The sequence below is a fragment of the Xenopus laevis genome, chromosome 2L (assembly GCF_017654675.1).
Source record: "Xenopus laevis strain J_2021 chromosome 2L, Xenopus_laevis_v10.1, whole genome shotgun sequence".
Classification (NCBI taxonomy): Eukaryota; Metazoa; Chordata; class Amphibia; order Anura; family Pipidae; genus Xenopus; species Xenopus laevis.
The window spans coordinates 164,645,240-164,717,328 of record NC_054373.1 but is presented as its reverse complement, the minus strand read 5'-3'; the positions used below and the strand labels follow the sequence as shown (position 1 = coordinate 164,717,328).

General features: G+C 39.3%; 1 protein-coding gene across 1 annotated transcript; it reads left to right on the top strand.

The window, feature by feature from the left end:
* Positions 1–35,756: 35,756 nt before the first annotated feature.
* Positions 35,757–61,692, top strand: pdx1.L (pancreatic and duodenal homeobox 1 L homeolog). Its single transcript, XM_018247708.2, has 2 exons — positions 35,757–36,180; positions 60,629–61,692. Exons 1-2 carry the CDS (start codon positions 35,772–35,774, stop codon positions 61,033–61,035), a joined length of 816 nt encoding a protein of 271 aa, XP_018103197.1. The 5' UTR covers positions 35,757–35,771; the 3' UTR covers positions 61,036–61,692.
* Positions 61,693–72,089: the final 10,397 nt, after the last annotated feature.

The following is a 72,089-nucleotide window of genomic DNA, read 5'->3' as shown; positions in this document are numbered from 1 at the left end:
CATCAAATAGGGCAACTTTGACCGTTCACATTTAAATATGTGAATTAGTCATGAAGCATGACACAGCTTGGTGAACTTGCTAAATTGCTCGGCTCTATTGAAGGGAGAAAGCAGAAAGCCATTCAGCAATCTCAATAAGGTGAGAAACTGGCAGTCGGACTATTTGTCCTGCCTAGCTCTGGAGGCAAAGTTGGAGCCACCTTATTTAGCTGATGTCTTCCTTACACTAGATATAAAGGGCAAGCAAAGCCTTACGTAAGGTATAATGTAAGATATAAAGGTATAATGAAGCTGTTGTTGAACTGTCTTTCCTAGAATTCCACCTGCCTTGTGTAACAGACAAAGACTGTATTCTAAATTTTATTATAAAAATGTAACCAGTTCATTCAGGCAGTTAAAGTCAGCACAGGGGCAGAATCAGGGCCAATATCTTAATGGAACATCATCATCAAAATCTGAAAACAATGTGCAATGTGCATGGAAAACATATTGCTTTATAGCAGGATTACTTTGGAGCTTGCAGAGATGTAAAACGGGAAGCCTAAAGGGATTCTACCATTCTAGTGATGTGCACCCAAACTAAATCCACCCTCTCCAATCTGCACCCAACCTGATTCCGCAAGCTGTGATTTGTTATATACCTGCGCCAGACCTGACCACCTTTGTCACAAAAGGAGCATGGCATTCAGACACTAACATTGTTGTTGGGGGCTTAAAGGAGAACTAAAGCTTAACTAAAGAAGTAGCTAGAAATGTTGTACAAGTTTTAGGCTTCTGTACCAGCCCAAGCCAATCACAGTCCTTTAGCAGTAAAGATCTGTGGGGCAGATTTACTAAATGGGCGAAGTGACTAACGCTGGCAACGATTTGCCAGCATTACCGTCTTTAGGCACTTTGCGAATTTTACTGAACGTTACCTCTTTCGCCAGACTTGCCTTCGCCAGCTCAGACCAGGAGAAGTGCATTGGAGTGCATAGATCTTCCCCCATACATTTGCTAACATATGGAACATAAGGTTCCCTGGACTTGTGTAATGTAATGTATTTGCTGCAACATACTGTATACGTCTATTAAATGCCGTATGCAAATTAGCCTGAGCGAAGACCTCTAACGAAGTTGCGCTAGGCATAATTGAACTCTATTGCATCTTTGCTTTGTTTGAAAATGTAATGCTAACGAAAATTCACCAGCGTTCGGCACCCTGGACGCAACTTCGCATTGTACTAAATTAGCATTGTCTGAGCGATTTTTCGCCTGGTGAAGTGTAGCGATGGGTGTGAAGCCGTCGCCGGTGAATATGCCCCAGTAGCTCCCCATCTTCTTTTCTGCTGATTCACTGCACATGCTCTGTGCTGCTGTCACTTACTGAGCTTAGGGACCCACTCACAATATACAGTACACATAGAATAGAAATGTCACAATATAAGGCTGATTAGTTATTAATACAGATAATTACTAAATAGCAGCACAGAAACCAGTGCAATTAGCATCAGAATTTAATAATCAGCCCTGTAGCATCAGCTTATATTACAGGCCAACCTCATTTTCTGCTGGATAATTTGCAACGACCCCTAAGCTTAGCTTCTCAACAGCTGCTCAGAGCCCACTGAGCATGTGAGTGTCACAGACACTTTCCAAGATGGTGACCCCCTGTGACAAGTTTGAAGTCCTGGATCATTGCTGCTATTGACAAGCTGAAACTTTAGGCTGGTGCAATAAGTTCAGTATATAAAATATGGCATTTTTAGTCATATTAATTTTTTGAGCTTAGTTCATCTTTAAGATGTGCTTTGCTGGCTAGGACCTGTGCAACTCACCTAGCCCTTACACACGGGTGTGAGTGTTGTGGGTTTTGATCTGGCCAGCACATCACTAATATTTTCAGGTGAAAACCTGTTATCCAGAAAGCTCCAAATTACAGAAAGGCCATCTCTCCATTTTATCCAAATAATCCAATTTGTAATTTTTTTCTTTGTAATATTAAAACAGTAGCCAAAATAACAAAACTGATGCGAATTGCCAGTAACAGCACCACTATAAATAAGTATCAAGTAACAGGGACAATAGTAGTAAGAATAGAAAAATATATAGTCACAGTTATACTGTGTATACTCCTGGGGGCCCACTGGGACTCCTTTGCACTGCCCCCCTCCAGACCCCCTACTGTAACGCTGCAATTTGCGCAAAAGGAGCCACGTGCATGTGCGAATGGCGCTGTGCGGCGCTGCAAATAGTTTTTTTTTTTTGGCCCAGGATATTGGCCTTGCCCGGCGGGGCCCACCGGGGCCTACCGGGTTTTTTCCTGGTGTCCCATCAGGCCGTCTGACCCTGCCCCATTCCATGGGTGCATAACATGTAACAACAACCAAAACAATAACAGCCAAAAAAAAAGGCCTATGAGTAAATGCCCTAACAGCCACGAAACGTGTCAGGCCCTAATAAATGGTTTGAACTTTTAATCTTATTTTTGGTCATTGCTTTTTGGAGAAAAACTCCAAACTAATAAAACAGTAGCTTGTACTTGAGCCAAACCAAGATATAATTAATCCTTATTGGAAGCAAAACCAGCCTATTGGCTTTATTTCATGTTTATTTGATTTTTATTTGATAGTAGACTTACGGTATGAAGATCCAAATTACAGAAAGATCCATTATCCAGAAAAACCGAACCCAAGCATTCTGGATAACAGGTCCCATATCTGCATAGTGGATACATTCTGAAGGAGTCCAGGTAAGGTTTCCTGCAGAATCCTATAGGCACCTTCACCCTTAGCCTCAAGGAAACCAGACCTAAGCCACAGCTAAACCTGCATACTGGCTGCTGTTGTAGTTCACTCCAGGTGGACATTCCAGACACAAAGTTTATGCCACTTGTACGTTTAGTTATGTTTCCCTCCAAGGGGCCTCTTTGGTTCTGGCAACTCAGGGGGAAATGTTGTTTCTGCCAGACCCTAAAGCCGCTCATGTTATGATGGATCTGCAAGTAACAAGCAGAAAGGATCATGCAGACAACCAGTTCTGGGTCAGTAGATAATGACTGGTCAGCGTTTAACTTCCCAGCTGGATCTCTGAGCCAGACAGTGATACTGAGTTCTGTAGCAGGAAAGTCAATGCCCCCCGATGGTACCTAGTGATCCGGCTGAACATTAAGCACTGCTCATCCTGCTTATGGAATCAGGGGGGTGAGACATCTTTAACCTCCCGCGATAGAGAGAACAGGGGAAATCGATATTACTATGTAATTACTGTGGCATGACAGGGGCACACTAGGAAACTGCTCTAAAAAGTATATTTCCAGCAGAGAGAGACTGCCAGTGGCAGTGGGAAAAAGAGATTAAATGGGCCAGTTTAGCCTGACTCTCTATATCACTGTGTCTGTACAAGACTATAAAGTGCCAGACTAAGCTGTTATACTAAAACTTTCTTCCGAACGACTGAGCAGGATCACATTCATATCTGACACAGGCTCTTCTGGCCTTGGCATAGGCTGAGGGAGACTCTTGTATTTGGGACGGCTAATAATAAATGGGATTTTCTGCAGAGAGTATGGAATATACTACATTTATAGTATCCCAGACAATTCTATGCAGAATACTCCAGAACAGGATAGATACAGGCCCAGCTCTGTGTATAATACACCAAAAGAGCTGGCGTGCAAAATACAGTATCAGTTGCGATACATGTCGATAGATGAGAGGTTTTTTTACTGTGTTCCAGTCAATTTTGTTGCATGAGGTCTAAGGGACATTCCCACCAGCAAATTTTCCTGCAACTCTGTTATAGCAATTATAAGATCAGCCTCATCTATTTATCATAACCATAGGTATCCCATAATAAGGGCAGAAACTCAAAAGCAGAAAGAGAGGCTAAGAATAAAGTGCTGCTTGTTCTAGGTGATCGCTAACATGTATCATAATATGACAGAACAGGGGCACGGACTATTGGGAATGGTTGCAGTCTGTAAAATAGACAACCTCCAGTGAGATTGTCTAGATCTTATAGTGCATCGTCAGTTAACCTGTAACTGTGTGGGATCAGCCAGCCTGAAACTACAGGGGTTCAGCCAAACAAGAACTGCAGGGGTTCAGCCAACCTGGAATTACATGGGTTCAGCCAACCTGAACTGCAGAAGTTCAGTCAACCTGAAACTGCAGGGGTTCAGTCAACCTGAAACTGCAGGGGTTTAGCCAAACTGGAACTGCAGGGGTTCAGCCAGACTGGAACTGCATGGGTTCAGCCAACTGGGAATTGCATGGGTTCAGCCAACCTGGATTTGCATGGGTTCGGCCAACCGGGAACTGCAGAGGCTCAGTCAACCTGAAACTGCAGGGAAAAACCCATTCTAATATACCGCCTATCTTACATTACAAATGGAACGAGATGCCCTCTGAATATAAAACTAAACCCCCTATTCAGGGACTCGTTATTCACTTGGAAATTCCTGTTTTCAAGTCATGGTTGTAACCACATGCTGACACCCTTTGGTGTCTGCTTTGGGAAAATTCAAGACTTGGTCATCCCTCCTTCCTCTCCTTTAGGAGGAAAAATTGACCTCTAATGATCAAAGATGTTGTGGACCCAACCAATGGCAACATAATTAACTGGATTGAGTTTGCTTAAAGTCTTGTGACCATTTCATTTACCTGTTTATAAAGAGTGGTTTGCTGGGAGTTGCAAATAGAGAGTCATTTGACCTCCAGAATCACTGGCTAGCTGATTCAATAAATAAATTAATTGAGAATCCTCATCAACTAACATAGTTCTAATTTCTTAAAAACGTTGGTCCCCAACTGGTAAGCAAAATCGCCCCCTTAAAAAATTGGCGCAAAAGTGGTCTAATTATTTACAAACTGAAATCACACCTAATCAACTTGTGCTTTCCATTCACAAATATAATAAGAACTTTACATTTGAAAATTGGAGAGTGCAACATTTCAAACTGGTCCACCTAGGCTAGGGGAAATTGTACAAAAAGATAGCAGGGTCAGGCTCTCAGCCCTATTCTCCAAATGCGCTCAGCGATGCGTTGACTTGTTTAATTACTTGTGGAGTTGCCCAAAAGTACCTAAGGTTTGGTTAGCCCTGGAAAAATGTATGAATCTTAAACGTAAAAATCGAATCAAATTAAGCCCAGACATTGCATTATTCCACCTGAATTTCTCGGGACACTCAAAATCTCAAAGTAACTTGTCTTCCAGTCTTATTATGCTGTTTACAGTGGCCACAAAGAAACTGTTGATTATAAGCTATCTTTTATCTAAAAGTGTTCGATATTTTGGGACCAATTTGATTCTAGTTGTAAATCTCGATCTTTAGGATTGCTACAGTTATAACTCACTCTGTAATGGTTAATTCCGAATGTTTCCTGTTCAAAGCAATATAATTACTTCTATATCATATTGAAAGACATTATTCTACTTGTTTAGCGTTTAATATTTACTGAGCATTGTTAGGTTTGGTTTATTATGATTTACTTACTTCAGCTCTAATAATAGTCCAGGTGACGAAACCAACAATTATTTTTAATTTGTTGTCCTTCTATACTATTAGTCACCGTAAACTGTTTAGACTTGTTTAATAGGAAAGTGAGAAATAGCACAGCCTCCTGGCTTTTTCTTTAACGTGGTGCAAGTTTTCCCGGTGGCCACTATCCACAGGTATAGACTTCAGCTTACAAGATGAAACAGCACCAATCCTTCATAAAATAAAAATGCCTTTATTGGAAACCTTTAGGGCATTACAGCAACGTTTCGGGTCGCATCTGACCCTTTGTCAAACCTTGACAAAGGGTCGGATGAGACCCAAAACGTTGCTGTAATGCCCTAAAGGTTTCTTTAAGGCATTTTTATTTTATGAAGGATTGGTGCTGTTTCATCTTGTAAGCTAGATTTGTTTCATAGTCCAGCACTGGACTTCTGTTAAAATCTTGCTTGTTTATGTAAAACACAATAAAAATCTTGAAACACACTGTAGGGAACAAATACTGTAATTCAGCCAAACTGAAACTTACAGGGGTTCAGCCAACATTAAACTACAGGTCTTCAGCCAAACTTGCATTGCAAGGGTTTAGCCAAACGGGAACTGCATGGGTTCAGTCAACCAAGAACTGCAGGGGTTCAGCTACCCTGTAACTGCCAACATGTAACTATAAGAGATAAACTCTCTACACTTTATAGTAACAGAATTAACTTGTGTTAAAAATAAAAAGACACCTGTCCATCAAGATCAACCATTCTGTGTGTCCTCAAACCCAACCAATCCATATTAGGGGAAAATAACATGCAGAAAAACTGCAATGTAAAACTTTAAGGAGCTCTTCACAACCGTCATCATGTGACAGCACCCAATGTAGCAGACTTTGTCATGCCAGCACTTTAAATTGGAATTTTGGCATTTCTAGTGCAGAGAGTGCTATTGTGTTCTGTGCACTAGTGAGCCCCCTCTGAACTCGATCCAACACCTAAAAACTGGACAAGTGGGTGCTGAATCAACCCTAACTGTGGGTGGACCATTTGATGCCCCCTAGCTTGCACTTCATTCAGACCCTCGAGTTTTGGAGCAGTAAAGGGTGCAAGAACCAATGCTGCTTTGTACTTACCACCTGTAGCAGCCATTACAGCCATTACAGAAAATAGCTATGCCCCGTAGCTAAACACTAATTTTGCATGTAGGACTTTAATAAATGAGCCCTATACTTTAATTTCATTGCTTACCTAGAAAAGGTGATTGGTAGCACAACATTAGAAACCAATTTATATTGACTATTTATTCCCTCCTTTGCACTTTGTGTTCTTGAGAAACTTTACATAGAAAAGATAATATTCCTATTATGTTTAGTTTTTCTTTTTTTACAAATAATACCACGAATAAAGCCGGAGAAGTGCTTAATTGCATTATTTTCTCGTGATCCATTCGATTGAAGCTCCTTTGCTGACCTTCAAGTGTCTGATTGGTTCTCGCATCCCTGGGATATGAGTTTACTCGGCAAACGGCATTGTTCCTTGAATCCGTCTCTAAAAAGAGTCGAATTAAAGATCCCAATTCAAGGCTGTTTGAAAAGCCATGAACTGCACTCTTGCCATTGAAGAGGTTAATACATGTCTTCCGCACGCCACATATTAGTACATTACATGCAATTTAATGGCATTTGTGCATGCTGGAGCAAGATAAACATCTATTAGAGCTACGGGATCTCAAATGAATACACAGGCTGCAGCTAAGAGATGGATAAGGGGCAGATACCAGGCGACATTGCGCTCGGCATCCAGCGTGATTCTGCACAGCATCCATTAGTGGGTAATTTTCATTTCCAAATGTTTATGCACTTTTCTATAATTTAGATCTTTTACATCAATTATGTAATTATAGGTTGAAATGAAAACGGGGCTGGGATTTGCAATGGATACAACGCAGTGAAGTCACAGTGCCCCCTGCCTGTATACCGCAGGCATTACAGTATTTATTCCCAAAATCCAACCAAAAAGGCCAGTAAAGCAGAATCTATGGAGCATTTATACTTTCCCTTCTTTATCTATGTTAAAGAACAATTGCATGGTAACTGCTCTCTGACAATCAAAGTCAGTCCTACAATCGGGGGCAAAACTAAAGAGCAAGCAGACCCTGTGACTGACATTTGGGCACTAACTGATATGATAAGCAGTTTTAGCCTATATTTATATAAAATGTCTTTAGGATGGATCCTAAAATGATAATGCTATGGGGCCCAGTATCTGCTAGTTATTTCATACTTTGAGGTACTGGAATATTTCACAGGTAAGTGAGTAAAATCAAAGGGGGTAACTAACACCTTACCACCCCTCTCTGTGATTTTACCTTTCTTACATGTGCAAATAATATAGTTTTCCTTATAGGCAACATAGGAAGCCCCAATTTTGAGAAGGATTCCACCACTTTCACGTTTACACCTCTGTTTTTTAAAAACAATGATTACTTTTGCCCTGGGCTTGGGACAGTAGAGATCCTTTACAGCACAAGTGCAACGTTTACTTTTTTTTAACGCAAATTAGTATATTTTCCCCCGTAATTCCCCAGTTACTAAGTGATGTCCACAATTCTTACCAGATCCTACACAATGCTAGTGTGTGCCATTATTAAAGGAGTGGTTCACCTTTATGTTAACTTTAAGTATGGAATAGAACAGCCAATTCTAAGAAACTTTTCAGTTGGTCTTCATTATTTATTTTTTGTACTTTTTTTTAAAAAAAATTAGCTTCTTCTGACTTTTCCCAGCTTTCAAATCAGGGTCGCAGACCCCACCTAAAAACAAATGCTCTGTAAAGCCCCGAATGTATAATTATTGCTTCTTTTTATTACTCATCTTTCTAATTAGACCCTCTCCTATTCATATTCCAGTCTCTTATTTAATTCAGTGCATGGTTGCTAGGGTAATTTGGACCCGAGCAATTGGATTGCTGAAATTGCAAACTGGAGAACTGCTGAATAAAAAGCTAAATAACTCAAAAAACATAAATAATATCACTCTCCTTATCATACTAAAAGTTAACTCAAAGGTGACCAACCTCCCTAATGACAGTTGCAGTCATAGGTTCAAGGATCAGTGCTAGAGCATTTATATTCCTGGGCCTCACTGTAATCACAGGCACTGCCTCCCTTATTACTACACCCCTGCTTGCCATGACACATTTTGGATAGTGGGAAGGCATGGTAAATGGAATAAGGGAAGCCTATTAAAAAAGGAGCCTCTTAATGGCAGTTTTTATTGCAGAAACCAAGAATGGGGGCAGTGTACAGAATATTCATTCTTCCAGCTTGCTCCATGGGCAATAATGTGTCTATAATGTGCATGTGCCTTGGTTGCAGGTAAAAGCTATAGGTGCTACTTAAAACTTCAATAACTGGCTGGAGGGCCATGGGTATGACATCCCTGGTTCACTTAATTAATGCTCATTCATTCTGCAGTTTATCTACAGCTATGTCTGAAGCTGCTGCATGCTGGGTTCACCCGAAAGCCCCTCAATAGTGATGGGCGAATGTATTCGGTAGGTGCGAATTCGCGGCGAAATTGTGCAATTCACCGTTGGCGAATAAATTTAGGAAACGGCTGCGAAAATTCGCCAGTGTGAAAAAAAATGGACACCAGCACTACCCTAACTCACATCTCTTGAAAGTCTTGTTGAGGGGTAGTGATGGGTAAATTTGCGCCGTTTCGTCGAAAAATGAATTTCACACAAAATTCACGAAAACGCAAAAAATTCACGAAACAGCGACAGGGTTTTTTACGCCGGCATCCGTTTTTGACGCCGGCATCCATTTTTTGACGACGGCGTCCATTTTTTTTGGGCGAAAAATGTGCCAGCGTCCAAAAAATGGACGCTGTCATCAAAAAATGGATGCCGGCGTCAAAAACGGATGCCGGCGTAAAAAACCCTGGCGCTGTTTTGTGAATTTTTTGCAGTTTTGTGAATTTTTTGCAGTTTTGTGAGTTTTGTGTGAAATTCGCACATTTTTCTGCGAAACGGTGCAAATTTGCCCATCACTACCCCTCAACAAGACTTTCAAGAGATGTGAGTTAGGGCAGGGGTGTGACAACTGGAAGTATAGGATCCATTATAAAGAAAAACCGTTATCCAGGATCCTGTTATCCATGAAGCTCCGAATTATAGGAAGTTCATCTCCCATACACTCCATTATAATTAAATAAATCAAATGATTTCCTTTTTTCTCTGTAATCATAAAACAGAACCTTGTACTTGATCCCAACTAAGATATAATTGATCTTTATTGAAGGCAACACAATTCACTTGGGTTTGTTTAATGTTCAAGTGATTTTATAGTAGATTTAAAGGGGTTGTTCACCTTTAAGTTAACTTTAAGTATGATGTAGAGATTTGCAATTGGATTTCATTTTTTATTATTTGGGGTTTTTGAGTTATCTACCTTTTTATTCAGTAGTTCTCCAGTTTGCAGAGAGCAAACCCTACCCCTAGCAACCATGTATTGATTTGAATAAGAGACTGGAATATGAATAGGAGAGGCCTGAATAGAAAGACGAGTAATAAAAAGTAGCAATAACAATAAATTTGTAGTTTTACACAGAATTTGTTTTTAGATGGGGTCAGTGACCCCCCATTTGAAAGCTGGAGTCAGAAGAAAAAGGCAAATAACAATAAAAATAATGAATAATTTAGACCAATTGAGAGGTGCTTCGCTTAGAATTGGTCATTATTTGACGTACTAAAAGTTAACTTAAAGGTGAACCACCCTTTTAAGGTGTGAAGATCTGAATTTTGGAAAGAGCCTATATACAGAACACCCCAGGTCCCGTGTATTCTGGATAACAGGTCTCATACATGTACTGCTTTGATGCAGAATTGTGTAATAACAAAATATGGACAATTAATAGTGTCTCGCAGAAGGCCGGACAAATGTGAAACCTTTACTGGTAAAGATAAAATATTCAGTGAGACCTGCCAGTAGGAGGCGCTGTGATGTTACCAAACATTTTTACTCCTATGGAGAGAATCAATATCCTTTGACAACAGTACAAATGACCAAGAGGATAAGGAAATATTTGCAGTATGATGAGAACAGCTAATCCTACCCACTGAAAGAGTTAAATCTCTATGAACCCTTTACCCCCCCAGGTGTATGGATGTTGCTATATTTCTACATTCGTATACATTGAGGCTGGTTACCACTGTGGCTGGATCTATGCAATGCAGTAGCAATTAGTGCAATGTATCAGCCATTAATCTAGTTGTGTACATAAGTAGCCACAGTTGTGTTTATGCAGGCCCAGACATGGCTTCTTCCTTCATGACTGAAGTCAGTTTAATAACAGCAACGACAAGAGTCACGGTTATTTATTATATGTCAATGCGACATCTTAGGGTCAGGGCACACAGGCAGATTCAGGGAGATTAGTCGCCCGCCGACAAATCTCCACTTCTTCAGGGCGACTTATCTCCCCGAACTGGGCGGCACGCTCGATTCACGAGGAAACTTCGGACGACTTCAGAAAATCGAATCTCGCCGAGTGCCATCGCGCGGTGATTTACATTTTAGCTGGCGGGAAGGCGGGGAAGGCAGTTCGGGGAGATTAGTCGCCTTGAAGAAGAGGAGATTTGTTGCCGGGCGACTAATCTCCCCAAATCTGCCCGTGTGCCCTGACCCTTAGCAGGAAACTTTAAGCTTGTCCCACTGCCTTGGGGTATAAAACATAGAATCAAGTAAAGGTATGGCATCGGTTATCCGGAAACCCATTATCCAGAAAGCTCCGAATTACTAAAGGCTGTCTCCCATAGACTTAATTTTATCCAAATAATACAAATTTTGAAAAATTATTTCTTTTTCTATGTAATAATAAAACAGTACCTTGTACTTGATCCCAACTAAGATATAATTAATCCTTATTGGAAGCAAAACCAGCCTATTGGCTTTATTTCATGTTTAAACAATTTTCTAGTAGACTTAAGGTATGAAGATCCAAATTACGCTAAGATCTGTTATCTGGACCAGGTCCCATGCATTCTGGATAACAGGTCCCATACCTGTACAAAGGATATACTGTATTATCTGAAATAATTATGCTACAGGTATGGAACCTGTTATCCAGAATGCTCGGGACCTGGGGTATTCCTGATAACGGATCTTTCCATAATTTGGATCTTCATACCTTACGTCCATCAAGTACAAGGTACTGTTTTATTATAACAGAGTAAAAGGAAATCATTTTTAAAACTTCCATAATTTGGAGCTTTCTGGATAATGGGTTTTTGGATAATGTTTACATACCTGTATATACATTTGGGATATGCAACCTGCCGCCCTAAAGCTGCTGTTGAACTGCAACTCCCAGCATCCTACTGACAGCTGAAGGAAAGTGACAGGCGCATGATACAACGGATTACATGTAAATGATGTTAGCAGAATGTAAGAGGAACTCCAGCCCAGTAATCTGAAAAGAAAATGAAAGACATTGTAATTTAAGCATATATTATTTACACATTCATTTGTATAATGTAAAAATTCATAATAAATGTATTTACAGGTATTGTCTGGAAACCCATTATCCAGAAAGCTCCAAATTATGGGATAGCCGTCTCCCATAGATTCTATTTTTCCATTTTTTTTCTCTGCAATACAAATAAACCAGTACCTTGTGCTTGATCCCAACTAAGAGATAATGAATCCTTATTGGTGTCAAAACAATCCTATTGAGTTTAATGTTTAAGTGCTTTTTTTTTGTAGGCGTAGGGTATGGAGATCGAAATTATGGAAAGATCCCTTATCTGGAAAACCCTAGGTCCCGAGCATTTTGGATAACAGGCCCCATACCTGTATAATATGTAAAATATACATTACACTTTTATTTAATTGGCTCTTCCACAATTGTTATTTTAAAGCCAGCCCACCTATAATGCTTTGAAACAGTAGGGGGCACTTCAGTAGGTGCTATTTGTGTGGTTTATCCAGATCCTCTATTGAGGTATAAGAAGGAAATATGACTCATGTCCTATCATGGAGTAGCCTTAAAGGAGAATTAAAGCCTAACTAAAGAAGTAGCTAGAAATTTTGTACATTCCCCAATATGTACTAGGCACTAAGTTTGCGCAGGAGCAGTAACCCATAGCACCATAGCAACAAAAATGATATTTGCTTTTAAACAAGTGACCAATAAATGCTACCTGCTGATTGGTTGCTATGGGTTACTGTCCCTGGGCAAACTTAGTGCCTTTTATTACATAATCCCCATTATGTATTAAATTTTCTGTACCAGCCTAAGGCAACCACAGCCCTTTAGCAGTAAAGATCTGTGTCTCCAAAGATGCCCCAGTAGCTCCCCATCTTCTTTTCTGCTGATTCACTGCACATGCTCTGTGCTGCTGTCACTTACTGAGCTTAGGGACCCACTCACAATATACAGTACACATAGAATAGAAATGTCACACTATAAGGCTGATTAGTAATTAATACAGATAATTACTAAAGTGCAACTAGCATCAGAATTTAATAATCAGCCCTGTAGCATCAGCTTATATTACAGGCCAACCTCATTTTCTGCTGGATAATTAGTGACGAGCCCTAAGCTTAGCTTCTCAACAGCTGCTCAGAGCCCACTGAGCATGTGAGTGTCACAGACACTTTCCAAGAATGTGACCCCCTGTGACAAGTTTGAAGTCCTGGATCATTGCTGCTATTGACAAGCTGAAACTTTAGGCTGGTGCAATACGTTCAGTATATAAAATAAGGCATTTTTAGCCATATTCATGTTTAGGGGTTAGTTCTCCTTTAAGGTGCACTATATGATGTTATTCCACTATTTGTATGGTGCAACTTATTTACTCTATAAAGAGTCACTTGTCACTTCATACGTGTCTCTAGTATCACTGCGTTTATCTTCTACATCATGATACATTGATCCTGCCCAACTGTAGATAACAACATCACAGTCGTTGACCACTTCACCTCTTGTCTAAACAGAATGAACAAGAGAAAGACAGTGACACTATCTGGCCACATCATTGTTCTTCTCAAGTCTAGTTTATAAAAAGACTGATTAAACCATCAAACGTTGAAGAGTTGTTTAACCAAAGTTTGCCCTGGCGTTCTGTTCACCTTCCACTGATCATTCTGTTCTGTGTATGGGGTCCAAAATGATAGATCACAAGGATGAAAGTCTTTAATAACCAGAATGCAATTGGTTGGGTTAGTCGGGTGCAAGCTAGCAATTGGAAGTCAGTGTTAACTGGCTTGGTTGCTCTGGGGTACGCACAACTGTAATAAGATGTGCTACATAGTGCTACAGCTGAATTACACATTAGCTGGTCGTTACCAAGATCTTCAGACAACAGAATCAACATATTTGCATAGTGATTAGATTAAGAGAAAAGTAACTTTGGCCATTTACTAATTGATAACTGCTGAAGTCTGAAGCTCTGGTTCCATGTCTACGTGAAATTCTACCAGTGGAAATGCTCAGACCCACAAGTACCAGATGAACCGGGAGTTCATGATCGACCGCAGTCATTCCAGGTCCTGCTAGCTATTGAGAATGAGCTTTACTTTGGGTTTGGCAACTTATCAATCACGTTGTGGACGGTTCAATAGCAATCAGCAACCACAATTAATAGAAATCCAACATTTGCTGAAATGCTTGGCTCCACTCTAATGTATTAAATACTGTATGTCCCCTCCCCATTCATTTCAGTTAATTGTGTATCTCTGTTTCAATTATCTTCTTACTCCAGTCTAAATAATATAATGTACTCTTTGTATTCCTCACTAGCCATTCCATCAAAATCATATTTATCAGTCAAGTTCTGATCTGACCTACATAATCAGGTTCATGGTCTGGCCTACATCTTCTGGCTTTCCTCTTAAGGCATTATTATTATTATTTTCCTATTTGCAATAAAAGCTAATTTCCAGGGTCTCTCCATTTCTTCAGCTTCCAATTATCTGCTGGCATGAGGCTAATGGTGGCCATACAAGGGCATACTTTTATCATTCTGCGATGAACGATTGTATCATTAAACAATCGTCTGTCGATTCTTTTACCATACGATATGCCATCCATGGAGAACGATTATATGAACAGATATAATCACATCGTTTGCCGAAAGAAACAAAAAATTATACATCAACTGCGATGCTATATAAACTTGTGGCGGAAGCAATATGTACAGCATACAGGAACTGATGAGATGCTACAGCACGTTGCTTGCTGGATTCGCAGCTTGTTAAATACATATTTTTTTAAAAAGTAATGGATTTATGCGATGGCATAATAAACTTCTTTTACATATGAGGTGATAGGGTGATATTCCTGCAGTCAGCACCCATTTATTTCTTTACATAGTTCATATGGTCACAAATGAAGCTTCCAGCAAAGAACGTTCGGGTCCTTCCGTGTATGTTCGTTGGCTTCTGCTACAATCCTGACATGCGCAATGAAAGATCGCTCTACGACAAATGTCTGTAATTCACACCCACTGCCCGATTTTATCCCTGAACGACCAAAATTTTTAAACTCATCCGATCAATTTTGCGAACGATAATGTCGAGCCCATCGTTTGTCCGACCTTTAATTGAAATCAATCAGATGAAGCCAAACGATGTCCTACCTTTGATTTATGCCCCTACTCATGAGTATTTTTCTTTAAATCATGTGCAAGAAACTTATGTGACTGGTAACTTCTTCCCCTTCCCTTCAACAATAATACAGTTCTCCTTTGTTGTGGGCCTCTATCTCCAATACGGATTTCTGACTATCCCATAAATTTTTCAGGCCTAATAGGTAGATAAAGCCATGTGCAAGGGATTTTAGAAACCTAAAAAATTATCAACACAGGAGAAAGAAGAGAGTATGAGAAAGACCCACAAACCAGGCAAGGGGCATGGGATTGGCAACAGGTAAGCAGGACTTATTTTTGCATTTTGCTAATCGTTTCTCTAGCTCTTTATTCTAGAGCAGTGATCTGCAACCAGTGACTCATGAACAACTAGTGTTGCCATCTGGCCGTATTTTACCGGCCTAGCCAGTAAAACACCTGCCAAGGACAGGGCCAGTTTTACAAATTTACCCATAATGTAGCTGGCGGCAAATTTGTAATGCCCCTAACAAAAGCCCTTGTCCCTCCCTCAATCCACTCAAAACTTACCTTTTCTCCGCCTTCTGGCCACTGAGCGCCGTGGCTCCACAACCTTTTACGTCACAGTCCGCCCCTTTTGTTCCAGACCCCACCAACGGCCGGTGGAAATTTTATGAAAAGGTGGCAACCCTATGAACAACATGTTGCTCACCAACCCCTTGGATATTGCTCCCAGTGGCCTCAAAGCAAGTGCTTATTTTTGAATTCCAACCTTGGAGGCAAGATGTGGTTGCACAAAAACAGAGTCTCCTGTAGGCTTCCAGTCCAGATAGGATCTACCAAATCCAATCACAGCCCTTATTTGGTATTCCCAAAGACTTTTTCTCATACTTGTGTTGTTCCCCAACTCTATTTACATTTGACTCATGAGAAAAACTTGACTCACATGTGGCTCATGGGTAAAAAAAAGTTGGGGACCCCGAGATTCAGTATCTCGGCACACTTTATTTGCCACAAAGCCTCTATCTTGAGCCTGGTTATTTCCCTTTCCATGCGGTTACACAGCGCTGCGCAATAGGGTGGTGCTCTAAAAATACATGATAATAAGAATAAGAAGAAAAATAATTTTACCCTTGGTTAAAAGTTAACATTTCTAGTTTGAATTATTGATGCTTTCTTGATGAATATTAATATTTTTGTCCAAGTTGGACCTTTAGCCATTTGCTTTGAGCCCTTAGCGCTATTTATTGCACCAAAACCAATTAACATTCCTCTGGGTAGAAGGCAGATATATGACGTTGGCAGCCAGCTGTCGCCAGTCTACAAGTTACCTTTATCACAGGCCCACTAAACCTGACATGTATCGGGATTTTGTCAGTTTTATTTGAGCAAAATACAGACAATAAATCATTCAGCTGTTAATAATATGTTTGCTGTTACTTTTCTACTAGTCTAATGTTCAACAGAGCGCCATTTTGCATAAGGGTTCTGTCCCCATCTACCCTTCTATGCTGCCAGAATAAAGAGGAATCACTTCTCTGTGATCTTTGGAGAATGCTGTATTTTAAGTGGGCTAAAACAGGTAAATCAAAATATTCTGTTGTACAGGCTATTAAAGCCATACGCATGTGTTTTTAGTACTTTGCATTGTGCTGAGTGTGCTCCAATTTAAGGAGACATTCTACTTAAAAAACAAGAATATACCAGTGCATTTTACTCATTTAGATATAGAATGTCTGGTTTCCTGTGCAGGGGAGCGGGCGGCAGGGCTGTGATTGGCTGCCCCCTCCTACTGTGCTCCTAGCAGGGACCTTTAGGATATGCCCACCCCTCACTTGAAACAGAGACAGGGACCAGTGAACATCGAGATGGAGTTCTAATAAAAGGACTATTTTAAAGACAATATAATTTTTATCCCAAAGTGAAACCAGTACCATATAGTATACATTACCTACAAAATAAGTGTCCTCTGTCAAAAGAAACACTGCATTTCTTTCCTTCTATTGTGTACACATGGGCTTCTGTATTAGACTTCCTGTTTTCAGCTTCAACCTCCAGGGCTAGGGCTTGAGCATGCTCAGTTTGCTACTCCCCCCCCTCTTCTCTGCTGTAATCTGAGCCCAGAGCTATAAGTGAGCAGGGAGAGACTCAGGCAGGAAGTGATGTCACACCAAGCTAATACTGCAGCTGCTATCCAAAATAAACAGAGAGGTTCTAGAGCTTTTTACTCAGGTATGGTAAAAATTCTACAGAATAAATATTGCATTCTAGCTTGGACTATTGCAGCTAATCTACTGGCAATAACTTTAGCTTTCCTTCTTTCCTTCTTCTTTAAATGGAGAGAAAAGGGTTGCACCTCTCAGTGTAGGTAGCTGATTTTTACAGGTTGGTGGGAGGTAGACTGCTCATGAATATATTCTGGAATGCTCTTGACTTACACATTATTCAGGCACACATGCTGGGGAGCACTGGGTAAACTAGGGAGCCCTGGGTGACATAACACCGTCTGAATGTCCCCCCACCCTCTGGACATGTGTGGCCAAAATATTCCTCTGCTCTGCCATCAGCAATATGTTTATCACAGCTCCAGCAGGCCCCAAGAGTGTGTGGACCCTGGTGCACCCCCCGCTAGTTATGCCACTGGGAGCCCTGTTCCTAATGCCTTGCACTTCACATCGCTGATCTCTATACCTCATACTAGATTATTTATGTTGCAATTCTTTAGTGCAGAAAGGTTTACAATTTTGCAGCTCTTACACATTCCTAAAATTGCCCTCAGCCCAACCCACTCTAATGCCAAAAAGGGAAGTAAACAAGGAAGTAAAAAATGCTTCCCCTTCGGTTCAGTATTCAGCCTATTCTTTGGCAAAGGATTTGGGGGTTCGGCCAAATCCAAAATAGTTGATTCGGTGCTACCCCGTAGTACTTTGCCTTATGCGTTTTGTACCTACCGCTACTTATTCATAGGCCGTCTAAGTACAGAATGTGTGAGGAGCAGTATTATGGGGTCCATATTTCCATAATATGTCCATATTATGGGGTACTTATGTATTTTAAGATGAAACTTTGAATAAATGTTTTTTCTATATCTATACAAAACTCTTGACTTACAGAATATTTATGATGGTTTCACTTCTGTACCAAACAAAGATCAGGATAGTAATGCTGGTTCTTTGGCCCACCTGAGAATCAGCACTTGCCTACAGCCCCTTCAGGTAAATACTAGTGATAAAAGTCTCCATAAGAAAAAATGCCCATTGATGCATTCGGAGTGAGCAAAATTGTCACACGTAAAAAAATATTGAAGCCCATTGACTTCAATGCATTTTGCGAATTTATTTGCCATTTTGCTAATTTTCACGCAGTTTCGCCACGGGACACTAGTAAATACATTAGCACACCAGGAAATTTAAAAGAGATTGGATGGTTACTATCTTACAAAAAATTACCTATTTTATATGAAGCTAATAACATAATAGTGCTTTTGATATTTGCAGTTGGTCTTCTTTGTCTATGTTAAAGGAGTGGTTCACCTTTACCCTAGCAACCATGCAATGATACTTTTAGTATGTTATAAAATGACTAATTCTAAGCAACTTAGCAATTCTCCTTCATTTTTTCTTTTTTTTTTATAGTTTTTGAATTATTGAAAAGTTGCTGAGAATTAGCCACCCTACAACATACTAAAAGTATCTATGCATGGTTGCTAGAGCAACCAGATTGCTGAAAGCGAAATAACTGACAAACCGCAAAAAAATAAAAATTAAAAATGAATACCGATTGCAAATTGTCTCCGAATATCACTCTATGCATCATACGAAAACTTAATTTAAAGGTGAACAACCCCTTTAATGGTTAATGATCTATATATATATTTATCCTCTGTTTTGCTTTCTTTTCTAACCCCTCTTGAAACTAAAATTTTAAATGTAAACTGCTATCTTGTTTCTGGGGTTATCTAGGAGCCTAGCAACCAGATAACAGTTTAAATGATACACTGGCTGGTTCAAAACAAAACCTGAACATAAATCAGAAAGCATAAATAACTCCTAATTTAACTCCTAATTTCCAAGTATAACCATTTATATAGATAGGTAGGTATTTGATCCAATGTGCTTTATAAATAATAATTTTGCAGGTCTCTTTTGTCTTGTGTAGGGATTTGCTGCACAGAATCAGTTCTGTATTCTCTACTTGGAAGGGCCCTTCACCAAAGGGGCCTGGTCAGACAGAGGCTTATGAACCAGGGCCCTACCAACTAATTAGTATAGGGCCCTGATGTGCCCTGAAAAGCAGGTAGAGATGGTACTAGTAACAGGCACACAGGTACAATAGGCTAGGTCTGATAGTGTAGTAACAAAGGGGTAAGCTGAGTTCAAGTCCAAGTCTAGGCACAGGTCAGGGCAAGCAGAGTTCTGGAAAAAAAGGCACAGAAACAGGCCAAAGTCTATCAACAGGAAACCAGTAGCAACATAAGTTTCAGGAACAGGATAACATGGGCCTACAACCAGGCAATACATTTTATTAAAGGGAGATCAATCTAAAGGCAGCATGGGTCGTGATGACATCAGAATTTATTTCTTTGGAATGCAGACTCACACTTCACTACGGCAGTGTGAAGGGAAAAGCTTGTCCAACCCTGGTTAAAGGGCATGTAAAGGCAAAAAAATAAAATCCAATTTTTACTTTCTAATGAAAAAGAAACCTATCTCCAATATCCTTTAATTAAAAAATGTGTACCGTTTTTATAAGAAACCTAACTGTATGCAATGAAATTCTCCCTTCATTTACTGCTGTGGATAGGAATTGTCAGATGGTCCCTAACTGCTGAGCAGGGAAACAATCATACTTATGAACAGCAGGGGGAGCCCCCACCTTACTTCCCAGCCATGCAGAACTCAAGCAGCTTTGTTTATGACGATCCCTAAGCAGCCCAGACCACACGGAGCATGTGCACAGTCTTGGTCTTGCAAAGATGTACAACAAAGTTACAAGACGGTGACCCCCTGTAGCCAACTTATAAAGCATAAATTATTTGTTTGATTAGGCTTGTGGTGCAGTAAGTTCATGTTTATGTTTAGTATACAAAATACAGCATTTCTAGCCTTATTCTATTTTAGACTTTACATGCCCTTTAAGGTAATTTAAAATATAATTTAAATGGGGATTCCGATACCTGTGTGTGTCCACAGAGATGTCAGGGATTCAAACCCTGGCCTGCATGGTATTCAGTATGTGTAGTAACCTGCTGATACACTGGAGGCATTTAGAGCTCATGGTTCCTGACTGTCCATATACTATAGATACCTGTCTCCACCCTCTCTCTCATTAAGGCCAGGTGTCTATAATCTGGTCATTATGGGCTTATATAAACTAGTTCACTTCTGTCTCCCTTTGCTGTTTCATTAAAATCAGTTTGGTGATCTTGCCCCGCTTGTTCTTGTTCCTGCTCAAGCCTACGTTCTTGCCTTGTCTGAACCCTTTTACTTGTTTGATTTCCCTGCTTTGCTTCTGCCTACTCCATAGACTTACACTTTATTGCCGCCTGTCTCAGCCACTGCCTGCTTCATGGACCTGTTCTTGTTTGCCTGATCCTTGCCACTTAAAGACTTGATGTTATTTTACCTTTTTTCTTCAATCACTGGGTGGTAATGATTTTCTCACTATCATAAGGCCTCTGCTTATCATCAAGTCAACTCTACATATCACTTTGGTCAGGCCCGGATTTGTGGAGAGGCCAACAAGGCCCAGGCCTAGGTCCTTGGTTCAGAAACACTGGGGATGCGCAGGAGATATGATCGTTTTTTAAATTTCCCATGCACCAATCCCCATTGCTCCAGTCCTGATAATGAAAATTTGAGCAAATAAAATGGAGGAGTTGGGTGCAATGAATGACAGAAGGCCTAGGAGTGCCCTTACCTTGGTTACACAGCACTGAGGCTCCCACCTGCCAAACAATGGTTGCCCCCTTTCACCGTTGGTCACTCCGGGCGGTGTTACGGAGTGGGGTAATGACTCAGCGAGGACAGGTTGGTAGGCAGATCAATGACATAGTGATCAGCTGATCAATCTTAGGGAATCCTGTCCGGTTTTCCAAATTAGGAAAACCGGGCAGGCAGTTTTGACCCGTGTACTGGACAGCCCTCCCGAAAACCAAGCTGGCTGGGTCAAAACTGGACAGGTGGCAACCCTAAGCCAACCTCACACTGGAGGTAGTTCCTGACAAGAGAAAACAAAATACAGTCATTAACACACAGGCTAATTAACAAAAGGGATGTGTTTGTGCTTACCAAGGAATTTATCCTCACCAGCCACTATACCAACACCCCAGTAGGGGTTTTTATGATAGACCGCTTTGTTCATGGCTCAGTTTGGGAAGCACTGAGCTAGAGTTTGCCATATGACAGGGCATTTCATAAATAAAAGGGCATACAAACCCTATAAATAACAGTACCTGCATGCCTCTATTTTATTTCATAGAATGGGGTGAATGTACTGAAGTTCACAGCGGTGTGTGACTGCGGAGTGACTAATTTGGCCAGGCTTATGCTAACACACGGTTATCTTGGTTGAGAAATAGGCTTTGTGATATAGCCCGAGTATAGTGGCAAGTATGAGGCACGCCAGAATGAAGAGTTCAATCCAAGTTGATAAGACAGGCTCCTTCTCTTGGTCCTGGCATTGTTCTTGGGTTACTCAGCACATTGGAGCGGGCGGCCATACTGAGCAAGATTGTCTGGCGAGTTTCAGGGTCCATGCGAAGAACAAGCTCCTTGTGTGTTAGTTTTGTCACTAATCGATGGCAAGAATTGGGCTGTACTCAAACAGGCCGGGAGCAGATAAGCACAACGTTTGCATTTGCTTAACAACAGATCTCTTCTCAATACTCAGACTTTTTCAAATCAAACGGGCAGATAACTGCTCCTCCTCCCCAAAAATGCCCCAGCTGATAGTGCTAAGCCCCAAACAGGAGCTGCTCCCAGTGATACAGCAGTTGTACAGAGCTACAGGGCAGATACTATTCACTGTGTGTGAGGCCTATCTCTGGCACACAATGCCCCTTTGTGTAAGCAGGTCGCTCAGTATCTCCTGGTTAGGGCTGAGATTGCAGGTTCCCTCCAGCCATGGTGGGAGCAATGGGCCGCTCTCCTACGATGGTTACTTATTAATACAGGGAGCTCAATCGTAAACTTAGCTGTCTATAAAAATCAATAGGTGAAATAATCCGTTTTTAAGAGGGTCCATTTTGTGAGCTGGCAGGTTGTTAGGGATGAAAGTTAAATATTGTTCTTAGCCCTTTTTTTATCTTTTAACATTGCTGTGTGACACTTTCAGTGGCATTTACTGCTCTCACGGGCACTGAAGGCTCACAATGATGGATGTGGACTTTGCTTACTGAGGGGGAAAGCAAGCAGAGTGCCGGTCACTTGGCTTTCTTTAACAGAAATTTGTGGGGCAATTAAGGGCTTCAAGGGAACTAAAAATGAGAAGGTTTATAAAAAAAAAAGAAAAAAAAAAAGAAAAAGAAATCACAACATCATACAGTGGCACCAATCGACTCTGCAGAGAACATTTTGGAACTGTTATTCAAAACGCTCAGGACCTGGGGCATTCTGGGTAAGGGATCTTTCTGTAATTTGGATCTTCATACCTTAAGTCTACTTAAAAATGAATCAAAAATTAAATAAATCCAACGGGATTGTCTTGCCTCCAGTAAAGGATTAATTATATCTTAATTGGGATCAAGTACAAGGTACTGTTTTATTATTACAGAGGAAAGGGAAATCATTTTTAGAAATTAAAATAGTTTGATTAAAATGGAGTCTATGGGAGATGGATAACGGGTTTCCGGATAACAGGTCCCATACCTGTACACACTGGGAAAATCACACTAATTGATATACATTAGCACAAAAGGAAATTCTTTAGATAATTGCAGCATTGATCCCATACTTTGCTCCTTTTGCCTGGGATGAGCATCTAGAACTGTTGTTAGCGGTGCTCCTGAGTACCAGTGTCTCCACCTCACCCTCCATCTATCACAGGGTTGCCAACAGGAATCAAGGACCCTGAAACCTCTTAAATAGCACAGCGGCAATTATCAGTCCACTCTCCTCTAGGGCCACCTAGGTGGTGCAAACTAAGTAGAATGGGCCCTTAATTAATAAATACATGTTTAACTGAATTCCACAAGATCGCTAATGTACAGTGTGCAATTTCTGGTACAAATAATGTCAATTTGGCTCATAAAGTCACCTTTTTCTCTCCAGGGACATATCTACCATACATGCACTCCAGGGTCCATGTTTAGGTTTGCCACCTTCTGGAAAAAAATACCGGCCTTCCTATTTATTTATCTTTTTTCCCTATTAATAACATTGGGATCAACCATCATTTTTACCGCCCAGGCTGGTGAGATACAGGCCAGGTGGCAAACCTATCCATGTCTAGGGCAGCAGGGGCACCTTCTTCTTCAGTGACTCTAGAGCAGGACCATCTGCGAAGGTTCCAATTGTCAGCAAAGGGGGCAGTCTGAGGTCCAGTAGCTAGGGCAGCACTAGACATAAATTGGCACATCTGTTAGGGGCAGATTTATCAAGGGTCGAAGTGAATTCGAGGGAATTTTCGAAGTAAAAAAATTCGAAGTAATTTTTTGGATACTTCGTCCATCGAATAGGATACTACCAGTAAACCCCCGATTCTCTAAAGAATCGTTAATGAAAGAATGGTAACAACAGTGAGGCAGCAAAATGCGATGGGTGCTGATTCACTCGGCATCCCCAGGCAGCAACTGGCGACGCTAATTTGTGGGGATGTAGAGTGAATCTGTGCCTATTGCTTGTTATTACCTATCTGCTATTAGAATTCTTAAATTTTGAGTTTATTGGTAGTAAAGTGTTACTGAAAAATTTCTTTATAAACAACATTTTTTGTGAAAATGTTCTCCTGTCCTTGAATGAGTTCTCCCTGGTGAGCTGTACTTAAAATCTTGACTTTAACATCAGATGAACGCTGCACTCTTGAAAATGCAACATAAAGTTGACAATGACCAAACACAGGCTCAGATAGGTAAATGCCGACTTTATCCAATGTTTGTCCTTGTGATTTGTTGATTGTCATGGCAAATGCAGCCTTAATGGGGAATTGTCGTCGTTTAAGTTTAAAAGGTAATTCCTGGTCAGAACTGGTAAGGTCAATTCTGGGAATCAAAACAGTATCACCGCTATGGGATCCTGTAAGCACTTCTGCCTTGATAACATTTTGTCTCATGCTCTTCACAACCAACCGTGTACCGTTACATAAACCTTGCTTAGTGTTAGGGTAGGGGCACACGGCGCGATTTCGCCGCGATTCTGCGCTGGGCGAGTTGTCGCTGCGTTTTTTAAGCCGAAATAGCTTTGCTAACTTTGGCGCTGGCGTCAATGCAAATCGCGGCGAAATCGCTGCGCTAATTCACACGCGGCGATTCTTTTTCTACTGTCGCCCGGAAACGCTCAGCGAGGCAACTTCGGACGACAATAGAAAACGAATCGCCGCGTGTGAATTAGCGCAGCGATTTCGCCGCGATTTGCATTGACGCCAGCGCCAAAGTTAGCAAAGCTATTTCGGCTTAAAAAACGCAGCGACAACTCGCTTAGCGCAGAATCGCGGCGAAATCGCGCCGTGTGCCCCTACCCTTAAGGTTTCTTAACAGCATGACTATTGTTCCTACTTTGAGTATAAGATTGTGTTGTGGTAATCCAGCATTGTTGATAGTGTTTAAATATTCTAATGGGAAGTTAAGTTTCTCACTTTCGTCTTCAGAATCAATACAGTCAGTACTCAGAAAGACACAGCTTTGTCCAGGAAGTAATGCAATCACTTGGTTGTTTATCATGTCAACATCAATATTTTTTGGAGATAATATAGCCCGTTTTGCTAAAAATGGCCACCCACGCAGGTACGCAACCGGTTCCCCTCCTAGAGTGACGCTAGCGCCGCCATTAGACAAACTTGCAAAGGAGTAGCAAGATGGCCGACGCTTATACAGACTTTAGTGGGGCGGATGACAAACTCGCAGAGGAGTAGCAAGATGGCCGACGCTTATACAGACTTTAGTGGGCGGATTTGGCAGTGGGCGGATGACAAAGTCGCAGAGGAGTAGCAAGATGGCCGACGCTTATACAGACTTTCGTGCAGGTACGCAACCGGTTCCCCTCCTAGAGTGACGCTAGCGCCGCCATTAGACAAACTTGCAAAGGAGTAGCAAGATGGCCGATGCTTATACAGACTTTAGTGGGCGGATGACAAACTCGCAGAGGAGTAGCAAGATGGCCGACGCTTATACAGACTTTAGTGGGCGGATTTGGCAGTGGGCGGATGACAAAGTCGCAGAGGAGTAGCAAGATGGCCGACGCTTATACAGACTTTCGTGCAGGTACGCAACCGGTTCCCCTAGTGTGACGGTGAGCGCATCTGCCTCCCTAGATCCTAACCTTCCAGCGGTCGCCGCCTGAGTGAGCAGGAAAGAAGAGGCGGCGGGAGGCAGAAGGAGACGGTGAGCGCATCTGCCTCCCTAGATCCTAACCTTCCAGCGCATCTGCCTCCCCGATCCTAACCTGTTCTGATCCTAACCTTCCAGCACATCTGCTAATCGAAGGCCGCATCTATGTCTTTCGGCTGAAGTTGCGCGCGCATCTCATAGATCCTAACCGAAGTTGCGTGCGCATCTGCCTCCCCTCCACTCGGGACATAGATAGGCCTTCGGTTAGTATATAGGATGACTTCAAATTTACTTTGACTTCGATTCAAAGTAAAAATCGTTCGACTATTCGACCATTCGATAATCGAAGTACTGTCTCTTTAAAAAAACTTTGACTTCAATACTTCGCCAAATTAAACCTGCTGAAGTGCTATGTTAGCCCATGGGGACCTTCTACGACAAAGTCTTTACACATCGAATAAAAATCCTTCGATCGATCGCTAAAATAGTTCAAATCGATTCTAACTATTTAATTGGTCGATCGAATGCTTTTTATTCGAATGCAGGATTGCCAAATTTGTTGAAAAAATGTCAAATTCGATATTCGAATTCAAAGTTTTTTAATTCGATGGTCGAATTTGGATGTTTTTTGTACTTCGAAATTCGGCCCTCGATAAATCTGCCCCCTAATGTTCTGAAGTTGGGCAGACAAAAGCTGCTGGGAAACACTCCTGCTTCTATGTGGCCGGGTTTGCTTGTGTAAGCACTGTCTATTAGTGAGCACGGCTACAGTACTTAGCGCCTGCTTGTTTATCCAGAAATAAGAAGGAAAAAAAAGTCTTCGTAAAATTCTATAAAATCCATTTACCTGTATGGAAAATGTTTATCCTCTTCCTCACGCTCTGCGCCCAGCAGGGTCTCTCTATCGGGGCAGAAGCTGATGTTTTCCTAGGAGATGAATGAATTTGCGCTGCTTTTATTGCCTGACTTTATTGGTTTATAGTTTGTTTTGTATGGTAATGCATGGAGAGGCTGTACACCCAGATTTAAAGGGACAATGTTGATTTAACATGAAATCGTATTGGGTCTGTTAAGGGCAAGTAAATGCAGTTTTATAATGAGTCGATGACATAAACAAATAACACATTGATTTGAAATGAATGAAACATCAGTTATTGCTATCCGGTCCTTAGTTTTCTTTGATGCAAAAACCTTGCTTTTATCTGTTGGTTAAATAAAGCCCAGCATAATCTAATGTGTCTCAGTAAAACTAACAAGATTTTCACACTACAGAGCCTGTGTAGTAACATCAATATTTTATAAAAGCGCAAATTTCATACCAAAACTATGTTTTCCTGCTATTTTGACCATGTATTCTACTAAAAATGTTGTGATTTTTTCCTATTTATCCTGTTGCAAAAATCATGAATCAGAGATATCACAGGTATGGGATCGATTATCCAGAATGCTCGGGACCTAGGATAATTTGGATCTTCATACCTGAAGTCTACTAAAAATCATTTAAACATTAAATAAACCCAATAGGGTTTAATAAGGATTAATTATATCTTAGTTGGGATCCTGCAGACACAGATAAAACATACAAACTGGAATCAAACCTAGGATCCCAGCACTATTCATGCAGTATGGTATATAGCTTGACAAATAGCCCTGTTGACTAAAAATGCACTGAAATCCATTTCTCAAAAGAGCAAACTGATTTTTTTACATTTAATTTTGTAATCTGACATGGGGCTAGACATATAGTCAGTTTTCCAGCAGCCCCCAGTCATGTGACTTGTGCTCTGATAAACTTCAGTCACTCTTAACTGCTGTACTGCAAGTTAGAGTGATATCCCCCCCCCAGCAGCCAAACAACAGAACAATGGGAAGGTAACCAGATAACAGATCCCGAACACAAGATAACAGCTACCTGGTATATATAAGAACAGCACTCAATGGTAAAATCCAGGTCCCACTGCGACACATTTAGTTACATTGAGTAGGAGGAACAACAGACTGCCAGAAAGCAGTTCCATCCTAAAGTGGTGGCACTTTCTGAAAGCACATGACCAGGCAAAATGACCTGAGATGGCGCCTACACACCAATATTACAACAAATAAAATACACTTGTTGGTTCAGGAATTACATTTTATATGGTAGAGTGAATTATTTGCCGTGTAAACAGTATAATTTAAAGAAACTCTAGTCTAAGCATTTCTGTCCCAACTGTCCTTTCCTATAAGCTAGTGCTGCCCAACTTATCACATGTAGTGGGCCGATTATTAAGCTTATAGCATGTTTGAGAGCTGGTTTGAATAAAAAATCACAATGTCATACAGTGAAGTCTATGGAGCCTTTCAGCAGACTGAGGACCATATGGCTCATGGGCCTCCAGTTGGACAGCCCTGCTATAGGCTAAATGGCAGCTAGAAGCAACACTTTTCCTTTGTCGGTGTCACTATAATTGTGGGCACCGTAACCGGTGCTACCAACACATATTTCTGTAGGGGAAATGAAAGCAGAGCAGAGTAACTATCCCAACACTTTCTCTTTGTCTTTTGCTCCCACAATTTCATGGCTTTCAATTTTTCAACTATTCTTAAAGGAATTGTTCAGTATAAAAATATAAACTGGGTAAATAGATAGTCTGTGCAAAATAAAAAATGTTTCTTATATAGTTAGCCAAAAATGTAATGTATAAAGGCTGAAGTGACTGGGTGTCTAACACAATAGCCAGAACACTACTTCCTGCTTTTCAGCTCTCTTGCTTTTCACTGATTGGTTACCAGGTAATAACCAGTGACTTGAGGAGGGGCACATGGGTCATACCTGTTGCTTTTGAATCTGAGCTGAATGCTATTGATAAATTGCAAACCCCCTGAACAGTTATGTCCCATGTGGCCCCCCTTGACTTGCATAAAGAAAAATGTCATTCTAAGCCACATTCCAATATAAATTTTTTTTAATGAATGTAATAATTAATTTTTGATTGTATAAAAGTTTTCCAGAATTTAGCAGGGCCCTAAAATGATTGTATCGAATGAATTTATATGCTATTGATTAACCATTTACTTTCCTTATTGGCATTTGGTGTGCAATGTATCCCTGTGTGACGCAGTCGGGTGCATTATTATCCTTTGCCGTGATTAAGTATTCTGCCCCCTTTATCTCAGGCTGTCAGTCAAGCCTTGCAGGTAAGTGTGGGTGGCTATTGTGAGTACAGACATTCCATCCTAGCAAGCTGTGTGTGTGTTATGGGCAGTGTGTGAGCTTTCTATGGAAAACACTGCTATAAATACAGAGCTTTATCTCAGAAGGAATGTACCTGCTGCTGCCACAATAACAGCTCCTGTCCTCTCCTATCTACACTGCTGACTTCCTGGCCTGAAAACAGGATAGTGGCCCCACCAGTCATTTTCTACAAGCCATGCATATATATATATATTGTATATATATATATATATATATATATATATATATATATATATATATATATATATATATATATATATATATATATATATATATATAATATATATAATACACAAAAGCCATGAATATCTTGTAAATTATATCCTTATAAACGGTGAGTTCTGATGTCATTTTTGTCACATGACTCACTGAAATTTGTGTATTATAATAAATAAAGCACCCCAGTTGCAAAATATGAGGATATTAGAAGCATACCATTTGTACTGGAAAGTCCCGTTTTACTATGCTCTGAACAGCCAGAAAAAGAAACAAAGTTTCTAACTTAATTGGCTTTTGGCAGAAAGCCCAGAACAGCCACAGCAGCAGATAAGATACTTTTGTAACAATTTCTAGAACAGAAAATAAATAATTGTAACAATATAAGCTAACAGGTCCCTTGGGAGAAGTTAGACTCACAGCTTAAAGGGCAATTCACCTTCATTAACAAAACAGTAATAACTGAAAAAAACACAGAAATATGTTCAAACTTTTATAACTTGCCAAATTTTGTAAAATGAACATGGTAATTAGGGGGTGTGGCCACAAAAATGGGCATGGTCAAAAAATGTCACCACTTTTTTGTCCCTCTTTTTATTTCCAAAATGTTGGTATGTATGTTAAAAGTTACCTCGGAGTTCCATGACCTGTATAAAACACTTGGCCTTCGGCCTCGGGTTTTTAAATGGTCGTGAAACTCAGATTTTACAAGAGGGGGTACTTTATTCACTATATATATATATATATATATATATATATATATATATTATATATATATATATATGTATATATATATATATACTCAAGAGCCATGAATATCCTGTAAATGATATCCTAATAAACGGTGCTTAGTGATGTCATTGGTTATAATTGGAGCTTAGTGAATTCATTTCTGTCACATGACTCACTGAAACTTGTGTATTATAATAAATAAAGTACCCCTTGTTGCAAAATACGAGGACTTCGGCCTTATGCTTTTATATGGTCATGGAACTCCTCTGTAACTTATAATATCCTTATATTTTACAATAGGGGGTACTTTATTCACTATATATATACTATTATTTATTAAAAGAGGTGGTTCACCATTAAGTTAACTTTTAGTACGTTATAGAATAATTAATTCTAAACAGCTTTTCAATTGGCCTTCATTTTTTATTTTGTAAAGTTTTTGAATTATTTTTATTATTTATTCTTCTGACTTTTTACAGCTTTCAAATTTTGGTCACTGACCCCATCTAAAAACAAATGCTCTGTAAGGCTACACATGTATTGTTATTGCTACTTTTTATTACTTAACTTTCTATTCAGGCCTCTCCTATTCATATTCTAGTCTCTTAAGGCTCTTACACACGGGCGGTTTTTCCTGCACTCCCCTATGTTGTGCTATCTTCCGTTCAGCTGCAGGGGAGTGCAGGATTAGACACACTCAATTATTGTGAAGGGGGCTGTGCTCACACAAACGCATGTATGCGCCAAACGCAGGTGAAATGCAACATGCTGCGTCCCACCTGCGCTTGGTGCTTACAAGCGTCTGTGTGATTACAGCCCCCTTCACAATAATTAAGTGTGTCTACTACTGCGCTCCCCTGCATTGCGCTTTCTTCTGTTCATCCGCAGGGGAGTGCAGTAGTAGATGCACTTAGGCACAGGAAAAAACACCTGTGTGTAAGAGCCCTTATTCAAATCAATACATGGTTGCTAGGTTCAGTGGCGTAACTAGATATTACTGGGCCCCACAGCAAATTATTTTTCAGGCCCCCAAAATGTTTAGAGGTTGAGTTGTTTCTCCAATATTTATTGAAATTGTATATGAATTAGGGCCTCATGGGGCCCCTATACCTCCTGGGCCCCCTGCAGCCGCAGGGTCTGCTTCCTCTATAGTTACGCCCCTGGCTAGGTCAATTTAGACCCTAGCAACCAGATTGCTGAAATTGCAAACTAAAGAGCTGCTGAATAAAAAGCTAAATGACTCAAAAACCACAAAAAATAAAAAAATTAAATCAAGTTCAAATTGTCCCAGAATATCACTCTTTACATCATACTTAAAGTTTATTTATAGGTGCACAATCCCTTTAAGGGAACCCTGAAATTAACATCTGCCTTGGGTCCAATAAGTCTCAGGAAACAACTTCAGGGACATCTGCCATTGACTTCTAGTTGACCTCGACAGGTTTGAGATGGTTTTGGATTTAGATTTTTAGCAGCTTTGGGGTATGGCAATTCTCTAAAAATGTGTGTTTTTATTTTTTCCATGAAAAATTTGATTTTTTTTACACTAAAAACCGCAAACAGAAAAAAATGAGGTTTAATCAATGGACCGCTATGATCTGCACAGGACAATTGGATAAAGTTGGGGTTTTTATATGTTCATCCAAAAAAGTCAAGTTTTTGTCGCCATCAACTTTATTATAGTACCAGTTCCATGATCCCCCGATGGTGGCTGTAAATAATAATTCTGGTAAGTGCTGTTCAGCAACGCCTGGTGGAAAGCAGGTTGACTATATAACCCCGATGTTAAGCAGCTTGCGCAGATCTTTTCCCCTTGACCCCGTTGCTGATGGGGTTAAGTGAGGGGCTCAGGCTGGAAATCAGTGAGCACAATTAGTAATTGAGGCTAATAAAATACTTTTACCCTATCCACTGTGTAATTGGTTTACAGCCCCTTGTGTTTGTCTATCCAGCCAGGCTGCTGTTAAATGGCTTGAGGAGCAATTGCCTAATGGCACAATATTGAGACAAATGCACCCATATCCTACTTAGGGATAACATGCAATTCCTAGCGGAAACAGGCTCTAAAACTAATGGATCTAGTATATTTATGGGCTCAGGAAACAGCATATTTACAGAGCAAGTGATATACATTAAATTCATATCAGCTGAGCAGATAGGCCATCGTATGAAAGCTACTCAGTAATCGGAATATGGTGTATACCTAAATCTGTGCAGGAAAATAATGTACAATGTCAGTAGTAAATCAGTCATTTGGCAAGCAGCACATCTACCTAAAGTTCTTACCAGTTTTGTACCTGCACAGAGACAACTCATTTCTCACCTTAACGTCTCATTCCAGCTCAAAATGTGTTGTGTCTAATAAATAAATACTAAGATTTCTAAAAATCAACAATTTTCAAAATTGCTTTTTTTCACTAGTGGTAATATTCTTCCAGTTTACAAAGAGAAAGTTCTCCGGACGTCTATTAAAATTATTGATTGAAAAATCTGTATGGGATCTTTTATCCGGAAACCCGTTATCCAGAAAGCTCTGAATTAAGGGAAGGCTGTCCTCCATAGACATTTTATCCAAATAATCCAAATTTTTAAAAATGATTTCCTTTTTATCTGTAATAATAAAACAGTAGCTTGTACTTGATCCCAACTAAGATATAATGAATCCTTATTGGAAGCAAAACCAGCCTATTATTTAATGTTTAAATTCTTTTCTAGATCCAAATTACAAAATGATCCGTTATCCAGAAAACCCCAGGTCCTGATCATTCTGCATAACAGGTCCTATACCAGTAGGAAAGTGTTGCTCTGGATAGAGAATATATTCCCTCATTTTTCTGCTAAATTAAAAAAAATATAAAATAAAAAGTGTTGGCAAGAGTAATAATTTGCTGGAAGTTTTATTATTGCTGCAAAACAATAAAAATGACTGACTGGGTTAAACAAGATCTTAGAGCTCGTATTGACTGTTTTAATTGAGTGTTTTAATTGGTTGTGATCAACTGCACAGCTCCATGAGTACCATTCAGTCCCATTCATCCCCAGTGGATCTTTACCCATCAATAAATAATCCAAATTAACCCAAAAATACATTAAGAGGTAAATTATAGTATTTTCTGTTTGGGAACAAATTAACAAGGTGTAAATTTCATTAAGGCTACAGCCATCAGGAAGGGACAGGGGGGGAGAGTTGTAGGGGGCCCTGCCACGCCACACTTACTTGATTAGCCAGGCCCCCCATCTTTCTGAGAGCTGCTGACTTCAGGAAGGCATGGACGTTTAAGGGGCCCTAGCCACCAATTTTCTTATAATGTGGGGGGGGGGCTTGGCCACCAATTTTTTTTTTCTCATGTGGGAACCCTAGCCACCAATATTTTTTTTTTTTTTTTTTTACTGTGTGGTGGAGGGAGGACCTGTAGGTGGGGCTTGTGGTGGACGCAGCCCAGGGGGCCCAGGAAATGTTGTCGTATGGGGCCCTGTGATTTCTGATGGCGGTCCTGGCTACAGCACAAGTTGATCAGTTAAAGTGAGGAACCATGTGAGTGCTCTCTGTTTGTCTGTCCATTCACACACACAGACACACACATACACATATATATAAAACCATCCATATGAGAAAACATGATAGGCCGCCCCATTTGGCTGCAGAGCATCCCATTATCCAGAGCAAGGCTGGAGACTCAGGCTCATTAGGCAGTTGGTGTAGAAGAGAAGTGCTGAAATAGGGGGAAATGAAGCATTTAAATGGACACAAATTTCCAGGACGTGCAATTAGAGAGAAGTGCAGAGCAAATAGGAGCCGCGTGTTTCCCTGTGTGAGAGCTCAGTCAGCCGGGAGAGTGATCTTTGTCCTGCCTGACTCTCTCCTCCTCCCCATATCATTGTCACCAAGCCAACAAGCAGTGCACTATCTGCAAGGGTCAGCTCTCCATGTCCTTTAGCCCCCCTGCTGGGACATGAGCCATTGGTCTCATATATATATATATCTATATATAGGTGCAGGGTGGGACAGCACTCCAAGGATTTGAAGACGTTGGAACTGAAACGTCGGATTGAATAAACCTGCTCATTTTCTTGACATTATATCCTTGTCTTCAAATCCTTGGAGTGCTGTCCCACCCTGCACCTGTATCCATTTATCTTTTGGATTAGCACCCAGGTCTTTTGCCACTTATGGTGTGCGGAACATCTGCATCTCTATATCTATATATATATATATATATATATATATATATATATATATATATATATATATATATATATATATATAAAAATATAAAACACCAACACCAACGGATGGAGTTCACAACCAAAAGAGCAGGAACAGCCTGGGTGCCAGTCCAAAACTAAGTATAACATCCCAGAAATATGACAGCACTCCAAGGTAAATTGCAATAAAGACAAATATGTCAAACCAGTGAGGTTTATTCAATCCAACCTTTCAGTTCAATACTAGAACCTTCGTCAGGGAAGGTTCTAGTCAGGACGAAGGTTCTAGTATTGAACCAAAATGTTGGATTGAATAAACCTCACTGGTTTGACATGTTTGTCTTTATTGAAATTTACCTTGGGGTACTGTCATATTTCTGGAATATATATATATATATATATATATATATATATATATATATATACATATATATTTAAACACTTATTACTAACTGCTATGGACATGCACTTTATTGGGACTAGTGTGGTCCTGGGATGTCCAACGTGTCTAGTTGGCAATGAATTACATCTGCACTAAGGCCCTCTACTGCGGGTGCTGTTTCTCCAGGGTGTCCAGATTGCCGTGCTCCAGTTTTTGAGCTACATCTGCACAAACTTCTTGCCTTTTTTTAGATGGAATAAAAGATTAGGGAGCACATGTCCATTTAGGGGGAGGTGGAATATACTATGCTATATGGGCTGCAGAGGAAAACAATAAAACAAGCATTCTTCTATTCTGTTCTGGTGATGCTTTCCCCATTGTGTTATGGAATTGTATACATATTTTCTTCTAGTTTATCTTGGTATGCAGTATGGCAACACCCCCCATACATTTACTTACATTTATCTCAGGCTATGGACACACAGGTTGTTGTCATAGGCTGATCATTGGCTGTTGTTAGTCTGAGTAATTTTGCAGGCTGATAGAAGCAGATCTGCTCAGTGCCCCTGCTCCACAGATTTAAATCTGATCAGCCTGTTTGCGGACTCACACATACTGAGATCAGCCCAATTACGTAGGCTGACAACAGCCTGTATGTCCATAGCTTTATAGCTACTGATTCCAGAAAATCCCCCCACCTCGGTCTGTGAATCGATAGGTCTGCACTCAACCCCTGTATTGATAGCAGTGGGATTCCTGCCAGTTATAACCAACAATAACCCAATTCACTGCCACTTGGTAAACAGCTCAAAGAAGGTCACTTGATGATTCTGCCAGAAACTGCAGAACAGGTGGTTCTATTCCCAAGACAAGGGAGCAGGGGCATACCTCGACATCCCCAGCTCACCGAACAAAGGATATTTCTTGGACCCCGCCAATTCTGTACACGCATACCCACATACAGGTATCATTCTTGTTACCAGATACCATTAAACTGCAAATCATAGTGGGTGCTGGGAATTGTAGTTAAACAACTTCTGAAGTTTCTCATTGTGAATGTCCCTTTTTTTTATTTAAATTGAATTCACCGGACAGACATATTTGATGAGAGCAGGAATTAATCCTAGCCAGGATACGTAAAACCTGTATAAGACCGCAGCTTTACAATCTGCGCTACTCATGGCTGAGGTCACGTATAACATGCTAAAAGTAGGGAAAATGGTCACCATGAATAGGGAAGGAGCTCTCCTTATCTACTAGTGCTAACCCCTCCCAACAGGTGTCCACTGCCAAGTCACATGTGCAAGGAATGGACCAATCTGGCTGCAGAAGGAAGGCAAGGGACCATTCCCTGCAGGTAAAGCTTACCTGTCACCTAACACAGCAGACTGGAAAGAGAAGTGCAGAGTGATCACCTTATGGTTCCCTCAGCTGCTTATCACCATGAACACCGATGACCAATATTATCCCCAAGCTCCAATTTACAAGGAGCCTTGTGCGTTCCAGAGGAACCAGGGACAGGACTATAACCCAAGCCCCCCAGCATGCCTTTACATGGGGAGGCAGCAGCAAGCAGCCTACAACAACCCCTTGGTAGCTCTGGACCCAGGCAGTCCTCCAGACATCTCGCCGTTTGAAGTGCCCCCCATATCTGAGGAGTCCATTCTTCCTCACCTTCATCACCATCACCACCATCACCACCACCATCACCCAGGGATCCCTCATCCGCAACAGCAAATGCCATTCCCAGAAGACACTGAATCCGGAAACTTAGAGGAAAGGAACAGAACCCTTCTACCTTTCCCATGGATGAAATCCACCAAATCCCACGCCTGGAAAGGACAGTGGACAGGTGAGCAACAGATATTCCTCCTATATATATATTTGACCCTATTTGCATGCAATTTAAATCATTATCAGCCAACAATATGCTCCAGCAGAGTTGAGCAGCAGTTATTATGTTTGGGAACCATGTTTGTGTCTGAGGGCCACCTTGTGAGTGGGATACCTTAGAGGTAGTTACACTTTAACCCCCACTTGTAGATAGGACTTGCCTTAGGGAGAAACCTGAAGTCATGGAACGGGAATAGTGCAGTTGTGGAGTGGGAAACCAAGGCTGGGGTTAGAGGCAAAGCCCTCGTGCATTAATACACTTCTACTGCATAGTCCATGCCTGGAACTCCAGCCGGAAACAGACAGCATAATGCAGACATTGTCTAGCAGTGATTGGCAGATTTGGGGAAAAAGCCCTCTATCAGCTCAGAATAGCTCAGTTACGAGAACAATATTTCTGTATCTCCTTGCACAATGTTATCACGGGGCCCATTATGCACTATTTTGTCACACCTGCAAAGCAAATATTTTATTAATAGCTTTGTGCAAATAGGCTGTTGGAAAATGTATATTCTAGCAATATTCAGGGCAGATATTCTCTGCCCTCTAACCTTGCCCAGACGACGTCAGATACCCGCCAGGAAGTTGCTTTATCGCCAAAAGTGATTGACACGAGAGCCTGAGCCTGTCTGGGAACGGCACAATTATTCACTGTATTTTCCTTTCTATTGTCTCTAATACGTAAACCACAATTTCCATTTTACTGCAATATTTCCTCAGTGTAATTATTTCATTTTGGAGAAATTGGAATTCTAAACAACTTTGGTTTGTAAGTTATTTGCCAATAACATTGTTATTCAGAATCCTCTGGACCTGAGGTTTTCCGGATAAGGAGGTTTTCCGGATAAGGAGGCTTTCTGTAATTTGGATCTCTACTAAATAATCTTTTAAACCCAATAGGATTGTTTTGCCACCTATAAGAATTAATTATATCTTAGTTGGAATCAAGTACAATGTACTGTTTTATTATTACAGAGCGAAAGGAAATCATTTTTAAAAATAAGAATTATTTGCTTAAAATGGTGTCTATGGGAGATGGCCTTCCCATAATCCAGAGCTTTCTGAATAACAGGTTTCTGGATAACTGATCCTATACCTCTTATAATTGGTGTTATTTTGGATTGAAAAGTTGCTTTCATTATGCAAAAAAAATCTTTTCAGAAAGATCTTTTTTAATACTTTATAACATAATAAAATGATTAATGATACATAAGCACCATGAATAACCTCAAAAGCCATTGAGCAGTTCCATTACTATATAAAGATATACGGCTGCAGGTTAAGTGACTTATAATATCCTTATTATTACAAGACGGGACACATTATTATTATTTACACAAATATAAACAAAATTCAGGGAGTCGTGGACAAATAGGACATAAGGAAGCACCAATTATTATTGATGGCAGCAATGAGAATGGTATGAAAGGATATATTTTGCAGATTTATTCAAGGATTTTGTATAGTATTATACAGTTATGGGACCTATTATCCGGAATGCTTGGGACCTGGGGTATTTAAAAATGAATTACACACAATAGGATTGTTTTGACCTTAATTATTACGGATTTAATTATATTTTAATTCGTATTAAGTACAAGGTACTGTTTTAATATTACAGAGAAAAAGTACATTCTTTTTAAAAAATTTAGAATGATTTGATTAAAATGAGTACAGAAGACAGCCTTCCTGTAATTTCTGGATAATGGGTTTCCGGGTAACGTATCCCGTACCTGTAAATTTGTAAACGATTGCAAACGATGTTAGTTGGTAATGTAGGTAACTGTTAAAGTCATTTGTGTCCCGTGACTTGCTGAAAATAAAAAACAACCCTGTTGTAAAATATAAGGATATTAGAATTCACCTTGGCCTCCAGCCTCGTACCCATATGTCACTGAACGATTCGGTCACCTCTGATATCCCTATGTTTTATAAAAGATTGTGTAATCCTAATGTGAGTCCCATTATATCTATCCAATTGTCAGTTGTCCAGCTGTTGTTAAACTACAACTCTCAGTATTCCACTATAGATTATTCCTATTCTGGTTAAATAAATATCTCAGCGTTAAATGAGAGCCACAGTAATAATATAGAAGCAATAATAGTTCTACCGCTCTTGATGGCAATAATAACAACAATAGGGACCTACGCTATTTCATTACAATGAATAATAAAAGTCGTAACGTTATTAACAAAACCACAATACTGGTACAGGTAATGGGATCTGCTTTCTGGAAACTTGTTACCAGAAAGCAACAGTAATTCCACTTTCCATAGGGTTTAATCTAATAAATTCTTCATTTTTAATGGTCACCCTGCAATTAATTATAATATCCTATTTAATGGCTAACCTTAGGGCATACTGGAACCCCAAAGTCATAAGCATTCCAGGTAACAGATCTGGTACCTGTACTAATAATAGGTAATGATAATAAAGAGGATTTCCAAAAAAATTTTAAATGGCTATAGGATAAATATTTTAAAGAATGTCATAACAACCAATAATGTTCATTTATTTATTGCATGGGTTTAGGGGGAGCCCTTCATATCCAACACCCCCAGAAACATTCTGAATTATCCATGTTTTAGAAAATGTTTGTAGAATAAAATGACCTTAAAAGCTGATTTCACTTGTGTCTTTAAGTAGAAAATGTCTGCAAATTCTGCCTAATTCTTATCTGTGTTCAGAGCAGTAACTTGGATTTCTCCTTGGATCACCGTTCACCCTTTAATTCAATGTATTGATACATTGCTCCATGCAGTTATTTGAATGCAATCAATATATTACAGGCCGACAATTGATTCTATGTAGGATGTAGCCTTTTCTAGTTGCTGCTATTCTCATATCCGAGAGAATAAAAACACATGAAGGAATAGTACATGGAGCACTAACAGCAGGCGCATTAAGAATGTCTCAGAGAAGTTGCGGCAGCCATACTGTTCCTTTTGTCATGGTTACATTTAAAAAGCAAAAAGTAATTTATCCTCACTTCCAGGTGATACAGGGCTTTCCTGCAGTAGTAATGGCCAGACTGAGACCCCTTAACTCTTGTCCTATTACAACTCCCAGCATTCTTGTAACACAGGCTGCCTGGGAATCATAGGATTTGTAGTTCAGCAGCTGAAGGGCTGAACTGCCGACAACATATAACATTACTTGGCCAACAAGCAGTTTAATGCACACGTTCACTTGCTTAAACTGCAGACATGGACTAGATAAGCATAATCCTAGAACTAAGGATGGCCAAATAGTAAGACAACAGATGGTAGTAGGCTGCAACTCCCAGCATCCTCTTTCAGGGGATGCTTTTTGTCATCGTTTAGAAAGAGCTGTAGAGCCAGATAGGCTGGAAATCCCTGGCCCATGGCATTTTGTTAAGTGCATTTGTATAGCAGCTAATAACTAGCAACAAGTAGCTACACAACTCGCTGGATTATCAGTGTGATCCTCATTGAATTCAGTAGGAGGCTGGGGACGGCTGTTGTGTTTCTACACTGTATATATATATATATATATATATATATATATATATATATATATATATATATATATATATATATATCATGTACAAAGAGGGGTGGCCATGCTGTATCACTAAGGCAAGAGCCCTTGAGCCAGTCCTGGTCCAAAACCACTATTACCAGTAATTGCAACTGAAGGAGTCATGTGGTATTCAAATTCATGTCCTGTAAGCTTGGACTCTGATTTGAGGAAGAGCTGCTCTTAATCCCTTTGGCTTCTACCTCTGAGCTGGACAAGCAAATAGATTTTCCACGTTCTCAAAAATCCACTCACTTCTACCATCTTGAGCAATTGTTCAATTGCACTAAACAGGGGAAAGGGGATTGTTTATTGAGCATGGTACGGGTATGGGACCTGTTATCCAGAATGCTCTAGACCTGTGGCTTTCCAGATACCTTAAGTCTACTAAAATATCATTTAAACGTTCATTAAACCCAATAGGATTGTTTTGCCTTCAGTAAGGATTAATTATTTCATAGTTGGGATCAAGTACAAGCTACTGTTTTATTATAACAGAGAAAAAGGAAATCGTTTTTAAAAATTTTGATTATTTGAAGTCTATGGGCCTTTTTATAATTCAGATCTTTCTGGATAACGGGTGTCCGGATAACAGATTCCATGTCTGTATTTCATAATAAATGAATGTAATCACGTTTAGTAAGAAATACAATATAATGACATTATACCCACCATGACAATGTTAAACATTTTTCAATGCAATAACTGTATCCTGGTACAAGATGCGTTATATTCTCCACATTCAAAAAAAAATGAAGCAAAGGAAGGTCACAAAATGATTTTTTACTCTGCAGAAGCTCCATCCAGTTTGGGCAATCAAAATCGAAAGCTGCGAGAAATTGTTAAATTTAGATTTTAAATTGTTATTATTCCCTGTATTTTTTGAGGGCCAACAAGGCACCAAAACAATTCTGCAATTCTTGCTGTGTCTTCCCCAGAACCTGATATGCTGGGGTAGACTTTGATCTAGAATGTTCAGGGATGAAGCCCCAAAAACAAGGCAATTTGACCAAAAAAATTTATATGCCTGGTATATTGAGGGTTTTTCTGATAATGCAAAAATACAGCATCTCAGACCTGACGAGGTTGTATATAAGTCAAAGGGAGAGGTTCCTATTGTATTTGGAAGTTTCTGTGGTCTGAACTGGAATAAGTCCGAAAATCCGACTATTTCAGGCCTTTCGGAGAAAAATCTGAAAATCTCTGACTTTTCGGGAAAAAGTCAGAAAAATATCGATTTTTTCATGTTTTTCCCCGATCCGATAAAATCATGATTTTTTAATAATAAATAAGGTCCAATTGTGGATTCTAGTTTGGCTGGACTTTTTTCATTAAAATAGCCAAATAAATTCAGACTTTGATAAATACAGCCCTTAATATTTAAATGATTTTTTTAGTAGACTTGGGGGGTTATTTACTAAACTCAGAATGCAAATATCACGAAAAATTCGTGATTTTTTTTAAAATAAAATCTGACTTTTAAAAAATCCCAATTTATTAAACCCAGTGGATGGAAAAATCTGAATCTGAAAATCCAGCATCTCAGACTTGACGAGGATGCATATAAGTCAATGGGAGAAGTCCCAATGATTTTTTGATGTGCGCTGGGTTTCGTGCAATACCTCAACGTTTTCGGAGTTTTCTGGCAAAAAGCATAAGAAATCTGAGTTTTCGGGCGAAAAAAACCCCATGGAAATAGTTTGAAAAATCTGAAAAAACGTGAAAATCTGATTGAAAATATAATAATAAATAAGCTTAAAAACCCGAGCAGATTTAAATGGAGTTTGTATCAGAAAATATTGAGATAAATTCGGACTTTTATAAATAACCCCCTTTAAGGTACGGAGATCCAAATTACAGAAAGATCTGGAAAACCCCACGTCCCGAGTATTCTAGATAACACGTCCCATACCTGTATATGGTATTATATTGGCAGATATTATTTAAAGGAATTTTAAGGTGGAAGCTGGTCCATCATCTTTGATTTAAACCGTTCATAGAAAGTTGTTTTTAAAGGCATGTTTGTGGTTTGTTTGGCTGCATTGCATTTAAATAATCATATGGGGTTTTTTTTCATTAATATATTGAATCGCTACCACAGTCTGTTTTAGAAGGGGATGAACAGATTGGAAGAAGAATCACTTTATGCAAGATTATTCTAGGACTGCAAGCTCTTTGTCCCAGGAATATTTTTTTAGACCTTCCTTCTCCCCTGCATGCAGTCAGTATTCATTGCTGATATGTTTATAATATAATTCTATTCACACACAACTATTCTGCATACAGTACATATATAAATGTAGGAGAACTGATAAATAAATATACGGGCTTCTAGTATTATATCATAGAAGCATGAGTGAAATTTTTTTTTTACCTTCCTAAACGAGAATAATTAGGTTAAGTAGTCCGTTTGCTAAAGTTTTAAAAAAAACGTCTATAACAATTGCAACAATATTAATGCCGCTCGCATGTTTACTAACGTGCCATGAGACAAATTTGTCTTGCGGTTTTTTGGATTACAGATCTTTTCCATAATTTGGATCTTCATACCTTAAGTCTACTAGAAAATCATGTAAACATTAAATAAACCCAATAGGCTGGATAAGGATAATTATATTTTAGTTTGTTTTATTATTACAGAGAAAAGGGAAATTATTTTTAAAAATTTGGATTATTTTGATAAAATGGAATATATGAGAGATTGCCTTTCTGTAATTCAGAGCTTTCTGGATAATGGGTTTCCGGATAATGGAACCTATACCTGTATTATTAAATATACTTATTGCCAATTAAGTAATACCAGGCATCTCAAGAATAAATTATTTCCACATATTAATTATTTTTAATGAATTAACTAAGAATTCATTTTTAAGTACTGGTATGGGGCCTGTTATCCAGAATACTTAGGACCTGGGGTTTTCTGTATAATGCATCTTTGTGTAATTTGGATCTGCATACCGTAAGTCTACTAGAAAATCATGTAAACATTAAATAAACCCAATAGGCTGGTTTTGCCTCCAGTAAGGATTAATTATATCTTAGTCGGGATTAAGTCCAAGATACTGTTTTTTTAATTATAGTATTTATTATCAATTCATGAATGTACAGGTATGGGACCTTTTATCCAGAATGTTTGGGACATGGAGTTTTTTGGATTACATATCTTTTCCGTAATTTGGATCTTCATACCTTAAGTCTACTAGAAAATCATATAAACATTAAATAAACCCAATAAATCAGCTGGATAAGCATAATTATATTATAGTTTGTTTTATTATTACAGAGAAAAAGGAAATTATTTTTTAAAATGTTGATTATTTTGCTAAAATGGGAGACGGCCTTTCTGTAATTCAGAGCTTTCTGGATAATGGGTTTCCTGATAACGGATCCTATACCTGTATTATTAAATATACTTATTGCCAATTAAGTAATATCAAGAATCTCAAGAATAAATTATTTTCACATATTAATTATTCTTAATGAATTAACGAAGAATTCATTTATAAGTACAGAATACTTAGGATCTGGGGTTTTCTGGATAACAGATCTTTCTGTAATTTGGATCTTCATACCGTAAGTCTACTAGAAAATCATTTAAACATTAAATAAAACCAAATAAGCTGCTTTTGCTTCCAATAAGGATTAATTAAATCTTAGTTGGGATCAAGTCCAAGCTACTGTTTTTTTTATCACAGAAAAAAAGTAAATAATTTTAAAAAATTTGGATTATATGAATAAAATGGAGTCTATCTAATTCTGAGCTTTCTGGATAACAAGTTTCCGGATAACAGATCCCATACCTGTATCATTCTTCCTCGGTTACCACTCTTTTACTAACAATTTCTGTCTTTGCTTCGCATAACTCCACCCTCGGGGTGGCAATAAAAATTGGCGACAATTCTGGCAATAATCAATAGTAAACTTTACGAGACAACTTACGTAGCATGAATGCAATAATAGGCATTACTATATATGTGCTCGCACTTTAGTAAACCTGCTCTTGCGTTTTTCCTGGCGCAGGCATTATCGCTGTTTATCGCACCTTAGTAAACGGACGTCTTGGGCTTGGGAACTTTTAGGCTTGTCTGTTTACCTAACTTGACTGTTTACCCAACGAAATACTTATTGCTGGATAATAGCCATGCTAATATTTTCCTTCTGCTCAGGCCTTATACTAGATATCAGAAAAAAATGTATGTTGTTAGGCATAAATGTATATCACAAAGACGTATTTATCTAACAACATGATAATAAATTACCACAATGTTATTTCTGACTTATAAATAATGGCAAGGGCAACGAAATACTGGAAAGACTGAGGCTTTGGTGAAACTCTTAAGCTCCCCATAGACGCGCCGATTCTTCTTGCCGAACGACCGATTTTAGGGAAGCCCGACCAATCCTTCGAAATTATCATGCGGTTAGTGGTATTCGAACGATCGTACATCTTGCGATTTTTCGGCCAACATCTGTCGGGAAATTAATCGGCCAGGTCAAAAAATCTTTGTCAGTCCCAGTGTAATCTATCTATGTTTGCAGAGCCAAGCAGGCAGCTCCCCTTTGTTTTCCTGGCAAATTGGTCTTTTTAGTTGATGGTAAATTTCTTTCCGAGAAGATCGTGGTCTCACGATGAGGATCTGATCTTTTAAAAATCTCAACATCTATGGCCAGCTTTAGCCTTTAGTACAAATTGCTCTTAAGGGTCAGGCCACACTGGGCCTATTGGGGAGATTTGGTTGCCTGGAGACTAATCGCCTCGTTTTTGCGGCGACCAATCTCCCCAAACGCCTTCCCTCCTGCGCCAGCTAAAATGAAAAAGTCTCCCAAAGTTGCCTCGGGCGACTTCAGAAAGCGAATCACCGTGTGTGATTAGCGATGGCGTTTTTTTTTGGCGCAGAGTGAGGGAAGGCTTTTGGGGAGATTGGTCGCCGCAAAAATGAGGCGATTAGTTGCCAGGCGACCAAATCTCCCTAAAACGCCCATTGTGGCCTGACCCTAATGGTTTCTGAACCTCTAATCTCAGTACAGGTATGGGACCTGTTATCCACAATGCTTGGTACTTGGGGTTTCCCGATAATGGATGTTTCCAAAATTTGGATCTTAAGTCTGCTAAAAATCACTTAAATGGGATTGTTTTGCCACCAATATCGATTCATGCAGCTTAGTTACAGTCAAGTACAAGCTACTGTTTTATTATTATAAACATAAATGAAATCATTTGATTTTATGCCTGTAGATCTGTTTAGTCTTTTTTCATCTGGGGTGTGAGCTCCACTTCTCTATACAGGAATGGCTGTTAACCACATGGCTATTAACCACATAAACAGACACTTCTGTGTCTGTTTATGTGGTTAATACTTTTTAAATGAGTTCTTTAGTGGGAAATAAGGAGTATTAAGATTAGTACATGATATTTTTGAGCTGCTGGGAGATTAAATAGCATTGAACACGGGACTGGAAATGTCAGTCCTGGCATAACCTGTGAGTGTCTATTTCAATTGAAGCACTATTTATATTTATTGAAAAACTTGAATCCAAATAAAAATGAGAAAAAAAAACTTGAATTCAATTATAATTGAGAAAAAAAACGTAAATACCGCAAACTGGCATTCTACTCGTCATTGTCAATGGGTCTACCAAGTCGAAGAGATTTATTATGCAAAGAGATTTATTATGCAAAAATCCAAATATGAAAATACTGTCGAATTCATGCAGAAGTCAGTGGTCCCTTTAACCATTTGAAGATGTTTTTTGCCTTCACAATTTGTAGGTGTTTTACGCTGGATTTTGCTCGGAAGCTTGTTAAATTCAAAGTATTTGAGGTTTTTTTAGCCTACATACTCAATAAATTCTGAGGTTTTTTTGAGCCTGCAAACTTGATAAATTCAAGGTATTTGAGTTTTTTCCCTGATTCATTCGAGTTTTTTTACATTCAGATTTTTTCATAAATAAGCAAACATTGGAGTTTGTATAAATTCTGAGTTTATTCTAGGTAAAAAAAACCTCACAAACAAATAACCCCCTTAAAGTCAAAAAGGTTGAAAAACTTGAACTCATACCCTCCCTCCTACCCCCCCTTCTATATTTCTTTTTCCTTTCTATACTGTACTCTTTCTATTTTGTAATTCTTTTTGTGTAATGTTCAAAATTTTGAAACTCAATAAAAAGAAAAAAAAAAAAAGGTTGAAAAACTTAAACTGAAAAAATTGCTTACATTTTTCCCAGGACAACTACCATTGACATTTACATGAACTCACCAGCTTTCAGATGCCAAATTTACACATTCAATGTTTTTGTACTTAATAAATCTCTAAAATTAAAATTTTGCAAACCTGAATTCGAATTCATGAGCTTTAGCACAAATACACTGGAATTGTGGTATTAATTAGAATTTGAACATTGATAAATCAGCCCCAGGTGAAATTCACCTACAGCATACTATTAATAAAATGAGCAGGGACCTGCAGTACTACTGATACCATTGAAAATACAATACTTCTCTTACAACTATTATAATTTTATATTTAATAACATGACAACAAATACAGATTTTGTTTTGTTCAAAGTTAACCCCCCCCCAAATGGATTTATGCCATATTGTACAATTAGGGGCAGATTTATCAAGGGTCGAAGTGAATTCGAGGGAATTTTCGAAGTAAAAAAATCCGAAATTCGAAGTAATTTTTTGGATACTTTGACCATCGAATGGAATACTATGGGGCACATTTACAAAGCTCGAGTGAAGGATTCGAATTAAAAAAACTTCGAATTTCGAAGTGTTTTTTTGGCTACTTCGACCATCGAATGGGCTACTTCGACCTTCGACTACGACTATCGAAGGATTCGAAGTAAAAATCGTTCGACTATTCGACCATTCGATAATCGAAGTACTGTCTCTTTAAGAAAAACTTCGACCCCCTAGTTCGGCAGCTAAAAGCTACCGAACTCAATGTTAGCCTATGGGGAAGGTCCCCATAGGCTTGCCTGCGTTTTTTTGATCGAAGGATATTCCTTCGATCGTTGGATTAAAATCCTTTGAATCGTTTGATTCGAAGGATTTAATCGTTCGATCGAACGAATAATCCTTCGAACGTTCGATCGCAGGATTTGCGCTAAATCGTTCGACTTCGATATTCGAAGTCGAACGATTTTAGTTCCTGGTCGAATATCGAGGGTTAATTAACCCTCGATACTCGACCCTTAGTAAATCTGCCCCTATGACTTCGAATTTACTTCAATTCGAAGTAAAAATCGTTCGATAATCAAAGTATTGTCTCTTTAAAAAAAACTTTGACTTCAATACTTCGCCAAATTAAACCTGCTGAAGTGCTATGTTAGCCTATGGGGACCTTCTAGAGCAGTTTTCTAATTCTTTAGAGGTCGAAGGAAAATCCTTAGATCGATCGCTGAAATCGTTCGATTTGAATGATTTAATCGTACGATCAAACAATTTTCGTTTGATTGTTCGATTGCCAAATTCGGTAAAAAATCCTTCAACTTCGATATTTGATGGTCGAATTTCAAAGTATTTTTTACTTCGAAATTCGACCCTTGATAAATCTGCCCCTAAATGTCAGACTGAAGATGAACAAACAGTAACCAGTGACTTAAGGCCCAGGCTCAAATATACACAGTCCTGTGAGTACAGGTGGATACATTAAAGGGCAGATTTATCAAGGGTCGAATTTTGAATAAAAAAAACTTCAAAATTCAGATTAAAAAAGACCAACTGAAATTTGTTATGAATAGGCCGTTTTTGTTTGAAATCGAAACAAACTTGATCGAATTCGATTCTAAGTTTTTTTTAAAAAAAACCTTTGATTTTTCAAAGTCAACCAATTCACTCCATATAGGTTCTAGGAGGTCCCCCATAGGCTAAAACAGCAATTCGGCAGGTTTTAGATGGCGAATGGTAGAAGTCAAATTTTTGAAGAAACATTACATTATAAATTTCAATATTCAAATTTTCAAATTCGAATTGAATTTGGACTATTCCCTAGTCAATGTACACCAAGGGGGTTATTTACTAAACTCTAAATGCAAAAATCTCGTAATTTTTTTAATTAAAATCTGACATAAAAAATCACAAATTTTTCAGAATTTATTAATCCCAGAGGATGGAAAATCCGGCATCTCAGACCTGCCGAGGTTGCATATAAATCAAAGGGGGAAGTCCCAATGATTTTTTGATGTGCGCTGGGTTTCAGGCAATACCCCGAAGTTTTCAGAGTTTTCAGATGAAAATTACGAAAAAAACGTGAAAATCAGATTAAAAAGTTTGAAAAATTCGTGAAAATCTGATTTTTTTCCCGCAAAGCAAATTTTCGGGAAATTGTAATAATAAATAAGTGTAAAAAACCTGAGCAGATTTGAACGGAGTTTGTAGCAGAAAATATTGAGATAAATTCGGACTTTGATAATTATAATTTTCACTTCGCCCCTTGATAAATCTGCCCCTAAATCCAGATTTATGATGCAGAATTACTTTAATACCGAATTCATCCTGAATAACCTGCTGTTTGAGGGAGAAACATGCAGAAGAGCAAAAGTGAATATGAGGGATATTGGAATGGGATAATGAATAAGGAAAGCTTGCTAGTGGTGGGGGAATAATTATTATTTTGTAGCATTAATGATCACACATTCCATGTCACTTACACCCTAATGAAAACACTAAAAAAAGGACAGATCATTTTGCTGATTATGTTAAATAATAACAGTAAATGGACTCTTAGGCTAAGGCCACACTAGGCGATAGCGCCGCGATTTGACTCGCGGCGACTTTTCGCGGCGACTTTTAAGCCGCAATCGCTGGGGAAACTTTTGCGCTGGCGTCTATGGGGAATCGCGTAAAATCGCCAGCGTAAAAACACACGCGGCGATCTTTTTTCTATTGTCGCTCGAAATCGCCTAGCGAGTCAAATCGCGGCGCTATCGCCTAGTGTGGCCTTAGCCTAAGGGGCAGATTCACTAAGGGTCGAATTTCGAAGTAAAAAATACTTCGAAATTCGACCCTCGAATTGAAATCCTTCGACTTCGAATATCGAAGTCGAAGGATTTAGTGCTAAACGTTCGTTCGATCGATCGAAGGATTTTTCGTTCGATCGAACGATTAAATCCTTCGAATCGAACGATTCGAAGGATTTTAATCCAACGATCGAAGGAAAATCCTTCGATCAAAAAAAGTTTAGCAAGCCTATGGGGACCTTCCCCATAGGCTAACATTGACTTCGGTAGGTTTTATCTGCCGAACTAGGGGGTCGAAGTTTTTTTTAAAGGGAAAGTACTTCGACTATCGAATGGTCGAATAGTCGAACGATTTTTCGTTCGAAACGTTCGAATCGAAGTTGAAGGTCGTAGTCGAAGGTCGAAGTAGCCCATTCGATGGTCGAAGTACCCAAAAAATACTTCGAAATTCGAAGTATTTTTCATTCGAATCCTTCACTCGAGCTTAGTGAATCGGCCCCTTAAACAGCTCTTAACCTACTTATAATCAAACAGAAACACTATGCAAGGTATTTGCTTTCTAAATCCAAGTTTATACAATGCAATGTATTAGGTGTATAGAAACAGCCTCCTGGTGTAAGACTTATGTAATCCATATCACTGCCATAGATATAGGCCAATAGAACATGCCTAATTCTTAAATACTTTCAGCTTCTCTACAAACCGAATGCCTCCATCTAAGGGCAGGAGCACACGGGCAGATTCGGGGAGATTTAGTCGCCTGGCGACTAATCACCTCTTCTGCGCGGCGACAGACTTCCCGAACTGACTTCCCCCTGCCTTCCACCTGCTATAATGAGATAACGCCAGCGCAATGGCGGCGCTTCAATTTCCTGAAGTCGCCCGAAGTTGCCTCACAAGGAAACTTCGCGACTTCGGTAATCGAAGCGCCGCGAGTGCATTGCTGCAGGCGATTTTTCATTTAACAGGGGGAAGGCAGTTCGGGGAGATTGTCGCCACAAAGAAGAGGCGATAAGTCGCCAGACGACTAAATCTCCCTGAATCTGCTCGTATGCCTCTGCCCTAAACCTCTATCGCTATCTGGAGCAGTTTTTCCCATATAAACAATAGTTCCAGCCAATGTTGCTTTAATAGGCAAAGGGAATACAGGTATGGGATCCGTTATCTGGAAACCCGTTATCCTGAAAGCTCCAAATTACTGAAAGGCCATCTCCCATAGACTCCATATTATTCAAATAATCCAAATTTTTAAAAATGATTTCCTTTTTCTCTGTAATAATAAAACAGTACCTGTTACTTGATCTAAACTAAGATATAATTAATCCTTATTGGAGACAAAACAATCCTATTTGGTTTATTTCATGTTCAAATGATTTTTCAGTAGACTTAAGGTATGAAGATCCAAATAACTGAAAGATCCCTTATCCAGAAAACCCCAGGTCCCAAGCATTTTGGATAACTGGTCCTATACCTGTACAAAATTCTGTTGCTTTATAACTATTTCAGTTCCCACATTAATTTTTACCAGTTACTAAATATGTGATGTCAAATTAAATAAATAATAATGGGAAAATGCCGAAGATAAAAATCAGCTGATAAAACAAATGACCTGCTAAGCCTATAAAACTGTATTTTTCCTTTTTTCTTAAATTTTGTGAATATAATTATGAATATTTAATTAAATAAATAATGTACTCATTTTAAAAACACTTTTAAAAACATCACATTTAGTAAGAAAATGTTGTACATCATTTTTGATACTCTTTTTGCAGGATTGTTGTTGTAATTTCAAATATGGAATGATTATAATTCTGCTTTGCTTTAAATTGTACACTTCTTGACATGTATTGTGGGATTCTTTTAAATATCCATATATTTGTGGACAATTGTCTAAATTCATAACTAATTATTTATATTTTAAACACAGTTTCTAGTACAAAAAAAGTTTCTAGCAATAATACATTTCACAATTTTTTTTAATGAAAAGTCGCCTGCGCTAAAGCACACGCGATGATGCGTTTTCCATAGTCGCCCGAAGTTGCCTCACGAGGCAACTTCGGGCGACTATGGAAACGCTTCAAATTCAATTCAAAGTAAAATAGTTAGAATATTTCACCATTCGATAACCGAAGTACTGTCTCTTTAAAAAAACTTTGACTTCAATATACGGTTTTTGAAGTCGAAGTAAAATAGTACGATTGTACGATAAAATCATTCGATTCGAAGGATTTAATCGTTCGATCGATGGATTTTACTTTGACCGCAGAATACCCAAATTCGATGAAAAAAGTTGGAATTCGATATTCGAATTCAAAGTATTTCAATTTGATGGTCGAATTTCGAAGTATTTGTTACTTTGAAATTCGACCCTTGATAGATCTGCCCCTAAGTATTTATTTCCCAATTCATTAAAACATTTAAGATTTTCAGATGCATAAAAAATAGAAGGATCATTGTGATTTTCTTCTTTGCGTGCAAATTTTCTTCTGTGAAAATACACAGCCACGAATATTCTGAAATAATCTGTTGTTCGAAGGCAATTGAGAGAAATAATCGGTGCCGATATTCCCCCCCCCCGTGATATCGAAAATTGGTAAATCAAATCAAATTAAATATATGAGTTAACATTTGTGGATAATTAAAGATTGAAAATTATTTTTTATGGTCTAATCCTGGGTGTTTTAGTATTAGTTCATTTCTAGACATTTCTGAGAAAACAGAAATGCGGGCACTGAAATGAAAGACAAGTTACTTTTGTTTTTTTTGGATTGAAGTAGAACAAAATACTGTTCACATTTTTACCCAAATATGAAATTAAAACACTCAGGGGCAGATTTATCAAGGGTGGAATTTTGAAGTTAAAAATACTTCGAAATTTGACCATCGAATTAAAATACTTTGAATTCGAATATCGAATTAGAACTTTTTTTCATCGAATTTGGCTATTCTGCGGTCGAAGTAAAATCTAACGATCGAACGATTAAATCGTTAGAATCAAACGATTCAAAGGATTTTAGCGATCGATCGAAGGTTTTTACTTCGACTTCAAAAAGATTAGAAAACTGCTCAAGAAGGTCCCCATAGGCTAACATAGCACTTCAGCAGGTTTAATTTGGCGAAGTATTGAAATCTACGTTTTTTTAAAGAGACAGTTCTTCGATTATCGAATGGTCGAATATTCAAACAATTTTACTTCGAATTGATTTCGAAGTCGTAGTATCCTATTCGATGGTCAAAGTATCCAAAAAATTACTTAGAATTTAGAATTTTTTTACTTCGAAAATTCCCTCGAATTCACTTCGACCCATGATAAATCTGCCCCTGAATGTATTATTTACCAACAATAGTTTAACAAGTGGTGGCCTATTTATCAACAGTCTCATTTTCGTGGTTTTTGAAACCATGACTAAACTCACAAACTTTTAGGGGGGTATTTACTAAAATTAAAATGTATCCAATTTTTTTATTAAAACAAAGACAACCAAACTCCCTTCCACAAATTGAACTAAAAAAATCAGTGAGAAAAAAATTTGGTGAGGGAAAAGTCTCGTCAAAATCGTGCCACAATTCAAATCATACAAATTTTCCGAATTTGATGGCCGAATTGTGCAATTTTTTCCGAGTTGTCGCATTGCGTATTGCAAATATTTTTTCCGTTACCGACTTTTATTACATTCCCCCAATAGGGTCTTGTTATGCTGAAAAATACAATCCTTGGCATTCGATGTGATCTCTCGTATATAGGTGATACCAGAGTGAGACTTGATTATAAATACACAATAGTCACATTCATGCACATGGTAATCATTAATGGCAAACACACTCTCAATAGTGTGGGGGAAATTGTGACTGTGTCTCCTTTTTTTGGAGTTCTAAATGCATTTTTACAGCTGCTCTTGCCTATCAATTACAAATGTATAAATAACGTTACCTTGCAATTATCAAAATTTACAGATTTTTGAAAATATGAGACATTTGGGGCAGTTTAGGACTGTACCAATGTAACGGGGAAGCAGCACTTTCTCCTACTGGTTTTCTTATATCCTGGCACATTGAAGATTCACAGAGAATATTTCAATACTATCTTCATTCATTCATGTCTTAGAAACCCTCTCATCTAAAAAATTTTATTGTCTTTCTTTTAACCTGGAGGAACGTGTATTGTCATGACTTTCAAGCCTACTGGCTAGTGATTTTAGACAATGCATTGAAGTCAATGGGTGTCAAAATAATTTTTATAAGCGCGACTCTTTCATCCAAATGCATTAAAATTTTTCAAAATGGCAAAAAATTTGCAAAACACATTGAAGTCAATGGGCGTCAAAATTATTTTGACACGCGTCAATTTTGACATGAATTTTTATATGTGCAACTCTTTCAGCCAGATGCATTAAAGTCAATGGGTGTCTGAAAAATTTTGACGCTTCAGGAAAAATTAGCGAAATGGCAAAAATTTTCGCAAAATGCATTGAAGTCAATGGGTGTCAAAATTATTTTGACACGCGTCAATTTTTGTCAATTTCTGGTGCGCCAATTTTATGCACGCGTCAATTTTATGCACGCAACAATTTTAATGCGGCCAAATTGTTTTTTGTCATGGCGGATTTTTCTGCGCGAATCCATGCCTGGAAAATGTATTCGCCCATCACTACTACTGACATGAATGAATGCCGAGCTAGGTATGGCCTCGCTCCCACAAATAAAATCTGTGCTATGAAAGTATCATATTTCTATCTAAAGTTTTAAGTGGTTTTTAAATGTAAATGGAAGATATAAAGAAGATGGAAAAAAATTGTTATAGAGTTATTATATGTTCTTGGGTTTCACATTGAGGTCAGTTTAAAGTTACATCCTGATATATCATCCCAACATCTCTATGTCAGAGGGTGAAATCCAGTGTGATATATATATATATATATATATATATATATATATATATATATATATATATATATATATATATATATATATATATATATATATATATATATATATATATATATATATATATAAGGTTCATATGGTTCCCTGGGAAGTACTGAAGACACATTTGCCCTCTATACACTGCCAGAGGGTAAACATGTCTTTAGTGGTTCGCCACATCAGAGCAAAAAATGCCTGTTGATCCTCGTGAGGCAACTTCGGGCGACTTTGGAGAACGAAGCGCCACGTGTGCTTTAGCACAGGCGACTTTTCATTATAGTGAATGGGAAAACACGCAAAGGCAGTTCGGGAAGATTGTCGCCCAGAAGAAGAGGCAATTAGTCACCAGGTGAAAAAAATCTCCCCTAATCTCCTCGTGTGGACTAACCCTTACAGACATTTGCTCATGGTGGAGACAACTTGGAACCAAAAGCATTGATTTTCAAAAGTACGAAGTTCTGTTCTACGTATAAAAATAGCTGTTAAATGAACTATACTTATGTAGCTCTGTCATAAATCTTATCTCATCCTCAGTATACAAACAACTCTTTCTAATCATCTTTGTTGCTAAATGTATTCTTTAGCCATGGGGAATCCCTTGTGTAGAGATTAACAACATCATAGCTGGAAAGAATTAACTGACAGTCGTCAGACATAACCTTAGAAAACTTTAGGAGGAAACTGGAACAAACTCATAGAAACATTTTGGTTTCATGTATAAGAGGCTTAAGAAAGTTAACCATTGTACTAATGACGTGATTCCCAATCAGTGGCTTGTATGCAACGTATTGCTCACCAGCCTCTTGGATGTTGCTCACAATGGCGTCAATGCAGATGCTTATTTTTGAATTCTCGTTTGGAGGCAAGTTTTGGCTGCATTAAAACGAGATGTACTGCAAAACAGAGCCTCCTGTAGGCTGCTAGTCCATATAGTGGCCACCAAATGACCCATCACAGCCTTTATTTTGCACCACCCAGGAATATTTTTCATGCTTGCGTTGTCATGCCCTAACTCTTGCCCATGGGGAAAGAATTATACAAACAGTGTTCCAACATTATGAATCCACCATACCCCCCTCCATTTCAGCTCTAGTTCCTCCTGCATTTTCAGGTGGGGATGACTGTACAGTGTAGCTGTTGAGTCATCTTTGCAAAATTGCTAATAGCTTTGTAAAAAAAAAGTTCTTGGGAAGTGCTGATGGTTACTTATTGTCAAATCATGCCATATATTTTTTGTTTGGTTCAGAATTGGAATATGACTTATGGCAGACAAAGGAATTTACATTCTTGTATCTTTGACCAACTGTGTACAATTTGCTCATGTTCAAAGATAAGCTTCCAACCCATCATAAGTTTCCTTGCACAGAGCAACTGGTCTTCTCCAGGAATTAATCTGGTCACATGTTTTCTTGTGATCTGTGCTTAAAATGTTTTGGACTTTTTAAACAGTGTAGACAATAAAAACTGATTCTTCTTGCCTTCGTGTTTGGTGAGGGAGTTCAGTGATGATATACGTCTTCCAAACATGATTATATAATGTGACCTGCTTCCCTGATCTGCGCCTTTAAACGGCATGTCCTAGAGTCTTTCTCCTGTCTGTTGCCCTGAATCCGTCCCTGGACAGAAGGAGAATATAGGATTGCTGAATCATAAGTATTTCAAAAAGGCCTATGCAAGACCTCTTCACTGAGGTTTATACAACCTGATCTTATCTTAAGTCTTCCCAGTTGTTATTTTCAGAGGCCCTGATCTGCTATAAGTTGGGAATTGAGGAGACCAGTGAGTTTGGACAATACCCATTTATTGCCATCTTAACTTATGGTGGAACCAATTTTAAATAATCACAAGATCAACTGAATGATAGAACAATGACGTTACCCAGATATGCTAGAATATTTTCATATGTATTGTAAACAGTGGCAGAACTACTGGGGGAGCAGGGGGTGCAATTGGGCCAGGGCCCGCACCCCCTCAGGGCCCCCCGGCAGCTCGCACGCCACTCTCTTCTAAGGGAAATGCGGCCGTAAATGCGGCTGTTTCCGGCCGTACGGAGGGGGGCGGGGCCCGGCTGCACATCCCGCGCCAGGGCCCGCCCCCCTCTAGTTACCTCTCTGATTGTAAAGAAGGGTAATATATCCTTTTAAAGGAATTGTTCAGTGTAAAAATAAAAACTGGGTAAATAGATAGGCTGTGCAAAATAAAAATGTTTCTAATATAGTTAGTTAGCCAAAAATGTAATGTATAAAGGCTGGAGTGATTTGATGTATAACAGGTCAGTCAGGACACTACTTCCTGCTTTTCAGCTCTCTTGGTTTACACTGACTGGTTACCCTGGTTACCAGGCAGTAACCAATCAGAGACTTGAGGGGGGCCACATGGGTCATTTCTGTTGCTTTTGAATCTGAGCTGAATGCTGAGGATCAATTACAAACTCGCTGAACAGAAATGTACCATGTGGCCCCCCTTCAAGTCGCTGACTAACCAGAGTTATAGAACTGAAAAGCAGGAAGTTGGATTCTGGCTGTTTTATTAGACATCTGTTCACTCCAGCCTTTATACATTACATTTTTGGCTAACTAACTATATTAGAAACATTTTTTATTTTGCACAGCCTATCTATTTACACAGTTTTTATTTTCACACTGAACTATTCCTTTAAGCGTCAGTAGTATTGACAGAAAGAGGTCTGCACTTGGTGCCATTTTCTCTTTGAATCTACTGTTCTTCCACTGAGCTCTATGAAACCTATTATCAATTGTGACAGCTTTTGTTTATCTAATTATATCTAATTATGCCCCTGGGCTGCCAAGCCAGACCCTTGTAAAAGGATTTTAACACAGCAGGAGAGTAATGGGACCTGATACTGAGACAATAACTGCTTAGTCAAGATTAAAACTGCAGGTTCATGCAAGCTAGGAGACACAAACCAATAACTCATAGGGCAGAGACATACGTGGAGATTCAGGAGAATTAGTCGCCCAGGGACAAATCGGCTCTTCTTCGGGCGACTAATCTCTCCGCAATGCCTTCCCGATGGCTAGAATCTAAATCGCCGGTGGGAATGCTTTGTTTGCCTCACGAGGAAATTTCTGGTGACTTCGGAACCCGAAACGCTCCGAGTGCTATCCCGCTGGCAATTTAGAATCTAGTCGGCGGGAAGGCATTGCGGGGAGATTAGTCGCCCGAAGAAGAGGCGATTTGTCGCCAGGCAACTAATCTCAACGAATCTCCACGTGTGTCTCTGCCTTTAACATTTCCTTGAAACACAAATAGTAAATGAGCCCTGTGTTTTTTAATCAAACAAGGAATGAAATGTCCTGCAAGTCACAACCATTAATCCAGCAAACCTTTCACAGATTTATCAGTGTAATTATATTTTTATCATGTCTTGTAGTTATCAGATACAAAGTATTACATGTAGAACTCATTGATCCATCCTCATAAATAGACGCCATCAGTCTTTGGGACTAATAATGAACCAAGCGACAAAAAAAAAAAGGACTGAAGTTCAAGTAAACAAAGTTTTCTAGAAAAACCAATGTGAATTTGTTCTGCCTTGTTATACATTACACAACAATAGCCTGAGACAACCAAACTGTACAGCATATAGCCCAGAATTCAAACCCCCTAAATTACCGATATTGTATTTTTAGATTATAAAGCAGAGATTTTTGCCAAATTCATGGTACTCTTTCTCACAATTTTAAAAATAGGCAACAACTGCTTAGAACAAAAAAGAAACTTGCCACTGCAGATTACCTAACATGGGTTTGAACACTCAAGAGCTCAAGAAATGATTAGTGTATATTCTCTTTAGCTGTAATTTTTTTGTAGCATTTTGCACAAAATTATATTATACTAGTTGTTTGAATCCCAATAATGAATCTAGTATAGGTAAATCTAAAAACAACTGGACTTGCTGAGTAATCAATGAAGACGTTTCACTACTCATCCGAGCAGCTTCTTCAGTTCAACTGACTGGTGTGGGAAGTTCTCGGCATATAAACTCTTCCACTAATCCAATCACAATGGCCCATTGTAACTCTTCAAAGAGGTGACATCTGAAGAAATTCACAGAGGTGTAGATTCTGTGAAGTTACTGTGATAGGAATATCCAAACGTCTTCATTGATTACTCAGCAAGTCCAGTTGTTTTTAGATTTACCTATACTAGATATACCATGACCTGGATGAATGAAAATCTTCATAGTCATAATCCCAATAATGGTGTGGCCTTTCCAAATGATAATTTCAGTGTGCCAATTTGGACTAAGTCTAGAAAGTTCCACCACTATTGTCAACACAACCATGCTTCAGCTGATGAAAGGAATACATGAATAGTTGTGACCAACTATGATTTGTTTTTCTTATAATCTAGCCGCATAACAAATGCTTTGACAGAAACTAAAAAGCTTTTATTTAACTGCATATTATGCAGAAAGCACATTTGAAGGGATGACTTCTACGGTCACTGTAACTGAGCCTGTGTTTTCAGAAAGAGCCAGGAATTCACAATGGAACTGCTTTCAGATAAACTATTGTTTCTCCTGCTCAGTGTAACTGGAGGAGTCGTGGTGTGACTTGAGTGTTGTACAATTGAGTGCTATTCTTGTATCTACCACTAGGGGTCATTCTGTTACCTGCTCATTGTTATAACACTGCAATTTGCAGTGCAGCAGTAAAGAGTGACTGAAGTTTATCATAGCATAAGTGACATTACTGAGGGCACCTGGAAACTAACAGGTTGGGAGGGTGGTGATGGCTCCTTACTTTAAGATCCAATCAGGTTGAATACTGATACTGTATTGTATATTATATATATATCAATAAATGGATAAAGTTAAAGTCCAGCACATGATTTAATGAATATTGTACTCTCTCATGTATTTTATAAGCCTATAACAAGTCACTGAGAATATGATACAGAATTCAGGTGATTGCTAATTTCCTAATACATTTTAATATGTTGAACATTGTGTTTATAATACAAGAACTATTATTCCACAATTTAAGCATTTTAGTATTTTTCTTACACTGCTCTCATGAGCTGCTGTCATTGCATTATGTAACTGGTATGTGTTATATATCCCATAAAGCTCTGCAAGGGCTTTGCTCAAATGAGGGCAGTAAGGGTAGCTAGCGTGTGTATTATAATAAAATGTAAAGAAAATGGACCCCTTAGATATTAGGGTATTAGAAGTGACTTTTAAAATCCATTTATTACATGTATTGTAATTATTATATATATATTTTGCATATTAATATTGTAATATTCTCAGAATAGACTTTGATTTGATACATATAATTTTAGGTTACTAAGAGTCACACTAAGCACATTTTTAACCAGCGTTGCAATGGGGGTGGGGGGGTTGGGCCCACTGGGACTACCACATCAGGGGCTGTAACCCATCCTGGGCCCCAACCATAGCCCCCCTTTGCTCCTCTACCAGCGTAAACCTTCTTATCTCTTTATGTGGCCACGATAGGGGCAGGGGGGTCAGGGAGTAGCACACAGTCTTAGGTGGCCATCGAGCCAGTCTCAGCTATCGGGCCACACTGGGTTTTTTCCCGGTGTCACAGTTTTTAACCAATGACATCACATTTTACCATATTCATGGCTCTATGTATTGAAAGGCTATAGATGGCATGAAGTTGTAGTACTATAAATGGCTTTTGTATACAATATTGCAATAATTTTACAATACGGATATCACAAATGTACTGTTATGAAAACATTACTTAGTTATGACGTCACTCATGTCCTATGTATGAACATAGTTTAATGAATAATAATTGTATAATATGAATAATATTATAAATAATAATTGTATTATATTAATAATAATTGTATATATTATGTATATTGAATAATAATTGTATATAAATAACATCCAGAATGCTCTGGACCTGAGGTTTTCCGGAGAAGGAGTCTTTCCATAATTTGGATCTCCATACCTTCCTTCTACTAAAAAATCTTTTAAACATTAATACACCCAATAGGCTGGTTTTGCCTCCAATAAGGATTAATTATATGTCAGTTGGGATCAAGTACAAGCTACTGTTTTATTATTATAAGGGAAAAAGGGAATTATAAGAGAAAAAGGGAATTATTTTTAAAATATGTTTCCCTGTGGTATGGGATAACGGGCTTCCGGATGACAGATCCCATACCTGTACTACATTTTTGTCCGACCCGCACTTCACTAGTTCTTTGTGGCTCATCCTTTTAAAGATGAACAGTCAGTATCTATTGGTTTAACAATATTACTAAACCTCCAGCATTCAATGTATTATTGCTTCTTGATTTTTGGAGGTGACAAACAAAGCACAACTTCCAAGCAGATAAAACAAGCTCTATGCACAATGTTAATTAAGTTTTATAATGTACAGTATGGGGACCAGTGGGTTTCAGTTTCCTTATTACTCTAATACACAGGTCCCCAACCTTTTTTACCAGTGAGCCACATTCAAATGTAAAAGGAGTTGGGGAGCAACACAAGCATAAAAAAAAGGTCCTGGGGATGCCAAATGAGCTGAGCTGTGATTTTCTATTTAATAGCCCTTATGTGGACTGGCAGCCTACATTGAGGCTCTGTTTTGTGCAACTAAAACTTGCCTCCAGGCCCGGAATTCAAAAATAAGCAGCTGCTTTGAGGCCACTGAGAGCAACATCCAATGATTTTTGAGCAACATGTTGCTCGCGAGCCACTGGTTGGGGATCACTGCTCTAATGGGTCAGTGATCAGGGGGTCCTTGGATTATTCTGCACAGAGGACCTATGCTGTCCTTGGGTGAGCTTTGGCCTGTAGGGTGTCCCATGAAAGTAGAACGTTTTGGAGCAGAACTTGACTTCTTCCCAGGATTCCTGCTGTTTTTGTGTGTACAGGACTCATGTTCATGTGATAATATACACATATACAATGTATACATGAGCACGTGCAACCAATGCTAAATTGCTAAATATTCTCTCATTACAGGTGGATCATACATAATGGAACAAGAGGAGAACAAAAGAACAAGGACAGCCTACACAAGAGCCCAACTGTTGGAGCTAGAGAAGGAATTCCTCTTCAACAAATACATCTCCAGACCAAGGAGAGTAGAGCTGGCAGTCATGCTGAACCTGACAGAGAGACACATAAAAATCTGGTTTCAGAATCGGAGAATGAAGTGGAAGAAGGAGGAAGATAAAAAGAGAGGGAGAGGCAGTGACCCAGAACAAGACTCTGTTGTGTCCTCTGCTGATGTGGTTAAAGATGAGCCTCAATGTCTTGGAAACTCCCAAAATACAGGGGACTTGGTCCTTTCTTCTCCTCTGTCAATTTCATCCCAGTCCAATCCCATTCCAACTACTGGATCACTAAGGCAAGCAGAAAAACGATAGAGATAGCTAAGAAAATGCTGGCCCACTTTATATTGTCTCATAAGTATTATGGAGATCGACTTTTCATGGACAAATTAGACAACAAAGTGAAATACAACTGATTATAGAATGAGCCCTCTTCACCTGCCAATTAAACATCAGCAACAACAACAAAAAACTCTCTTTCATTGTACAATAGTAATTACCGTTATCTTGTTTTAGCCTCAAATATGCAGACTCCAATCTTAGAAAGTACTGAATGTTCTTTGTTATGACGTAGTACAGTTTGCTAGCATAGAAGCATTATTTTTATGAAATTGCACATTGTTTGTAAAATATTGTAGAGTTCTACCAACATGTGATGGGTTATTAGGGGTAGGGAAATCATATGATTGTTGGAAAAAAAGATTTGACGGCTCCATAATAATACGTTTTGAGATATACATGACAAAATGACTCTATAAATGTGTTAGGCCAGAATATATATATATATATATATACAGTACACATAGTACATATGTGTGCGAATGTTTGTGTGTGTACAGAAGCCATGTGACTGAGGAGGTTAAAAATATTGTATGTTATTTCTGTCTCTTTGAATTGGGACATTTTTGCATTTCCTCATTTTCCAGTATTGACTTAAGTATATTTTGTATTTCACTCTCCATTTTTATTTAAATAAAGCACCTATTGGTAAAATTGAGAGTATTAACGGACTAATTCAGATGGATGTGATGGATGTGACCATGGGCGTATTTTGACTGGAATTTGCATTTCTTTTTTTATATGTCATGGCCAACTGAAGACTCAGTTACAAACTATAATGATGATCATACAAAGGGCTGCCAGCAGTAATTACAGGGCCCTATACTATAGCATTAGCAGGGCCCTCCAAGATCTATCAGCTGGTCACCTGGGCCCCATGGGTGGGGAGTGCAATTAAAATGCAAATTCAAAAATGCAGGGTCATGTCCTTGACCCTCTCTGATCATTCCCCAATTATGCCAAAACCCCACCCACAATTCACTTTAATCCTACCTACTGCCCTCAAGTCCCACCCCTTTTGTCATCCACAAATGGTGCTTTTCCATCTTGGGGCCTCCTCTGTCATAGGCCCCTGACTGCAGTGCACTTTTAATCAAAGCCCTGATCACACAAGAAATGTAAACAGATTAATCTGCCACTGAATTTTAGTTACATCGCAAGGATTTTTGGATATTTTTAAAGGAGACATATATCATTGCTAAAAAGCCATCCTAATATTGTAGGCAATAATGAATATACAGTCATATGATGGAACCTCCACCAAATTTGACAGTAGGCAGCAGGTGTTTTTCTTGGAATGCGGTGTTCTTCTTTCACCATGCAAAGCACTTTTTGTTATGACCAATTAACTAAATTTTTGTCTCATCAGTCCAAAGCACTTTGTTCCAAAATGACTGTGGCTTGTCTAAATGAGCTTTTACATACAACAAGCGACTCTGTTTGTGGCAGAAAGGGCTTCTTTCTCATCACCCTGCCATACAGATGTTCTTTGTGCAAATTGTACTGAATTTTAGAATGATGTACAGATACACCATCTGCAGCAAGATGTTCTTGCAGGTCTTTGGAGGTGATCTTTGGGTTGTCTGTAACCATTCTCACAATCCTCCGCATATGCCGCTCCTGTATTTTTCTTGGCCTGCCAGACCTGGGTTTTGCAGCAACTGTGCCTGTGGCCTTCTATTTCCTGATGACATTCCTTACAGTTGAAACTGACAGTTTAAACCTCTGAGATTGCTTTCTGTAGCCTTCCCCTAAACCATGATACTGAACAATCTTTGTTTTCAGATCTTTTAAGAGTTGCTTTGAGGATCCCATGCTGTCACTCTTCAGAGGAGAGTCAAACAGAAGCACAACTTGAAATTGGCCACCTTTAATACCTTTTCTCATGATTGGACACACCTGCCTATGAAGTTCTTAAGGTTTAACGAGCTAATCCAACCAATTTGCTGTTGCCAGTAATCAGTATTGAGCAGTTACATGCATTCAAATGAGCAAAATGACAAGGGTACCCAAATTTTTGCACAGCCAGTTTTTCACATATGGTTTAATTCCATACATCTGAATACTGCTTCACTAAAAATCTTTTTTCAGAAAACACCCCAGTACTCAGATGTTCCTGGGAAATGAAAGACATACCACGGTTATATTTTTGTTGAAAGTGGAGTGAATTATTGTGCAGGCTGAGATGGGTTCCCAAACTTTTTCATATCTGCTACAGTCCGTGTCCATGTTTCAAATGAAGGGTGGGTGTGTCTTAACAGTCCCTGTCAGAAGCACAGTAGAAGGGGGAATGGCAATCACAGTCCTGCAGTCACACAAGCTAAGTCAGGCTTCAGTTCCCTATCAGTTCAGCCTAGCTGCTGATTGGTTCTTATCCTACAGTGCAGTGTGCTTAGTGCTGACAGCTCCCCTGCACAGCCTGGGAAAGGAGGCAGCAGGAAGTGGAACAGATGGAAGGGACTTGTAGATTTTTGCAGAAATTTACAATAAATCAGACTGAAACACTGCTTTTTAAAGCACATTCCTTTTATATTTAAAAGAGTACAATACACATTCTTGTTTTTTACATAAAATATCTCCTTTTCAGCCTATAACAGACCTAGGTAGCCAATAGAAATTACATTTAAAGAGAAAAAGATAAACTTGGCAAGAGATGGTAAGTATATATGGATAATGTATGTCTTATTGTTAAATATAAGAACCTTAGACTCATCTATGGGTTCTGTGCATTATTTAAATGACCCCATGCAAGGTACTACAAGGTGGCTCCTATCCTTAAATATATGGGAGAAGGGATTACATTATCTCATAATATGTAAGGTAGTCTGGTGTAGGGAGGTCCTGAATAAGGTGCAACAGTATGAGGCAGCGATTCTGAAACTGGAGGGCTGCCTCCAGGGGGTCCCAGAGTCTTAACTTGTGGGGAGCACAGCATGATGCCCAATTAGGGACATGTGCATTTTCTGCCCTAGGTACTCCTTGAAGCCCACCAGTAAATTAGAGCAATATTTTAGGTAAAACATTTCTGTTCTATATATGTATTAATAGAACTATGGATGATAAAAGTACATTTGCATGTATCTGTCATCTGGTTATAAACTGTGTTGTTAATTGAAAGTTGCACTCACTGCTGACCTTTAAGCCATTAAGCAGGGGTGCAATGAGGCTATGATGACAAAATTTGTGGGTCGCTGGTGGGTTCGGGTTGATCTCTTCTGCCTGCTCTCCCCCGCAACCTTACACTGCCAGCTTACTGCTTCTGTTTTTATATTCATACACTCGCATGTCCCTATAAATAGAGGGGAGGTGGGGGGTGTGGGTAAAAAAAACATCACCCGCACATCACTAGTCCTCTACACTCAACACATTATCAATATATTTAGGACACTGAGACATTTTGTGCCTTAAGCTACTAAAAAATGCCTTACCCTTTAAACAAAACATGGATTGTTTGTCCGTATATATTGCAATATATTTAAGCTTGTCAACTAAGTCAAAGTCATCCCTGGTCTGGCCAGTCCTACACTGAACTTTCATCTGATTCATTAAGAATTCTCAATCCCTGTTTTGTTTAAAGAGCTCATTGCTCATTGTTTGCAAATACAAAGTGTGCCCAAGCCTCAAACCATCCCTGAACATAATATCAAAAATAATATTGATAACATTGATACAAACACAGTAACTGTGTACTGGCATTCTTTATTTCTGCACCAGTTAGCCTTTTAATCTGAGGTTCATAGGCCCCAAAATATAAAGAGGCTCAAAGTCAGGGAGCTCCAGCTCATCTGCTCCCTGGATTTACATTACAGCGACTCAAGTTTATCTTGTGTTTAGTATGAAAAACCTGCTAGTGCTCCCTAATCTCTCTTACTGAATCTTCATAATAATATAATATTGCAGAATCCCTCAGTCTGGAGGTCACAGTTAAATTACAGTCCTCTGACAGCCTTTCCCCATTTGGCCAGTATTGTCCTCTGTTAAAGTGGTCTTCTCCACCATGCAATTGAATGCTAAGCAGCAAAGATTAAGAAGGTACAGCCACTTTAATTAAGGCAGGATTTGCCTGTCTCCGGGTTTATCAAGCAGTAGAATGGGATATCATCTGAAACACTGAAACATGGGAAAACCTCCATGTTGCCCAATATTCCTTTTATGCCTTTTGGAATTTCTCAATGCAGTGATCTGTAGATTTGGGAACCTTTGTGCATCAGTTAAGGATAAAGGGAAGGGAGAACTTTTAAGTAGGTATTCTGATTCTTTTTCTTCTCCACAATGGCGGATATCTGTCTGCAGTTTAGTGGTGTTGGTGCCAATCGAAAATCCTGAGACTCCAGTCTGATGTATTGGAATCTGATTTATAGCTTGAACCTCTCTGAGCCATCTATCCCCTCATACATTCTAGCTCTTCTGATTTCTCCTCAGTAACACATAAAAAAAACCATAGCCCACATGAGCAAGCAGAACTCCTTGGCTGCAGGCCTGGACTGGCAATCTGTTAAGTCTGGCAAAAGCCAGAGGGACTGCTGTAAGTTGCCATAGACAGTGACTATTTTTGGGCTGTTGGGGGGCTGTTTGGGCTCCTGTGTACATGAAATGCCAGGGCCTATTTTGACTCCTAGTCGAGGCCTGCTTGGGTGCATAGACCTAACGCTGCCTACGGTCCAATAGAAATGTATCTGTTTCATAGTGAGCCAATTGAATAAATGCCAAATGTTTATTGGTCGGGATCACGGCATGTTGGCCTCACGGGGTAACCAGGTTACCAACCTGAGCAACTTTGTTCTGTATAATTCGCTGTCAGTGTCAAAAATTGTATTTTGCTTTGTGTCACCCCATATTTTTATTCTACTGCAGTTGTACAGGGGAAATTGTGGCAGGGTATCGGCTCAAGGCTTGTGCACTGAATGATGAATGCATTTACTGCCCTATTTTTCTATAATTTCCCATCTTTATGTGCATTCTTAGTAATGTGTTGGTTGCAAAATATACAACCCACGCCTGTCTCTAATGCACCCCCTCTAGCAAAGACCCATCCTGGCTGGTCATGCCCCACAATTTTTTAACTGTTCCTAATTTGACCCCTCTGGGGCAGGAACAGCAATTCATGAAGGGCTGGGACAATTGTTGACATCACCAGAGAGAATTTAGTGTGCCATTCCCCTGAAGGTTATTAAAGCAAAACTCATGGGCTGTACTAGGCTTTCTGTATTTCCCTATGGAGCTCCCATCTTTCTTTCCATCATCAGCCCTTTCCCTGTGGTCACTGGCTTGCACATGCTTAGGGGCACAGTATGGGTTGAATATCGAGGGTTAATTAACCCTCGATATTCGACCATCGAAGTTAAATCCTTCGACTTCGAATATCGAAGTCGAAGGATTTACCGCAATTCGATCGAACGAACGATCCGGGGAAAAAATAGATTCGAAGGATTTTAATTCATCGATCAAACGATTTTCCTTCAATCCCAAATAGCTAGGAAAGCCTATGGGGACCTTCCCCATAGGCTAACATTGGTGCTCGGTAGGTTTTATGTGGCAAAGTTTTTTTTTAAAGAGACAGTACTTCGACTATCGAATGTTTGAATGGTCGAACGATTTTTAGTCGAAGTCGTAGTCGAAGGTCGAAGTAGCCAATTCGATGGTCGAAGTAGCCAAAAAAAAAACCTTCGAAATTCGGAGTTTTTTTCATTCGAATCCTTCACTCGAGCTTAGTAAATGTGCCCCTTAGTGTCAGTATGTTTGTCTATGTCATTCCTGACTTGGGGAAGCTAAGATCTAAAAATCAGAAAGTGTGTTATATTTTTTTTTTTAGCAATCTAAAAGGTTTTACTGAGAAGAAGTGGCCTGTTCTGGGTCATAAAGTGGAGTCTTTCTAAACAAAAAGACCACATCATATTTACAATCGATCACAATGACTGATACTTAGATAAATCTTTATAAGCGTCAGAGAGAGGCAAACACTAGATAGAAAGTATGGGATAAAGTTTATCCCGGCGCTATCAGCCTCATTATTTGAGGAATTAAAGAATTGCCTTATTAAAGAGACCATTCGTCCTAGCCTGTGCTGGTGAGGGGGACTCAATGAACCACGTAAATGTGATCTATTGCACCAATTATCTTGTTTCTTCACCAGCAAAGGAAAAATCAATACTCTTAGCGCCTTCCTCATTTGCCTCTGTCTGCACTTACTCACTTTTATCTTATCTCACTTCCGAGCTTATGGCAGGGGGTGGGGTTACACTTCTAAATGCTCAAAGTGCATAATATATATATATATATTCCATGCAGACGGTGTCCCAGGTTTGTACCCATGATGCCAGTGCCCATAGAAAGCAATGGTAACCAATATGCCACAGTGCCACTCTTGCTGCTCCCAGTTTCCCATTGGATTTCATTTGATATTATTTGTGTTTTTTGAGTTATTTAACATTTTATTCAGCAGCCTGAATAGAAAGATGAGTAATAAAAAAGTAACAATAACAATAAATGTATAGCTTTACAGAGCTACAGAGGGGTCAGTGACCCTGATTTGAAAGATGGAAAGAATTAGCAGAAGGCAGTTAATTTAAAAACTATATTTAAAAAATGAAGACTAATTGAAAAGTTGCTTAGAATTAGCCATTCTATAACATACTTAAAGTCAACTTAATGGCATGGGTCACATTTTTAACTTTTAGCATGTTATAGAATGGCCAATTCGAAGCAACTTTTCATTTGGTCTTTATTATTTATTTGTTATAGTTTTTTGAATTATTTGTCTTTTTCTTCTGACCCTTTAAAGCTTTCAAATGGGGGGGGTCACTGACTCAATCTGAAATACAATTCCTCTGTATAGCTACACATGTATTGTTACTGCTACTTTTTTATTACTCGTCTTTCTATTCAGGCCTCTCCTATTTATATTCCAGTCTCTTATGCAAATCAGTGTATGGTTGCTAGGGTAACTTGGACCCTAGCAAACAGATTTGCTGAAATGGCAAACTGGAGAGCTGTTGAATAAAAAGCTAAATAACTCAAACCACAAATAATACAAAAAATGAAGACTAATTGCAAATTGTCTCAGAATATCACTCTCTACATCATACTAAAAGTTAACTCAAAGGTGAACAACCCCTTTAAAGTTGAACCACCTCTTTAAGGGTAAGGTCACACCTGGATATTCGGGGAGATTTAGCCGCCCGTTGACTAATCGCCTCTTCTTTGGGGCGACTAATCTCCCCGAACGGCTTCCACCTGTCCGCCTGCTAGAATGAGAAATCGCCTGCGGCATAGCACTCGCATCGCTTCGTTGCCCAAATTTGCCTCATGCGGAAAAACGAAGTGCAGCGAGTGCCATGCCGCAGGCGATTTCTCATTTCTAGCAGGCGGAAGACAGGGGGAAGCCGTTTGGGGAGATTGGTTGCACCAATGAAGAGGCGATTAGTCACCGTGCGACTAAATCTCCCCGAATCTCCAGGTGTGACCTTACCCTTAGGTACATTAGTATTGAAGCTGTAACATTCCACAGTCACTATTATGGGCAGTCTGGGCCTCTATGTACTTGAATCTCAGTCAAGACATGTCCCATTGACAGTAACCATGCAACATCTTTTAATTCTGCTATATTGTGGCCTTTAGAGGGTTTGATCAAACAACGAATACACCAATTAGACCGCTCCCAGCTTCCCCCTCCTGCGCTGCTCCGTGTATTCCTTGCTGGGTGCTCAGTCTGCAGCGTCCCCACCGCTTGTCACACACCAAACCAAAAAGAATAACAGCACTCCATTCAAGGAAAAGGCTGGTTTATTACAGACCCCACAGGGATCTCAAGCCCTACGCGTTTTGGGACTCAATCCCAAATGGCCTATGATTAAGGGATTGAGTCCCGAAACGCGTAGGGCTTGAGATCCCTGTGGGGTCTGTAATAAACCAGCCTTTTCCTTGAATGGAGTGCCGTTATTCTTTTTGGTTTGGCTTTAGAGGGTTTGCTTGACCTTTCGTGATCTTTTCCTGCTGGCGCGGAGGTTAGAATCCAGTGGGGGTAAAAACAAACGTCGAACCCACCAGGACCCCTCCGTTATCTGCTCGGCAGGACAATTCTGTGCTTTTCACACTTTCCTATTGAGGCGGGTAGCGGACACCTGACAGCAGGTAATCTAACAATACAGACTCCACTTCGGCAATACCTCCAGGCTGTGCTTCGAGTGAGGTTAAACAACGCCATCTAGTGTTGATTGGTAGGGATTTATATACATATATGAGCAATGACACAATGAGGGTGAGTTTGTGACCAGCACCTACTACAGCACCAGGAGCGAAACTACAGAGGAAGCAGACCCTGCAATGGGCCCAGGAGGTATAAGGGGTCCTATAAGACCCTAATTAATGAGTCATTTAAATATATATTGGTAAAACAGGACAACCTTTGAATATTTAGAGGGCCCTAAAATGAATTTGCTGTGGGGCCCAATCACATCTAGTTACGCCACTGTACAGCACCCACGCACATCACCCATTATAGGGTTTGTATGTGGGGGGATTCCACAAAGGTGGGAGCATATGTATCAAAAAGTGAAAGTGAAGCTTGATGCGTTTCACCAGAAGTGAATTTCCCACTTACATGGGATTTTAGGGATGTTTATCAGAGCAGATTTTGCCTTACTCTTAATTCTGTATATTACACTGTGGGGCAGATTTACTAAGCTTGAGTGAATAGTTCGAATCCAAAAATATTCGAATTTTGAAGTAATTTTTTGGGTACTTCGACCATCGAATTGGTCAAATTCGATCGAATTCAATCGATTCGAACGATTCAAAGTAAAAATCGTTCGACCATTCGATAATCGAAGTACTGTCTCTTTAAAAAATCCTTCGATCCAATACTTCGCCAAATAAAAGCTACCGAATTGAATGTTAGCCTATGGGGACATGGTTTTGGGCACTTGTTATGATCGAATAAAAATCGTTCGATCGATCGCTTAAAAGTGTTCGAATCGTTAGATGCGAACGATTTTATCGTTCGATCGAAGGATTTTTATTTGATCGTTCGATCAAACATTTTGCGATAAAGTCCTTCAAATTCGAAATTCAAAGGATTTTACTTTGAGGGTCGAATTCGAGGGTTCACTCGAAATTCGACCCTTGATAAATCTGCCCCCGAATGTAGCTGAATGAAATGCTATGACCTGTTGTATAGCGTTGTGTGAACCAGGTCTGGGCTGAGAATTAAAATAGGCCCTGGCATTTCAGGTACACAGAGGCCCAATCAACCAACATAGAGGCCCAAACAGCTCACGCCAGCCCACTAAATACGACTTTCTATGGGACCTTATAGTAGCCCTTTTGGCATTTGCCAGAACCCACAGATTGCCGGTCCGGGCCTGGTGTGAACCCTATAATGTCAAAAGCTTGCTCCACCTGTAATACATGTATCATTCTGCATAAACCATTAGCCTTCCAGTTCACCCAGACCCAGTGGTGTAAAATACTGGGGCCAGAGCTGCTTTAATAAAAGGGAAACAGGGGCATTTGCCCAGGGTTAACTGATTTTAGGGGCTACGTCTTTGTTAAACTTTCCCCCAATATTTTTTCCCGGCTGGTGTCTGTGGCGATTGTTCCCCCCACTAACCCTACCCAACTGCACAAAGACCAGGCAATGTCCTCCACATCCACTGCTGCACTACAAACAAACACAATGCTTGAATGCAACAATGCTGTCAGTACTTTGTATATATAAATATATATAGTGAATAAAGTACCCCCTCTTGTAAAATATAAGGATATTATAAGTTACCGAGGAGTTTCATGACCATTAGTGATGGGCGAATTTATTTGCCATGCGCAAATTCGCTGCGAATTCCCGCGATTCACCGCTGGTGAATAAATTCACAAAACCGCTGCGAAAATTCGCCGGCGTCAGAAAATGGATGGCGGCATAAAAAACAGACGCCAGCGTCAAAAATGAGATGCCGGTGCCGTTTCGCCAATTCTTTGCTGTTTGCGAATTTTTCGGCGAAGCGAAATGCCCGAAATTCGCCCATCACTAATGACCATATAAAACCGAAGGCCGAGTGTTTTTATACAGGTCATGGAACTCTGAGGTAACTTCTAATATCCTCATATTTTGCAACTGGGGGTACTTTATTTATTATAATACACAAGTTTCAGTGAGTCATGTGACAGAAATGACATCAGAACTCACCGTTTATAACCAATGACATCAGAACTCACAGTTTATAAGGATATAATTTACAAGATATTCATGGCTTTTGTGTATTATATATATAAATATATATTCACCACTGTGCCTTTTCAGAGGGTGACTGCCGTGATGTGGCGGATGAGTGATCTTGTTCTGCTCATTTTGAAAATTGCACAGACACCCCACAGAAAGCAGCAAAGCAGTACAGATAAGTCTCTGCATTCTGCTATTCAGCATCCAACAAGCTGTGTCAGGCTGTGGGTAGGGATGTAGTGAACTGTTCTGCTGCGAACTAGTTTGCGCGAACTTCGACCGTTCGCGTCCGCCGAATGTTCGCGAACGTTTGGGAACGTTCGCATTTTGAGTTCGCGTTCGATTCGAATACAAGTCGTTCGACCATTCGACCATTCGAATTCCTTCGACCGCTAAAAATCGAACGATTTCCATTCGTTCGAACGATTGTAAGCATTCGATCGAATGAAAGCATTCGATCGTTCGATTCGAATGAAAATCCTTCAATCGAATGATTAAAATCCTTCGATCGTTCGAATCGAACGATTTTAGCGGGTGTTCGAAGTTCGCGAACTGTCCGCGAACGTTCGCATTTTTTGCTGGTGTTCGCGAACGGCGTTCGCGAACACCAAATCGGCAGTTCGCTACATCCCTAGCTGTGGGGGAGTCAGGTTAGTTATTTGTGATAAATAAGACATCTCCCAATGCTCTGGTGTCCTTGCGAAATGCCATAGATTGTGGCTGCCAAACTATTGGCCAACATTGTCCATTGTATTTTTATGGCAACAACTCCAAACTAGATCTACATACAAAACCAGCATTTTCCTTCCCTTAAACA

What these genes read in the sequence shown, in the direction of transcription:
- pdx1.L (XM_018247708.2), top strand. Translation starts at nt 35,772, where the DNA reads ATGAACACCGATGACCAATATTATCCCCAAGCTCCAATTTACAAGGAG. An exon ending in CTGGAAAGGACAGTGGACAG is followed by an intron (nt 36,181 to 60,628) that starts GTGAGCAACAGA and finishes CTCTCATTACAG; the next exon opens with GTGGATCATACATAATGGAA.